This window comes from Helianthus annuus, chromosome 16 (genome assembly GCF_002127325.2).
Source record: "Helianthus annuus cultivar XRQ/B chromosome 16, HanXRQr2.0-SUNRISE, whole genome shotgun sequence".
NCBI classification, from domain to species: domain Eukaryota; kingdom Viridiplantae; phylum Streptophyta; class Magnoliopsida; order Asterales; family Asteraceae; genus Helianthus; species Helianthus annuus.
Genome location: NC_035448.2, coordinates 118,036,819 through 118,108,907, shown reverse-complemented (window position 1 = coordinate 118,108,907; position 72,089 = coordinate 118,036,819). Strand labels below are relative to the sequence as shown.

The window sequence follows — 72,089 nt, the reverse complement described above, 5'->3', positions numbered from 1 at the left end:
TATAATATTTCAAATCTGCAAAGAACTTCCTCTTTTGCTGATATGATAATCCTTTGATAAGGATTCCACATGCGAGGTAGTTTGCAAAGTCTGCGAACCATGGTGACTCGTCATTTATTGGTTCCTCCACTGAATTTTCTGAATTGCCATGCTCAAGTCTCGAGAGATGGTCGGCTGCAACATTCAAAGCTCCCTTTTTGTCTTGGATCTCAATGTCAAATTCTTGTAGTAACAAGATCCATCTGATAATACGCGGTTTTGCGTCTTGTTTGCTAAAAAGGTATTTGATTGCTGCATGATCCATATACACAATTGTTTTGGACAACACAAGGTATGACCTGAATTTGTCAAAAGCATATACTACTGCCAAAAGCTCTTTCTCTGTAGTTGTGTAATTTTCCTGAGCATCGTGTAGAGTTTTACTGGCATAGTAGATAGGATGAAAATGCTTCTCCCTTCGTTGTCCTAAGACTGCTCCTATTGCGTAATCACTTGCATCGCACATTATCTCAAATGGCAACGCCCAGTCGGGTGCAACTAAAATAGGGGCTTCGATAAGCCTTTGTTTAAGCTGCTTGAATGCTTTCATGCATTCGTCGGAGAACACAAATGGAGCATCTTTTTCTAACAAACGGGTCATAGGTCTTGCGATTTTTGAAAAGTCTTTTATGAATAACCTATAGAACCCTGCATGACCCAGGAAACTTCTAATTGCTCTGACCGAGGTAGGGGGAGGAAGTTTAGAAATGATATCCACTTTTGCTGGATCGACTTCCAACCCGGCTTTAGAGATTTTGTGTCCGAGAACTACCCCTTCTTTCACCATGAAGTGGCATTTCTCCCAGTTAAGCACAAGATTAGATTCCTCACATCTCATTGACATTCTTTTCAGATTTCCAAGACACTGATCGAAAGAGCTCCCGAAAACAGAGAAATCATCCATGAATACTTCCATGGAGTCTTCAATCATGTCATGAAAAATGGCTACCATGCAACGCTGAAATATGGCTGGTGCATTACACATCTCAAAAGGCATACGCCGGTAGGCAAATGTGCCGAAAGGACATGTGAAAGTATTCTTTTCCTGGTCTTCAGGAGCGATAGGAATTTGAAAGTATCCAGAGAACCCATCCAGAAAATAGAAAAATGACTTCCCCGACAGACGTTCCAACATCTGGTCGATGAATGGAAGCGGGAAGTGGTCCTTACGGGTGGCATCGTTGAGTTTGCGATAATCGATGCAAACTCGCCATCCGGTGACGGTACGGGTAGGAATAAGTTCATTCCTATCGTTTGGAACTACAGTAATACCACCTTTCTTGGGTACTACTTGCACTGGACTTACCCAAACAGAATCAGATATAGGATAAATCAGCCCTACATCTAACAACTTAATTACTTCTTTCTTCACCACGTCTTGCATATTAGGATTCAAACGCCTTTGATGCTGTGCACTAGGCTTGTAATCATCTTCCATGAGAATTTTATGAGTACAAAAAGAAGGATTAATGCCTTTGATATCCATAATCTTCCACGCCATAGCTTTCTTGTGAAGCGTTAGAACTTCGAGAAGTTGTCTCTTTTCTTCTTTTGCTAGAGATGCTGAAATGATGACTGGCAAGTGACACTCCTCGTCTAGAAATGCATATTCGAGATGCGGTGGGAGTTCTTTTAGCTCCAACGACGGTGGGTCTTCAACCGATGGTTTGGACTTTTCTTCAACTTCACGGTCAATCTCCACAAATTGATCAGGACCTTGAGAACCATCATCATCGATTTGGCAGACTGGCTACTCCTGTGAAATGTCGTCTTGGTTCTCACACAAAAGAGGTGTGTCCATATCAATTTCTTCTATCATGCCTTTCAAATGAGAGTTTACACAAGTATCGACAATGTCGACATAGTAAAGCATGTCATCGTGACTTTGCGGATGTTGCATTGATCTTTTAATATCAAAAGTCACGTGCTCGTCATTTACTCGGAACGTGATTTGGCCAGCTGCCACATCAACAATCGTCCTCGCAGTATTGAGGAACGGGCGTCCAAGTATTAATGGCACTTTTCAGTCTTCGTCCATGTTGAGAATAACAAAATCCACGGGAAAAACAAATTTATCGATTTTAACAAGCATGTTTTCAACGAATCCATGCGGATACTTGATCGAACGATCTGCAAGTCGAATGCTCATTCTAGTGGGTGAAGGTTCACCCAGATCTAATTTAGCAAAGACCTTATAAGGCATAAGGTTTATGTTAGCTCCTAAATCGGCTAATGTGTGACTGACAGACATGCTGCCAATGAGACAGGGAAGAGTAAAACTGCCTGGATCTCCCATCTTTTTAGGTAGACAGTTTTGGAGAAGGGATGAACAGTTTTCATTCATCAACACACAAGACAAGCTTTCGAGCTTCTGCTTGTTTGTGAGGATGTCTTTTAAGAACCTTGCGTATTTAGGCATTTGAGCCAACGCCTCAACAAATGGTATGTTTATGTGTAATTGTTTAAACATTTCTCAAAACTTACCATGTTGTTCATCGTTCTTTTGCTTCTTTAGTCTGCTTGGATATGGGACAGGAGGAATGAAATCTTTAACTGGCTCCTGAAACTGTGCTGTACTTGCTGGGACTCGCCTAGCGTGTACCTCGTCTGAAGCGTCAGTTTGGACCGTATCAGTGATCGGTGGTGAGTCCGATTTGTCAGGTCCCGTGGTCTTACCACTCCTCGTCATTACTGCATTAACGTGCCTCTCGGGTTTGGTTCTGTGTTACCTGGGAGACTACCTTGTTGTCTTTCAAACAACATCTTGGCCAATTGGCCGACTTGATTCTCAAAGGTTTGTATTGAAGCCTTCTGGCTCCGCATTTCCCCTTCTTGTGCCATGAAACGCACCTCATGCTGCTGGTATCGCTTTTCAGATATTTGATTGGCATTGTTGGAGTTGTTTAACAACTGCGCCATCATCTCCTCTAGTTTTGAGTTGGTTTGAGAGGTTTGAGGCTAGGAAGTGCTTCCTGAACCTAAATTATTGTAACGTGTTTGAAAGGTTTGCCCTGATGGCTGAAAAGATTGTCCATGGGGCTGGAAGGATTGCCCCTGAGACTGTTGTGGTGCGGGAGCGCGTTGAGCATATCCGAGTGGGTTTTGGTTATTGGAATTATCTTTCCACCCAAAGTTTGGATGATTCCTCTAACCCGGATTGTACGTGTTGCTATAGGGGTTATTTTGGGGCCTAATTTGATTGCCCAAATAGTCCACCTCTTCGTGGCCTGTAAACATAACACATTGCTCACATGTACCTTGCTCGTGTGACACTCCACACTGCTCACATGATGTTTGTACTTGCGAAACGTTCTGAGCTTGATCAAATCTTGCTGCCAAAGCTCCAATCTGTGCTGCAAGAGCCGTATATGTATCTACTTGATGAACTCCAGGAATGGATAAAGCTTTACTTCGTACTCCACTTTGGGCAAGAACTCGACTTCAAGGTAGCATTCTCTATAATTGCATAGGCTTCATTGGGTGTCTTTGTTCCAAGATCGCCTCCTGCATATACATCTAAACGTTCTTGTGAGTCGTAGTTGAGCCCTTGGTAGAAGTTCAACACAAGTTGTCTTTTGGACAACCCATGATGTGGAACATCGATCAGAAGATCTTTGAACCTCTCCCAAGCTGCATGTAGAGATTCTCCTTTGTCCTGTTTGAATGTCATGATACGATTCTTAAGCTTAGTTGTCTTTTACCGGCGGGAAATATTTTTGCATAAAAAGATTGGCCATCCCGTTCCAGGTCGTGATGGACCCTACTGGAAGTGACAAGAGCCAAGATCGGGCTTTGTCTCGCAAAGAAAATGGAAAGAGTCGCAAAGGAATTGCGTCTTCAGAAACGTTTAAAATTTTGAAAGTCGAGCACACCTCGAGAAATGATGCGATGTGCCGACCTGGATCTTCGTGATCCTTCCCATCAAACTGCACAGAATTTTGCAACATATTAATTATACTAGATTTAATTTCAAAACTCGGTGCTGCTATAGTAGGTCGGGCGATGCTCGGTAGCAAGCCCTCTCCTCCTGGACGACCGGTCTCATTCAAAGGCTGGTCGTCTTCTGCCATAATGCGTCCTGTGTCGTCCTCTGAACTCTCGCTATCAGAAAGAATCACTGGTTCGTCGATTGCGGCCGCAATCCTTTGTGCAACAACAAGTGATCTTTCGCGAAGCCGCCTGCTTCTTCTTAGATTATTTTCTGGTTCGTCGGCTAGCTCAGCGTTAGCGGGTGCAGGGGGCGTGGACATTAGCCTGCACGTAAAAAGGAAGGCATTATACAGAAAAAAGAACATAATAATTAGGAAATAAGTAATAATAACAATACTAATACATAATATACACATATATACGGGCTATTAAACACATGTATTTAATCATTTACTGAATTATTTACTTATTTACATCCGAGAACCTTCTTTATATATATATATATATATATATATATCAGAAAATCTGATATATCTGATAAAAATCTGATGAAAGCTTTCGTTTTATCAGAATTTCTGATAAATCCATTAGAATTACCAGAAAATCTGGTAAATGTATCAGAATTTGTTGTTTTTAGAAGATCTAATGGTTTTATCAGAATCCATCAGAAAATCGGATAAATTCATTGGAATTTATCAGAAAATCTGATGATTTTATCAGAAAGTTATATTTTATTTTTATGAAGTAAATAAATAAACAAATGAGTACAATAATTAAATGAATGAACAGATAATTAAACGGATAGAAATAAATAAATAAATAAATAAATAAAATACTGAACTGAAATAAAAAACGAATGAAGTACAGAAATGAAATTACAGAAATTAAAATACTGAATTAAATGATTGCCAGTAAATGGTTCGATTCCGAACACATAACTGAATTAAAATAAATGAAATAAAAATGTGAGTTGAACAATAAATAAAAGGTTAGTATGTTACTGAGTTAGTAAAGTTAGTTGGTTAGTGGTTAGTTGGTTAGTAAAACAGAAAAGAAAAGTTAGTCAAAAGTTAGTCCTAGTGGGCGTGCCAGGCTAGGTGTTTACAAGTTAGTAAATTAAAGAAAACAGAAGTTAGTTAAACAGTTAAGTAAAAGAAAATAAATAAATACAAAAATTTACAGATATTAACAGTTATTGACAGTTCTACACCGGTAAAATAATGAGTCGGACTGTTCCATTAATTTTGTCGTTTATTCCCCGGCAGCGGCGCCAAAAACTTGACGTGCATGATCGTATACATATTTATTTACAGTATCTTCACATGTAACGAAATGTGTTTTATATTTATAAAAATGGTTTATACCTTAACATTAAAACACATACAACAAAGGACAAGTGTATCCCGTCATATATGCAGTAAAGTATTGGTAAGAGCCAGATATCGATCCATGGAACACGGGCGTTATAATGTACTAAATCTTTGTCATTAGATTACCAGATAAAGGGATAGGTGAATGGTTGTTTAACTAAGTTATCTAAAATTACATCTAAAACATAAATATACTACTATCTTGTTTCACAAACAACCTAAACATGTTATTTATTAGATATGTCACAAAAGCACTTAATCAATTTTCCAATTTCGAAACAGCTAGTTACCGGGTCTGGATTTCTAGCATTATGATTCTTCGGAAAGTTAACGCGATGGTCACACGTTAACCACCTAAAATCATTCATCAGCGAGCTATTGATATTTATTCATGCGAATCTTTAAAGATAGGTTATTTACCGGGTCTGGATTCCTAACCTCACTTATCAAAGAAAGCAATACCGATGGTCACAATACAGCCACGAGGATAAGCAATTATGTAGATCATATAACAAACAATTTTACCTTTACATGTCGTAAATACAAATCTACCATGTCAGCAATTTCAGACCAAAACTACTAAACAAGGATCATAAACCGCATCTAAGAACATGCAATCAACACCATGTAATTCATTAGAACCCTTACGTGCAAGAAAGTATTCCTAATCACAATAAGATATATCTTGTATAAAACCAATACCCTGGTCTGGTTTCATGGTGTAAAAAAGTCTACAAATAAGTGATTAATCAAGAAATAGTTACCATCCCACTAACCACAGATTCATTATCCAAGATAATCAAACATAATCAGGAACTCAACATCAATGAAACATTCATTATATAATCATGAAGATTCAACAAGAAAAAGTACTAAAACTTCATACAAATAAGATTACAATGTAACGATTATTCAAGAAACAAGTTTATAATTACTATTACATAAACTACATTAAACATAAACTAACATCAGCTCATAACTTGCAAAATGATCAGAATACATGTTCAAGAACAAGGAATCGAACCATAAACAAGCAAGGAATTGATGGGTTGGATCGGTTATGCTTCCATTCGATCTTTAAGCCTCAAAAGGGTCTGATCAGGACTGCTTCATAACCCAGAAATCGCCCAAAAACATGGAGAAAAACCCAACATTTGAACCAGTAGCGAATGCTACTATTTATAGGTGATTTCCAGATTGGCACGGCCGTGCGGATTTGGCACGGTCGTGAGGTCAGGTCTTGTGGGGTGACGTCAGTTTCAGTGATCCCGAGTCAGCCAAGTGGACTAGTGGACAAGTTGCCCGAGTCATCAGATCGGCACAGTAGTGCCAATCCTCATAAATGTTGGTCAGAAGGCTTGATTTGGCAATGGCACGGTCATGCTTCGGGTGGCACGGTAGTGCGGCCCGAGAAACAGTCGGCACTCCTGGTTGCACTGGCAGTGCTTCCGAGATCGTAGCAGCGGCACGGTAGTGCCACCGGTGGCACGGTCGTGCCACACCTGGCAGTTCATCAGATTTTTGCCATTTTCATCAAAAATGCATCAGATTTTGTCCGTTTTCATCAGATTTTTCCATTATGCTCTGTTTAAGACCTGAAAATATAAAAGTACCGGATTTGGTACCTAAACGTTGCGTTTTTCGGTCAAAAATTCTTAAAACGGAAGTGTTTTGGGGTATAAAAACATGTATAATTTAACGTATATCAATGGTGGAATGGTGGTTTCAGATCTGAAAAACCCAACAGGTGGTTGAAGGTGGTGGTGGTGGTTTCAGATCTAGTTTCCGGCAAGATGGTGACGATCGTAGATAGTGTTAGAGGTGGTATCACTTTGAAAATAGTGTGCGGAAATAGAGATCAAACTTTCAAGAAACAAAAACTACATAATTTTCAAGTTTATATCACTTTGAAACAAAATGGTTTACAAGGTGATTGTAAGGTTATTAACTAATACAAACGAATACTTGTGAAATTCTGAGGTGAAAGGGCAATGGAGTTTTGTAGTAAGTATTGAATGCTATGCTTAACTCATCGTCCTTTGCTGAAGAGCTTTCTATTTATAGAAAGTCTTGGGCATGAATAAACATTTGTTTATTCATGCACTTGTCCTGCAAAAAGTAGCTTTTTAACATATTCATTGAATCCAATTATGTCAACTTGCTTCGATAGTTGTGGCAGGATAGAACCTGTTCAGACAAGTGGTCTTTCTCATAATTTCTGATAACCACTTCATCAGAGATTTTGATGAACAAATCATTAGAAAATCCGATGATCAGATTTTACCAGAAATTGATGATATTCATCAGAAATATCATCAGATCCTTCAGAATGGCCTTTTCTGATAGCCTTCTCTTGTTCTTGATCAGCTTCTGATTCTTTGAGGAAGATGTATTGTTCTTTTCAAGTGTCCTATCTCGTTTCTTCTTACTGTTTTGATCTTTAGGACATTATCTTCTTCTATAGATCAGGCTGAGTATCTTTTTCTTCAATACTTACATAAAAAGTTTCCTTACAAAAACCAATCCGAAAGTGGGAATGTGGTGTCACACCTATAGCACTATAACATACTATCGTTCGGCTTGGCTAAAGTTAATGAATGTATTTGTTTTTGATAGCTTTCTGTGTTGTTTTTGTCATAGTCAAACAACACAATTTAATGCACAGCGGAAGCAAAAGATAAATACATTACAAACCGAAAGAAGAGTAATATCAAGTATTACAAAAACGATTGTAAAAGATCCACAGGCGGATCAAAATTAAAAGGACACATTGTTCAACAGATTTAAAGGCATCTAAGCTTGCAAAACTCTTTTATTGATGCTAGGAGTGGCCAGCCTATTCCGATTAGTACCTGCACTTAGCCTTTTTGGAAAATACGTTAGTTTACACTTGTAAATACAATAAACTGACTCATTTTGAAAATGTTTAAGAAAATTGATTTGAATGCACCAAGCACAAAATATCTTTTATAACTTGGGATAATTATTTATATATAAACTTGTAAAAGAATTACATGTTCGTTATACGTTCAGTAGCCCGGGTTGAATACCGGGTTAAAGATTAATAGACACACCACATGATATAATCCCACGACGAGTTATTCTCGAACCGGCGGTTATACCTTTATATATATATATATATATATGCACTGGCAGGTGTATGCCTACCCCACGTGCTTAGGTCGTGGCCATTTCAATGAATGATGCCAAGGATATCCGGGACATGGTCATTAACCCCCCAAAGGCTTTAAGCAAACAAAACAGTTTAAACGGGTCATTTCAATAAATTAACCTTCATATGATTAAAAATCCAATGCCCAACCAAGCGGTATTTTATACACCGTACCCCAAGACCGTATAAGTGAAAATAAGTTAAAAGTATTTACCTGAGCAAGTATATATCACAATCAGCGAGTGCAAGTAGCTTTTACTAGTCTCCTAATCTGGATCGAAGGTTTTAATAACCTCTTAGATTCCTAACGGATCTTAATTAAGCCTAAACTTAGACCGGTTAATTTAAAGGAAGATATGTGGTTCAAAACGCACGATTAAGTGAAGACCGGATTAGAATGTGGTTTAGACCCGACAAGTTTGTATACTTGTATAATATGGGTAAACTAAACACATTCTGGATTTTGAGTTAAAAATGATAAGGTTTGACCTGCTTCGGCTAATTTATGCAAACTAGTTACATAAACCGCGCCGAACGCGAAAAATGCGTAACGGGTAACCATAAGAGTCATGAACAGGTTTCCTAAGTAAATATGCCCTAAATATGTTGTGATATTAGTACGATACCTTCCATTATGCCCAAAACGAATTTAAACTCAAATTATGCCCCGTAGGGGTATTTTGGTCATTTTAAAGCTTATAAAAGAGTTTAAATATTAATCTGAGTTTTAGGTCTGATATAATCAGTAAAAATACTTAATTTAATAGGTTATATCAGTAGGGTATTGCATATATGTGAAATTTATTATTTATAACCAAACTATGCACCGAAGGGGCATTTTGGTAATTTCACATAAGCTTTAAAGGTCAAATCTGGAAATCTGAGTTAAAAACTTTTGCTTACTGTTAAAGTATAAAACTTTACTAAAAATATCAGTAGGTATTAAGTCTTATATGTTTAAAATAGCTTTAACTCATACTATGCGTTTAAAACGCGTAAAAAGGCGATTTTAAGCGATTTCCGGGTTTTATAAGAAAAGCTGATATTTTTATCATTCTAGAAGGCTTAAAATATTTTATCTATCATATAAAATCAGTAGCAAAAAGTTTGGTATCAAAATGTTATATAAAACTCATTTTATTCAAGAAAAGGGTATAACCGACAATTACCGAATTAAAGCTAGAACCCTATGTTATGCTCAACTTAAAAATAAATAAAAATCTTCAAAAATCCCAAAATATTATACTATATCAGTGGGTAAAAAGACTGGTGTAAAAATTTGGGTTTAGATAGGGTATATGCTAATAATGCTGTTTAATTAACAAAAAGCTTTTCATTTACGCTATTGAGCATAACTCCTAATCTAGACCTCAAACTGATGCCAAATTTTTAGGGCAAGTTTATAAATCAGTAATAAAGGTTTCTATTCTTTCATATTTTCAAAAATATCATTTTAAGGTCAAAAGGGCATAATGGTCAACATTTAGGCATATAACGGAAACATGCAAATGAATTGGATAACTAAGGAACCAAGTTGTATAACCTCAGAGGGTTACACTAACCTATAACCTGGTCCTAACAAAGCTCTAAGGCAATATGCTACATTGGGTCAGAACTGAAAGTCAAAGCAAAAGTCTACTTTTGCGACTTTCGGCTCCGAACCAAGCTTAAACTGAAAATTGTCGGGTTGAACATGCTTAGACATGTTCTTACATTAATTACCAAGTTATATGAGTGATAAAACAGGTTTCATGGCTTCTACATTGTTAATTATGTGTTTATTTGAAAATTAGCTTTTTGTTGACTTTTTATAATTAAGTTTGACCCGACAATTGACCTCCTTTTAAGGGTTTAATACCCACATAATTACCAACTCATAGCTACTTTCAATTCGAGAATTTACTGGACCATTAGTGATTAATCACTAGTCAAACCTTAATTACGACGGGTTTGACATTAGGCCATTAAACTAATAAAACTTGATTAAGAGAGGTTAAGGAAGCTTACTGAAGTACTAAGCATGACTAATGATCCTTAGGGAATTGTCTTGAGCTCTAGGAGACTCCAGAAAATGAGTTAGAATGAATTTCCAAGTGTATGCAAAATGTTGAAAACAAGAACTCATTATATAGTGAATTAGATTGAATGGGATCATTCCAACTAAGTCTACAGATGTTCCCTGATCATTTACAAGTGTCCCTATGCATGAAAAACCACTGGTGCAGCCCCTGAATTCGAATACAAGGCTTCTAAGGCGGTGGAACTGGCTATACTCGCAGGTGTGCAGAGATTCTGCCCAGGTCAGGCCATCGCGTCATGCGACGGCAGAAGACTTCGGTGGTGGCACAGCGCCACCATCCCAGTTACCAGCCAAACAAGTTTTAAAACGTGGCAGATTTGACCCCTGGACCTTTAAAACCTCAAATCTTTCATTTTAAGCACAATTAACTCATGAAATTTATATTTTTGTGATCCATGATGTATAACCAAACATCGTTAGGTCCGGTTTCGTTAAACGATAACCGAAAACATAAGTTTTGCCTCGTTGACGCTTTTAACCCCTTAATTACGAATGTTCGCGTATCTTTCTCATACAATATCGAAACCTTGTGAAATTTTTATCACTTATTCTAGTGAACATAATTAATCGTTACAAGGCTCCGGGTTCACTAAAAGGTCACTCAGAGGTATAACTTAAACATGTTGACACATTTAACCTTCGCGTCTTGTAAACTTTCACTTTCTTCCACAAATGGCTTCATACGTTTCATGATTCATTCGTTTAAGGGTATAAACATCGTGTAGGGTTGTTGAAAGGTATAATTATCCAATGTTGACACTTTGAATCCTTTTACACACATACTTTCTTGTTTGTCAACTTTAGTCCCTCATATTTAATCCATTACATGTTTAAAGCTCATGACACGTGTCGATACTATATTGGACATGATTTTACGAGGTGTTACATCCTCACCCCCTTAAAAGAAATCTCGACCTCGAGATTTACTGAAATAAATGAGGGTACTTCTCTTTCATTGTGGACTCTACCTCCCACGTGTAATCGGGACCTCTACGGGCATCCCATATAACTTTTACAATTGGCACGTGCTTCCTTCGAAGCTTCTTAACCTGTCGATCCTCGTCGACAAAGGTTTTTCTACAAACTTTAAGCTCTCATCAATATGCACATCTTTATGTGGCATGACTAGTGAATCATCAGCTAGACATTTCTTCAGATTGCAAATGTGGAACACATTATGAATTCCACTGAGCTCTTTAGGTAGGTTAACTTGTAAGCCACTGTTCCGACACATTCGATGATCTCGATTGGTCCTATGTATCTTGGGCTTAACTTGCCTTTCTTACCAAATCGCATTATTCCCTTCCAGGGAGATACCTTAAGCAGAACCTTGTCACCTACCTCGAACTTTAGAGGTTTACGCCTTTTATCTGCGTAGCTTTTCTGCCTATCTCTGGCAGCTTTGAGACGATCTCTTATCTGTACAATCTTGTCTGTCGTCTCCAGGACTATATCAGGTCCTGTTAGTTGGATATCTCCAACTTCTGCCCAATAAACGGGCGTCCTGCACTTCCTTCCATATAATGCTTCAAAAGGTGCAACTTGTATACTAGAATGATAGCTATTATTGTATGAAAATTCTATCAATGGAAGATGATCATCCCAACTTCCTCCTAAGTCAATAACACAAGCTCGTAGCATATCTTCGAGTGTTTGAATAGTTCACTCACTTTGACCATCCGTCTGAGGATGATATGCTGTGCTGAAGTTCAATCGAGTGCCTAGGGATTGCTGAAAACTTTTCTAGAAGTGCGATGTATACCTTGTATCCCTATCAGAAATGATAGACACTGGCACTCCATGGAGAGATACAATCTCGTCCACGTACAGCTGAGCTAATTTATCTGAGCTGTGTGTTTCCTTAATCGGTAGGAAGTGGGCTGACTTAGTTAGTCTATCCACTATTACCCAAATAGTATCATTTCCTCGCTTTGTTTTGGGTAACTTGGTGATAAAATCCATAGTCACCATTTCCCATTTCCAGGTGGGAAGTTCAGGCTGTTGTAGCAAACCTGACGGCTTCTGGTGTTCTGCTTTAACTTGAGCACACGGCAGACATTTGGCCACATAAGTGGCTATAGACTTCTTCAAGCCTATCCACCAATAATTTGCCTTCAAATCCTGGTACATCTTGTCACTTCCAGGATGAACAGAATACTTGGAACTATGGGCTTCCTAAAGGATCACTTCCCTAAGTCCTCCATAGATTGGAACCCATATTCGTCCATTCAGTCTTAGGATTCCATCCTTGCCACAGGATAACTGTTCTGCAGTGACTCCCAGTTTTTCATTTGGATAGTTAGCTTCTAATACAGCTTCCTTTTGCGCGGCTAACAATCTTTCATTCATATTGTTCTTTAATTCAATGCTCTTGGCATTGATTCTTATGGGCTTAACCCTTTCCTTTCTACTTAAGGCATCGGCGACCACATTCGCCTTGCCTAGATGGTACCGTATTTCACAATCATAATCATTTAAAGTCTCCATCCATCGTCGCTGCCTCATGTTTAAGTCCTTCTAATTAAACAGATGTTGAAGGCTCTTGTGATCCGAATAGATCACACACTTGGTACCATACAAATAATGCCTCCAAAGTTTTAGTGCAAATACAACGGCACCCAACTCCAAGTCGTGGGTGGTGTAATTCTTTTCGTGCACCTTTAACTGTCGAGAAGCATAGGCAATTGTAACACCTCGAAATTTTGCGTCCTATAATGTATTGACACATGTCATAAGTTTACACGTGGTAGTAGATACTAAATAAGGACTAAAGTTGACAAACATAGAAAGTATGTGAATCCGAGGGTTCAAAGTGTCAACGAGGGATAAATATACTGTACAGTAACCCTACATGATGCTCGTACCTTCAAACGAATAAATCATGGATCGTACGGAACGAAATGCTGAAGAAAGTGAGAGATTACAAACTACAGGGGTTAAATGTGTCGACATGTTTAAGTTATACCTCTGAGTGACCCTTTAACGAACCCGAGACTTTGTAACAGTAAATTTCGCCCACTAAAATGTACGATATAGAATTCGCGAAGTTTCGTTTTAAAACGAGAAAGTTATGATCGAATTCGTATGCGAGGGGTTAAAAGCGTCAACTTTGAAAGTTAGGACTTTTCGGGTAATAATAAATTAACCGAGGATTTAACGGCGAGGGCAAAAGTCACGAGGCCCTTATACGTAAATAAAAGAGGCCCAAAGTGCAAAGTTACCCCTTCGAAACGCCAAAGGCCAACAGTAATAATTGAAAAATCTTATTAACAGGTCTCAGGCGGGCCGCGTAAAGGTTACAAAGGACCTTACGCGGGCCGCATTGACAGTAGAAGATATGGGCTTGTCAGAAGGATTCTGGCGGGTCGCGTAAAGGTTGAGTGATCCTTTACGCGGGCCGCGTCAGCCTCCTAGATGCAGAAAAGTCGGACAGAAGCACTGTTTGGTGTTTTAACCGACTTAGGAGCAATTATGAGCAGCATGGGCGCCCCCTAAACGACCCCTAGCACTCAGGGACACATGTTGATGATCTAAGAACACTTGTAGCACTTGTTGTCAAAGATCTAAGGGCTAATAACACTATAAAAGGCCACTTTGTAACAACAAGTTCTTCACACCTTCAAACAACACTTCTGATCATTTCTAGAGCTCAAGTGCCTTCAATACTCATCCCTGGTCGTGCATAGGACTCTTGTAAGTGTGCTCCACCCTTTCTTGGTTAAGTTTTGCTTAGATATAGCTTAAAAGTCAATCCGTCGTAATTAACGATTGACTTAACGATAAATCACAAATGGTCCAGTGATTTGTCAAATCAAAGGTAGTTACATGTTGGTAATTATGTGGGCATTAAACCCCTAAAAGGGCACCCTCTGATTCCCACTCTAACTAGTCCAAATGTCGGGTCAAAGTTGCTTAGAAAAAGTCAACATAATGCTAACTTTCGATTTTATGAATAATCAGTAATGTAGATGGCGTGTAACCTGTTTTGACACTCATATAACATGATAATAAGTATTATAACTAGTCTAAGTTTGTTTGATCCGACCATTTACTGTTTTGACCCAGTTCAGAACCGAAAGTCGCAAAACTTTGACTTTTGCTTTGACTTCAGTTCTGACCCGTTATGGTATGTTTAGATATGCCTTAGGACCCTCTTAGGACCAGGTTACATGATGGTATACCCCTCTGTGATCGGTTCATTGTTTGTCCGAGTCTTTTGCACATTTCCGTTAAATGCTTAAAAGTTGACCATAACGCCCTTTTTACTTTAAAACGAGAACTTTGGACATGTGAAAGGACAATAACCTTAGTTACTGATTTCTAAGCATGTCCCTAAAATTTCATGTCAATACGAGGTCTAGAATAGGAGTTATGCTAAATAGCGCAATTACGAAAACTTTAGTAATTAAACGGCGCAATTAGCATGAAGCCTATCTAAACCCAAATTTCGACACCAAACCTTTTACACACTGATGTAAAATAATATTTTGGGATTTTTAAAGATTCTTAATTATTTTTAACCTGCTCGTAACCTGCGGTTATGGCATTGATTCGGTAAATACCAAATATACCCTTTTCGGACGTAAAATGAGTTCTACATGGTATTTTGACCCGAATCCAGTTGCTACTGACTTTAAATAATAAATAGAGTATTTTGGACTTTATAAACTGTTCGGAAAACTCAGATTTCCTGTAGAACTCGGAAATCTCTTTTATAATCTTTAAAATGACCAAAATACCCCTACGGGGCGTATATTGGATTTAAACTCGTTATGGGCATAATGGAAGGTATCCTACTGATACCACAACCTTTTTAGGGCATATTAACTTAGGAAACTTGTGTAAGACTCTTACGGTTACCCGTTACGCCTTTTACGCGTACGGTTCGGTTTATGTAACTAGTTTACATAAACTAGCCGAAACTGGTCAAACCTTATCGTTTTTACTTCAAAATCCAGAGTGTGGTTATATTACCCATATAAAACAAGTCTTCAAACTTGTTGGGTCCAAACCACATTCCATTCCCGGTTTTCGCCTTTCACGCGATTAAACTGTAATTATCCTTTGAAACTGACCGGTCTAAGCTAAGGCTAAATTAAAGACCCGTTAGGATTCTTATAGGTTGTTATAAACCTTCGTTCCAGAATAGGAGACCAGTAAAAGATACTTGCATTTGTTTATTGAGGTTATTACTTGCTCAGGTAAATACTTTTAACTTATTTTCCGTTATACGGGCTTGGGTTACGGTATATAAAATACCGCTTGGTCGGGCAATTGACCCTAACTCATTAGTAGTTGGGTACTATCAATGTGACCCGTTTAATAATTGGTTTTGTTGGCTTTACGCCTTTGGGAGCTTAATGACCATGTCCCGGATATCCCTGGCATCATTTTACGAAATGGCCACGACCTTGACACGCGGGTGTAGGCGTAAACCCAACAATGTGTCTATATTTATAAAGGTATAACCGTTGGTTTTCCCGCCACGGCTTTATGCTATGTGGCGTGTCTATTAACCTTAAACCCGGCACGACTCGGGCGACTGAACGCATAGTGAACGTGTAATTCTTTTACAAGATTTAATTGATAAATTATCCCAAGTTATAAAGAGTTTGTGCCTTGTGCATTCAAATCAATTTTAATAAACCTTTTACAAAAGTGTCGGTTGAATGTATTTACCAGTGTAAACTGACATATTTTCCCCAAAAAGATTAAATGCAGGTTCTACACGAAATAGGCTGGCCACTCCTTAGCATCGTTAGAGTCTCGCAAGCTTGGGATGCCATTATCTGTTGAACATTATTCCTATTTTATTTTGATCCCCTGTGGATTATATTCGACTATTTGTGATACTTGGATATTACATTTAATGGTTGGAATATATATATCTTTATGCTTCCGCTGTGCATTTAAATATTGTGTGGTTTGACTATATTGTTTCCAACTACGTCACGGTAATCCCCCACCGGGCCACCGGTGAAACGTGTGGAAATCGGGGTTTGACAGGTTGGTATCAGAGTCAACGTTGAGTGAATTAAATACTATCCTTATGTGTTTAGTCTCAATGACACAATTGCACATACTCGAGTCTAGACAAGAACATAGGACAAATTCGAATTGTCATTCAAGTTTGTCTCTTATTGTTTATTGTGATTTAAAAATTTGTTAAGCAGGAAATATGCCACCAGCAATTAGAAGAGGAGGAAGAGGCAAAGGGCCGATCACTACTCACAATGATCACGAGGCCGGACCTTCACATATGCGAGCTCCGTCCAGCACAAGGAGTGAAGAACCTCAGAGGCGTAGAAGAAACCTCTTTGAGCCCGCAAGACGATCTACCTCACACAGTTCGACACCTTCATACTGTCACTCTTTTGGACTGAATTCGGAGAACGAGCCCAGTAACCCTCAACCTTCTTTCATACCTCTCCAGCGTTCTGTTTCGCACCGTTCCTATGACGACCCTACTCCTTTCTTTCAAGGCCAGTTCAACCCGGCAGACTATGTTCGGGAACCAGTAGGTTTTAACCCTTTAGGACCTGAAGACCATTTCTCCGAGGATAATGCGATGGATATGGACGAGGACACAGATCCCGTCGAGCCTGCACGAGGTACTCCCAATCATCCTATCGAGATCTCCGACGGGTCATCCTTTCATGGAACACCCTATCAAGGTCCCGACAGTTACCAGGCGAGGTTTAACCAGTGCGAGTGTAACTTTACACCCTCTCACCATTCATCACCTCACCACCAGCAGCAGCTGCAGGATCCTTCCGAGGATTCGCGTTTTCGTGGCAGTTACGCCACCGCCTCCACCGCCACCAGTTCATCAAGCACCTCCAGATCCGCCAAGGCGTAGGAGATCAGGCGCGCGGATGTCCACACGAGGAGGGGAATTTCACTTTAGCACCCCTCGCCACTCGAGTGCAAGTCATTTTCCGCCACTGCCTGAAGACCTGAAAATGGGTGAACCTTTGAGCCACCCAGCAGAGGTGAATTCTGCACCAGTTGCACCACCTCTGCCACCATTCGGCTATGATAACCCGATACCAGCATAGGCCGGATCCACAACATATAACCCTTTTGAGTTGTCGATTCACACTCACTATAATTATGCTGACGCCGACCCATACTTGGTAGCGGCCAATTACAACGCCCTCCATCCCGAAGGACCTTATGGAAACCCTTGGGGATTAGGATACGCAACTCATGGGTATCCAGCACCTACTAGACCTCCGGTTCAACAACCGTCGCAACAGCCACGTTTTTCCCCATCGGAGCAGGAAGAAATCCTTCACCGTTTAAATAGGGTAGAACGAGACTTTGAGCAAGAACGTAAGAACAATCGTGGATTCCTTAAAGGCCTAGCAAACCTGCTAAAGGGGAAGAAGAAGCGAGATCATTAGTCTTTATATGTTCTATTGTACTTCCTATTTCGATCAAGTCCCTGTGTGGACATCTAATTGTAGTCCCTGCGTGGACATTTATTATGTTTAGTCCCTGCGTGGACAATTGCCTTTCAGTCCCTGCGTGGACTTATCTTTTTGTCCCTGTGCGGACATCTATCCTAGTATTTGGTCCCTGCGTGGACTTGTTTTCTATAAACCTCTGCGTAGGTATTTGTCTATTGAAAGTCCCGTTTAGGGCAGTGTGTAATCATTATCATGATTAATGGAATGTTAAGTTATGAATTTCATACATTATTATATGAAATAAATTAAAAATCATTCCTTTTAATTAAGTCTGCCTAAATAAAGAATCTTAATGGTGAGACCTAGACTGGTGTCATTATAAGACCCGACCAAGATGATGAGACCTGAGTAAAAGGTTCAGATTCCTGTTAACCTCTGTAAACATGTTAACATTCTTGGCAGATGTGATTCGTTAAAATCACACGCGTCATTCTTATATAAGAATCCTTCAAAGGATTCCAAGACCTAAGTTAATGATTTATAAATCATGGGTTAAATCATCCATTAGTGATGTAGTGCCTACGGGCCATACTTATTGTCATATAAGACAGAAGACAGTTGTAGTCTATGACTCCCTGTCAGAAAAGGTAAAAGAACTATGGTTCAAACCATCATGCCTTGATTCTCTGAAATCCTGGCTGATAATATATAAAACGTCCATGTGACTAGGCTTTTGTGCCACTAACAATATTGTTTGTAATTAGGATAGGTTATGTTCAAATCCTAAATAGAAGTGAGTAACAAATTAACCAAATATGGTCTATGTTTACCATGGTTAATGAATTGCCATAAAAGACAATTCCATAATAAACTCCTAAATAAAATTCTGTCATATTCCTTGTAGCAGATCAAGATCTTGATGGCTGACCCAAATGGAGTTAATAGTCAATCAAAGGAGGATGAAAATGATAACGCCCAAATTAATATAACGGGCACTGAATTGAAAGCTTTAGTAGACGACGCTGTCAAGGCGGCCTTAGATCGGCAATATGAGGAGTATAGCGAGTCTCGAAGCAGGACCCGATCTGCACCACACTCTAAACCAAAAACCCATTCTGAACATCACAGCAAACCACCCTCGACCCAGTCTAAGCCTAAGAAGGACGACGATCGGCACTCATCGAACGAGAATAGTGCCCGTCCTAAGAATAAAGTGTTCGATAATGCACCTCGCGCCAAGGGTTGCACATATAAGTATTTCGTTTCTTGCAAGCCCCGAGATTTTACTGGGGAAAGGGCGCTGTGGATTGCATGACCTGGCTGGACGAAATGGACACCGTGATGGACATTAGTGGTTGTGCTGAGAGGGATGTGGTGAAGTTTGTATCCCAGTCATTTAAGGGTAAAGCCCTAGCGTGGTGGAGATCATTGGTTCAAGCCTCAGGGAAGGTTGTTTTGCATAGCATGTCATGGGAGGAATTTATTGCTCTCATTAAGGAAAACTACTGCCCTCAGCACGAGGTTGAGAAGATAGAGTCTGATTTCCTATCACTGGTCATGAAGAACCTGGACTGCCAGGCTTATCTCACAAGTTTCAACACCCTGTCCAGATTGGTTCCATACCTTGTGACCCCAGAACCTAAGCGGATCGCGCGTTTCATTAGGGGTTTGGCCCCAGAGATAAAAGCTAGCGTAAAGGCTTCTAGGCCTGCTACATTTAGATCCATGGCAGATATATCTCTGTCTCTCACACTGGATGCAGTGAGATAGAGATCTCTGAGAAATGCTGATACTGAAAAGAGGAAACGTGAAGATGATGATTCACGTAGGTCAAGCAAGAAGCACCGGGGAATCGTGACCGCAAGAAGGGGTCAGAGAACAAGAAGAATGACCAACAGTCGGGCGATAAGCCCAAATGCAAGGTTTGTCAGAAGCACCGTTTCGAAAGGTGCAGGTTTGAACAGAAATCCCAGCCGAAGGCATGTGGGATATGCAAGTCCTCTGAGCATAGGACACTTGAGTGCAAGAAACTCAAAGATGCAACTTGTTATAGTTGCAACGAAAAAGGGCACATCAAGACTAACTGCCCGAAGATAGTGAAGAAGGCTGAAGAAGGGAAAAAGACCAATGCCAGGGTCTTTCAGATGAATGTTCAAGAGGCTATCCAGAACGACAACGTCATAACCGGTACGTTTCTTATCAATGATGTATTCGCAAGAGTATTATTTGATTCTAGAGCAGATAAATCCTTTGTGGATGATAAGTTTTGTGAGTTATTAAAATTGCCTGTTAAAACCTTGAATGTGAAATATGAAGTAGAACTAGCTGATGGGACTATGGGAACAGTCTCAGCTGTTTTAGATGGATGTGTTATATCCATTAGGAATCACTCATTTCCTTTATCCCTGTTACCCTTTAAACTAGCTGGTTTCGACGTAGTATTGGGTATGGATTGGTTATCGCATAACCAAGCCGAAATTGTGTGCAACAAGAAGCAAGTGGTAATCAAGACTTCGTCTGGAGAACCACTTACCATTCAGGGAGATACTCGGCATGGATTGCCTGTGCAAGTGTCTATGCTAAAGGCATCCAGATGTTTGAAGAAGGGATGTGTCATTTATATGGCACAGGTGACTATTGGTGAGGAGAAACCCAAGATTGAAGACATTCCAGTCATCTCTGACTATCCTGAAGTTTTCCCAGAAGAACTGCCTGGTTTGCCACCGGATAGACAAGTGGAATTCAGTATCGACATCATTCCAGGAGCAGCGCTTATTGCAAGAGCACCTTATAGATTGGCACCCACGAAAATGAAAGAATTGAGGACGCAGCTAGATGATCTGCTAGCTAAAGGTTTTGTTAGACCAAGTTCATCTCCTTGGGGAGCACCAATCCTGTTCGTCAAGAAGAAAGATGGTTTGATGCATCTATGCATCGATTACCGTGAGCTGAATAAAGTTACAATCAAGAATAGGTATCCTTTGCCCAGGATCGACGATCTGTTCGATCAGTTGCAAGGAGCGAGCTACTTTTCCAAGATTGACCTAAGGTCAGGGTACCATCAATTGAAGGTCAAGGACACAGATGTGCACAAGACTGCATTCAGGACTCGTTATGGTCATTTCGAGTTCCTAGTGATGCCTTTTGGGCTCACTAATGCACCTGCCGCATTCATGGATCTCATGAATCGCGTCTGCAAGCCGTATTTGGATAAATTTGTCATTGTCTTCATCGATGACATCCTCATCTACTCAAAAGGTCAAGCTGACCACGAGAAACATCTTCGATGTATCCTTAAACTGCTTCATCAAGAAAAGCTTTATGCCAAGTTCTCTAAATGTGAATTTTGGCTACGAGAAGTTCAATTCCTTGGACATGTAGTCAGTGAGCGTGGTATCCAGGTGGATCCCACCAAGGTTGAAGCCGTCATGAATTGGCAAGAGCCGAAGACGCCTACGGAGATTCGCAGTTTCCTAGGTCTAGCAGGATACTACAGACGCTTCATCGAAAACTTTTCAAGAATTGTTGCACCCCTAACTTCTTTAACTAGAAAGAATATAAAGTTTAATTGGGGCCCTAAGCATCAATAAGCTTTTGATATCCTCAAACAGAAGCTAAGCAATGCCCCTGTGTTGACATTGCCGGAAGGAATGGAAGAATTTGTAGTGTATTGTGACGCATCGCAGACCGTGATAGGTTGTGTGCTTATGCAGAGGGGCAAGGTGATTGCCTATGCTTCACGACAATTAAAGGTGCATGAAAAGAATTATACCACCCATGACTTAGAGTTGGGTGCCGTTGTATTTGCACTAAAGCTTTGGAGGCATTACTTATATAGCATTAAATTTGTGATCTATTCTGATCACAAAAGCCTTCAGCATCTGTTCAATCAGAAAGATTTGAATATGGGGCAGCAACGTTGGATGGAAACTCTGAACGATTATGACTGTGAAATAAGATACCATCCAGGCAAGGCCAACGTAGTCGCAGATGCCTTGAGCAGAAAAGAAAGAGTGAAACCAATAAGGATCAGTGCCAAGAGCATTGAAATCAAGAACAGCCTGAATGAGAGATTGTTAGCTGCACAGAAAGAAGCTGTGTCAGAAGCTAACCATCCTAACGAAAAGCTAGGAGTAACTAAAGAGCAGTTATCCTATTGCAAAGATGGAATTCTGAGATTAAATGGAAGGATATAGGTTCCTGTTTATGGAGGTCTTCGAGACGTTATCCTTCAGGAGGCCCACAGTTCACGATATTCCGTTCATCCTGGAGCTGATAAAATGTACCAGGACTTGAAGGAAAACTTTTGGTGGATAGGCTTGAAGAAGTCTATAGCCACCTACGTAGCAAAGTGTTTGACTTGTGCGCAAGTAAAAGCTAAACATCAAAAGCCGTCAGGCTTGCTACAACAGCCTGAACTTCCCGAGTGGAAATGGGAAATGGTGATGATGGATTTCATCACCAAGTTGCCAAAGACAAAGAAGGGAAACGATACGATATGGGTAATAGTTGATAGACTGACTAAATCAGCACATTTCCTACCCATAAAGGAGACTCATAGCTCCGATATATTAGCCCAGTTGTTTGTAGATAAGATTGTATCCCTTCATGGCGTGCATGTGTCTATCATCTCTGATAGAGATACCAGGTACACGTCACACTTTTGGAAAAGTTTCCAACAATCGTTGGGCACACGTTTGAACTTCAGTACGGCTTACCACCCTCAGAAAGATGGACAGAGTGAGCGTACAATCCAAACATTAGAAGACATGCTTCGTGCATGTGCGATCGACTTAGGTGGTAGCTGGGATAACCACCTACCATTAGTCGAGTTCTCCTATAACAACAACTACCATACGAGCATTAAGGCTGCACCTTTTGAAGCCCTATATGGTAGAAAGTGTAGAACACCCGTTTGTTGGGCAGAAGTTGGAGATGTCCAGATGACAGGACCTGATATAATATTTGAAACAACGGACAAGATTGTCCAAATTCACGATCGATTGAAAGTTGCCCGAGATAGGCAGAAAAGCTACGCAGATTTGAAGCGTAAACCTTTCAATTTCGAAGTAGGCGACAAGGTATTGCTTAAGGTATCACCCTGGAAGGGGGGTCATGCGATTCGGTAAGAAAGGCAAGTTAAGCCCGAGATATATTGGACCTTTCGAGGTAATCGAACGTGTCGGATCAGTTGCCTACAAATTAAACTTACCGGAAGAGCTCAGTGGTATCCGCAATGTGTTCCACATCTGTAACCAGAAGAAGTGTTTCACTGACGAATCACTGGTTATACCGCATACAGATGTACACATCGATGAGAGCTTAAAGTTCGTTGAAAAACCTGTGTCGATCGAGGATCGACAGGTTAAGAAGCTTCGCAGGAAGTATATACCGATTGTGAAGGTAAAATGGGATGCCGTAGAGGTCCCGAGTACACGTGGGAGGTAGAGTCCACGATGAAAGAAAAGTACCCTCATTTATTTCAATAAATCTCGAGGTCGAGATTTATTTTAAGGGGGTGAGGATGTAACACCTCGAAATTTTGCGTCCTATAATGTATTGACACGTGCCATAAGTTTACACGTGGTAGTAGATACTAAATAAGGACTAAAGTTGACAAACATAGAAAGTATGTGAATCCGAGGGTTCAAAGTGTCAACGAGGGATAAATATACTGTACAGTAACCCTAAATGATGCTCGTACCTTCAAACGAATAAATCATGGATCGTACGGAACGAAATGCTGAAGAAAGTGAGAGATTACAAACTACAGGGGTTAAATGTGTCGACATGTTTAAGTTATACCTCTAAGTGACCCTTTAACGAACCCGAGACTTTGTAACAGTAAATTTCGCCCACTAGAATGTACGATATAGAATTCGCGAAGTTCCGTTTTAAAACGAGAAAGTTATGATCGAATTCGTATGCGAGGGGTTAAAAGCGTCAACTTTGAAAGTTAGGACTTTTCGGGTAGTAATAAATTAACCGAGGATTTAACGGCGAGGGTAAAAGTCACGAGGCCCTTATACGTAAATAAAAGAGGCCCAAAGTGCAAAGTTACCCCTTCGAAACGCCAAAGGCCAACAGTAATAATTGAAAAATCTTATTAACAGGTCTCAGGCGGGCCGCGTAAAGGTTACAAAGGACCTTACGCGGGCCGCATTGACAGTAGAAGATATGGGCTTGTCAGAAGGATTCTGGCGGGCCGCGTAAAGGTTGAGTGATCCTTTACGCGGGCCGCGTCAGCCTCCCAGATGCAGAAAAGTCGGACAGAAGCACTGTTTGGTGTTTTAACCGACTTAGGAGCAATTATGAGCAGCATGGGCGCCCCCTAAACGACCCCTAGCACTCAGGGACACATGTTGATGATCTAAGAACACTTGTAGCACTTGTTGTCAAAGATCTAAGGGCTAATGAACACTATAAAAGGCCACTTTGTAACAACAAGTTCTTCACACCTACAAACAACACATCTGATCATTTCTAGAGCTCAAGTGCCTTCAATACTCATCCCTGGTCGTGCATAGGACTCTTGTAAGTGTGCTCCACCCTTTCTTGGTTAAGTTTTGCTTAGATATAGCTTAAAAGTCAATCCGTCGTAATTAATGATTTGACTTAACGATAAATCACAAATGGTCCAGTGATTTGTCGAATCAAAGGTAGTTACATGTTGGTAATTATGTGGGCATTAAACCCCTAAAAGGGCACCCTCTGATTCCCACTCTATCTAGTCCAAATGTCGGGTCAAAGTTGCTTAGAAAAAGTCAACATAATGCTAACTTTCGATTTTATGAATAATCAGTAATGTAGATGGCGTGTAACCTATTTTGACACTTATATAACATGATAATAAGTATTATAACTGGTCTAAGTTTGTTTGATCCGACCATTTACTGTTTTGACCCGGTTCGGAACCGAAAGTCGCAAAACTTTGACTTTTGCTTTGACTTCAGTTCTGACCCATTATGGTATGGTTTAGATATGCCTTAGGACTCTCTTAGGACCAGGTTAGATGATGGTATACCCCTCTGTGATCGGTTCATTGTTTGTCCGAGTCTTTTGCACATTTCCGTTAAATGCTTAAAAGTTGACCATAACGCCCTTTTTACTTTAAAACGAGAATTTTGGACATGTGAAAGGACAATAACCTTAGTTACTGATTTCTAAGCATGTCCCTAAAATTTCATGTCAATACGAGGTCTAGAATAGGAGTTATGCTAAATAGCGCAATTACGGAAACTTTAGTAATTAAACGGCGCAATTAGCATGAAGCCTATCTAAACCCAAATTTCGACACCAAACCTTTTACACACTGATGTAAAATAATATTTTGGGATTTTTAAAGATTTTTAATTATTTTTAACCTGCTCGTAACCTGCGGTTATGGCATTGATTCGGTAAATACCAAATATACCCTTTTCGGACGTAAAATGAGTTCTACATGGTATTTTGACCCGAATCCAGTTGCTACTGACTTTAAATAATAAATAGAGTATTTTGGACTTTATAAACTGTTCGGAAAACTCAGATTTCCTGTAGAACTCGGAAATCTCTTTTATAATCTTTAAAATGACCAAAATACCCCTACGGGGCGTATATTGGATTTAAACTCGTTATGGGCATAATGGAAGGTATCCTACTGATACCACAACCTCTTTAGGGCATATTAACTTAGGAAACTTGTGTAAGACTCTTACGGTTACCCGTTACGCCTTTTACGCGTACGGTTCGGTTTATGTAACTAGTTTACATAAACTAGCCGAAACTGGTCAAACCTTATCGTTTTTACTTCAAAATCCAGAGTGTGGTTATATTACCCATATAAAACAAGTCTTCAAACTTGTTGGGTCCAAACCACATTCCATTCCCGGTTTTCGCCTTTCACGCGATTAAACCGTAATTATCCTTTGAAACTGACCGGTCTAAGCTAAGGCTAAATTAAAGACCCGTTAGGATTCTAATAGGTTGTTATAAACCTTTGTTCCAGAATAGGAGACCAGTAAAAGATACTTGCATTTGTTTATTGAGGTTATTACTTGCTCAGGTAAATACTTTTAACTTATTTTCCGTTATACGGGCTTGGGTTACGGTATATAAAATACCGCTTGGTCGGGCAATTGACCCTAACTCATTAGTAGTTGGGTAATATCAATGTGACCCGTTTAAAAATTGGTTTTGTTGGCTTTACGCCTTTGGGAGCTTAATGACCATGTCCCGGATATCCCTGGCATCATTTTACGAAATGGCCACGACCTTGACACGCGGGTGTAGGCGTACACCCGACAATGTGTCTATATTTATAAAGGTATAACCATTGGTTTTCCCGCCATGGCTTTATGCTATGTGGCGTGTCTATTAACCTTAAACCCGGCACGACCCGGGCGACTGAACGCATAGTGAACATGTAATTCTTTTACAATATTTAATTGATAAATTATCCCAAGTTATAAAGAGTTTGTGCCTTGTGCATTCAAATCAATTTTAATAAACCTTTTACAAAAGTGTCGGTTGAATGTATTTACCAGTGTAAACTGACGTATTTTCCCCAAAAAAGATTAAATGCAGGTTCTACACGAAATAGGCTGGCCACTCCTTAGCATCGTTAGAGTCTCGCAAGCTTGGGATGCCATTATCTGTTGAACATTATTCCTATTTTATTTTGATCCCCTGTGGATTATATTCGACTATTTGTGATACTTGGATATTACATTTAATGGTTGGAATATATCTATCTTTATGCTTCCGCTGTGCATTTAAATATTGTGTGGTTTGACTATATTGTTGCCAACTACGTCACGGTAATCCCCCACCGGGCCCACCGGTGAAACGTGTGGAAATCGGGGTGTGACAGCAATAACCTTTCCTTTCCGCATGAACACACATCCCATACCAGTGTGTGATGCGTCGCAGTATACTACAAATTCTTCTATTCCATCAGGCAATGTCAACGCAGGTGCATTGCTTAGTTTTAGCTTAAGAATGTCAAAGGATTCTTGCTGCTTAGGACCCCAGTCAAACTTGCTATTCTTACGGGTTAGTAAAGTTAGGGGTGCTGCAATTCTTGAGAAGTTTTCAATAAAACGCCTATAGTATCCTGCCAGACCTAGAAAGCTGCGAATCTCAGTGGGCGTCTTTGGCTCTTTACATTTCATGATAACTTCAATCTTAGCGGGATCCACCTGGATACCATGCTCACTAACAACATGTCCAAGGAATTGGACTTCATGAAGCCAAAATTCACACTTTGAAAACTTGGCATAGAGCTTCTCCTGCTGAAGTAGTTCTAGAATACATCGAAGATGCTTCTCATGGTCGGCTTGGTTCTTTGAATAAATAAGAATGTCATCAATGAAGACGATGACAAACTTGTCCAAGCAGGGCTTGCATACGCGGTTCATGAGATCCATGAACGCTGCTGGTGCATTAGTGAGCCCGAAAGGCATCACCAAGAACACGTAGTGACCATAACGAGTCCTAAATGCAGTCTTATGCACATCTTCATCTCTAACCTTCAGCTGGTGGTAACCTGACCTTAAGTCGATCTTGGAAAAGTAGCTTGCCCCTTGCAGTTGATTGAACAGATCGTCGATCCTGGGTAATGGATATCTATTCTTGATTGTGACCTTGTTAAGCTCGCGATAATTGATGCATAGACGCATCGATCCATCCTTCTTTTTCACAACCAGTATTGGTGCTCCCCAAGGGGATGAACTAGGACGTATGAAACCTTTTGCCAACAAATCATCTAGTTGAGTCCTTAACTCTTTCATCTCTGTCGGTGCTAACCTGTAAGGTGCTCTTGCAACAGGTGCTGCTCCAGGAATAACGTCAATTCTGAACTCCACTTGTCTATCTGGTGGCAAACCAGGTAGTTCTTCAGGGAATACTTCTGGATATTCGGAAATGACGGGGATGTCTTCAATCTTGGGCTTCGGCTCATCAATAGTCACTTGTGCCATGTAAATGACACAACCCTTCTTCATACACCTAGACACCTTAAGCATAGACACTTGCTTAGGCAACCCATACTGAGTATCTCCTTGTATGGTAAGTGGCTCACCATACGGAGTCTTGATCACTACTTGCTTCTTGTCACAAACAATTTGGGCTTGGTTATGAGATAACCAATCCATGCCTATTACTATGTCGAAACTAGATAGCTTCAAAGGAAGCAAGGACAATGGAAAAGAGTGGTTCCTAATGGATATGAAACATCCATCTAATACGGTTGAAGCGGTTTCTATGGTACCGTCGGCTAATTCTACTTCATATTTTATGCTTAGGGTTCTAACAGGCAGATTTAACAACTTACAAAACTTATCATCAACAAATGACTTATCTGCACCCGAATCAAATAATACCCTTGCATAAACATCATTTATAAAGAAGGTACCTATTATCACATTGTCATTCTGGATTGCTTCCTGAGCATTCATCTGAAAGACCCTAGCATTGGTCTTTTTCCCATCTTCAGCCTTCTTCGCATACTTTGGGCAATTGGACTTGATGTGTCCCTTTTCGTTGCAGTTGTAGCACGTCGCGTCCTTTATCTTCTTGCAGTCTAGCGTCTTGTGCTTAGAAGACTTACAAATCCCACAAGCTCTTGGCTGTGATTGGGATTTCGATTCATACCTGCATTTACCCAGAGACGTTTCTTGCAAACTTTACACTTGGGCTTTTCGCCCGACTGCTGATCATCCTTTTTAAACCCGGAACTCTTCTTGTGATTAGAGTTCCCCTTGTGTTTCTTGTCTGAATAATGTGAGTTATCATCCTCACGCTTCCTCTTCTCAGCATCAGAGTTTCTAAGCGATCTCTGTCTGACCGCGTCCAGAGTAAGGGATAATGATATATCAGCTGCTGACCTAAAAGTAGTCGGTCGAGAGGCTTTCACACTGGCCTTGATTTCCGGGGCTAAACCCCCAATGAAACGGGCTATTCGCTTTGGTTCTGGCGTCACCAGGTAAGGAACCAATCGAGACATAGTGTTGAAGCTTGTAAGGTATGCTTGACAATCCAGGTTCTTCATAACCAATGACAAGAAATCAGCCTCGATCTTTTCAACCTCATGTTGAGGGCAGTAATTCTCCTTAATGAGAGCAACAAACTGATCCCACGTCAGATTGTACAATGGGATCTTTCCAGTAGCTTGGATTAGGGACCTCCACCAAGCAAGTGCCTCTCCCTTAAATGACTGAGATACATATTTCACCACATCCCTATCAGCGCAACCACTGATGTCAACCACGGTATCCATCTCGTCTAACCATGTCATGCAGTCAATAGCTCCTTTTTCCTCAGTGAAATCCCTGGGTTTGTAGGAAACGAAATACTTATAGGTGCAACCCTTAACACGTGGTTCTTGATTTAGCACAACTTTCCTAGATGGAACACTCCTCTGATTTGATGAGTGATGAGAATCACTCTTGTGAATGGTATAAGTTCTTGAGGGTGGTTTTGAGTGTGGTGCAGACTGAGTCCTGACATGGGTACCACTAGATTCATTGAACTGTCTGTCCAGAGCTCGTGTAACAGCATTATCTATTAATGCCTGTAATTCCGCTCCCGCTACATTAACTCTGGAAGTATCATGATTCTCCCTTGGGTGACTGTTGACTTCGTCTGACCCAGCCATGTAGCTTGATTGCTACATAAGGTAAATGATAATGATTTATTCAGAAGTCTATACCAGTATTATCATTATTGATGATTTATTAATCGTGGTATTAATAAACCATATTGGTTAATTTGATAAATATATTTATTCAGGATTTTTCATTATAATAATCCTTAGTCATAATTAAGATATAATAATAGCACAAAAGGCCAAGTCACAGTGACAAATTTAAATTATAAGCCAAGATTTTATAGAATCGGGGCATTAAGGCTTGAATCAAAGTTCATTACCTTTTCCTAACAGGGAGTCGTAGACCAAAACTGTCTTTAGCCTCAAAGGACATTAATTATGGCCCGTAGGCACTTCATCACTAATGGATGATTAAATTACTAGTAAAGAATTGGAAGAATCCAATTTAAGGGTGACTTATGCGATTTATCGAATCACATTTTTGTCAAGAGTGTTAACATGTTTTCAGATGTTAACAAGGATCTAAATCTAATTAAGGAACTACCATCATGGCCTTGTCTTAAATGACATGTGGGCTAGGTCTTGCCCCCTTTTTAGATTTTATTAAATAATGGTAGATCTTATAAATGGAATTATATTTTCATTTATTTCATATATTATATTCATGCATAAAATGACAAAATGAAATTTTAAATAGAAACATTCCATTACTAAATTAAAGAGTACATGATTGCCCTAAACAGGACTTTTAACAAAATAACTTACCCATGCAGGGGCTAAACGGAAATGGCATGCCCACGTAGGGGCTAAACTAGAAAAACAAGTCCTCGCAGGGACTGAATACAGAAATAGATGTCCACGCAAGGACTTGATTTAAAACAAGGAAATTACAATACAAATAAATAAATAAGGAATCTTCAAAAATCCTTTTTCTTGCTCTTCCCCTTGATTAAACTTGCTAAACCCTTGAGAAAACCTCGGTTTGTCCTACGCTCTTCTTGGACCTCCCGCTCTACCTGGCTCAACCTTTGGAGAATCTCCTGTTGTTGCTCTTGAGGTATCAATTGCGACTGCGGCGGCTGTTGGTGTGGAGGTTTAGGAGGTGGCGGGTGTTGGTACCCATAAGCTGGGTATCCAGTCGTCCAAGGACCTCCATAGGGCCCTTCGGGATGAAGAGCATTGTAGTTTGACGCCACAAGGTAAGGGTCCACTTCGGCGTAGTTGTAGTGAGTATGGGTCGATTGCTCAAATGGGTTATACGCTGCTGAGTCGGCGTATGCAGGAATCGGGTTATCATAACCCATCGGTGGCGGCGCGATAGGCGCAGAGTCCACCTCAGAGATGGGGTTTGAAGGCCCACCCATCTGCGGGTCTTCATAAAGTGGCGGGTAGTGACTGCCACTCGAAGGTTGAGGGGTGCTGATACGGACTCCCCCTTGCACGAACATCCGTGCGTTTGATCTTCTCCACCTCGGTGGCTCCGGAGGCGGCTGCTGAACTGGTGGTGGTGGCGGGGGAGTGACCGCTACGAAACGTGAATCCTCGGAAGGATCCTACTGCTGCTGCTGATGCGGAGATGAGTGGTAAGAAGGAGTAAACACCCAATCATATTGGGCACATCTCGCCTCATAGCTGTCTGGACCACGATAAGGTGATCCATGAAAGGATGACCCATCCGAAATCTCGATGGGGTGAGTAGGTGTTCCGGACGGAGGTTCAGCGGGATCGGTGTCTTCATCCATGTACATAGCATGGTCACCGGAGAAGTGGTCTTCCGGTCCCAATGGGTTAAAACCCAATGGTTCTTCAATTAGGTTTGCTGGGTTGAACCGGCTCTGGAAAAAGGGTGTTGGGTCATTGAATAAGTGGTGTGAGTTTGAGCGTTGGAGAGGGATGAAGGAAGGTTGTGAGTTGTGGGGCTCGTTTTCTAACCGTGGTCCAAACGAGTGTTGATACGAAGGTGATGAACTTAGCGAGACAGATCGCCTCGCAGACTCCAGATAGGTCCTCCAATCCTCTTGAGGACTGGTGCTCATGCTAGCGGATAGGGTTCGCCGGTGAGAAGGTCCGGCTTCATGGTCGTGACCAGTAACTGGCGCCTTTCCTCTTCCTCTCCTGAATCTTGGTGGCATATTTGTTGACCTGTCAAACAAACAAAATAAACACAAGGAACAATAAAGGATAAAATAAAACGAATTAGGATTAGTCCTAAGTTCTTTGTCTAGACTCGAAAATCGAGGAATGTGCAAACTGTGTCATTGAGATTAAACACAAAAGGCTAGTGTTTAATTCACTCAATGTTGGCTCTAATACCAACCTGTCACACCCCGATATTCCACGTATTACCAGTGGGCCCGGTGGGGAGTATCGTGACGTAGTTGATATCGTCATAGTCAAACAACACAATTTAATGCACAACGGAAGCAAAAGATAAATACATTACAAACCGAAAGAAGAGTAATATCAAGTATTACAAAAACGGTTGTAAAAGATCCACAGGCGGATCAAAATTAAAAGGAAACATTGTTCAATAGATTTAAAGGCATCTAAGCTTGCAAGACTCTTTTATTGATGCTAGGAGTGGCCAGCCTATTCCGATTAGTACCTGCACTTAGCCTTTTTGGAAAATACGTTAGTTTACACTGGTAAATACAATTAACTGACTCATTTCGAAAATGTTTAAGAAAATTGATTTGAATGCACAAGGCACAAAATATCTTTTATAACTTGGGATAATTATTTATATATAAACTTGTAAAAGAATTACATGTTCATTATACGTTCAGTAGCCCGGGTTGAATACCGGGTTAAAGATTAATAGACACACCACATGATATAATCCCGCGGCGAGTTATTCTCGAACCGGCGGTTATACCTTTTTATATATATGCACTGGCAGGTGTATGCCTACACCCCGTGCTTAGGCCGTGGCCATTTCAATGAATGATGCCAAGGATATCCGGGACATGGTCATTAACCCCCCAAAGGCTTTAAGCAAACAAAACAGTTTAAACGGGTCATTTCAATAAATTAACCTTCATATGATTAAAAATTCAATGCCCGACCAAGCGGTGTTTTATACACCGACCCCAAGCCCGTATAAGGGAAAATAAGTTAAAAATATTTACCTGAGCAAGTATATATCACAATCAGCGAGTACAAGTAGCTTTTACTAGTCTCCTAATCTGGAACGAAGGTTTTAATAACCTCTTAGATTCCTAATGGGTCTTAATTAAGCCTAAACTTAGACCGATTAATTTTAAAGGAAGATATATGGTTCAAAATGCACGATTAAGCGAAGACCGGATTAGAATGTGGTTTAGACTCGACAAGTTTGTATACTTGTATAATATGGGTAAACTAAACACATTCTGGATTTTGAGTTAAAAATGATAAGGTTTGACCTGTTTCGGCTAATTTATGCAAACTAGTTACATAAACCACGCCGAACGCGAAAAATGCGTAACGGGTAACCAAAAGAGTCATGAACAGGTTTCCTAAGTAAATATGCCCTAAATATGTTGTGATATTAGTAGGATACCTTCCATTATGCCCAAAACGAATTTAAACACAAATTATGCCCCGTAGGGGTATTTTGGTTATTTTAAAGCTTATAAAAGAGTTTAAATATTAATCTGAGTTTCAGGTCTGATATAATCAGTAAAAATACTTAATTTAATAGGTTATATCAGTAGGGTATTACATATATGTGAAATTTATTATTTATAACCAAACTATGCACCGAAGGGGCATTTTAGTAATTTCACATAAGCTTTAAAGGTCAAATCTAGAAATCTGAGTTAAAAACTTTTGCTTACTGTTAAAGTATAAATAGTTTTAACTCATTCTATGCGTTTAAAACACGTAAAAAGGCGGTTTTAAGCGATTTCCGGGTTTTATAAGAAAAGCTGATATTTTTATCATTCTAGAAGGCTTAAAATATTTTATCTATCATATAAAATCAGTAGCAAAAAGTTTGGTATCAAAATGTTATATAAAACTCATTTTATTCAAGAAAAGGGTATAACCGACAATTACCGAATTAAAGCTAGAACCCTATGTTATGCTCAACTAAAAAATAAATAAAAATCTTCAAAAATCCCAAAATATTATACTATATCAGTGGGTAAAAATATTGGTGTAAAAATTTGGGTTTAGATAGGCTATATGCTAATAATGTCGTTTAATTAACAAAAAGCTTTCCATTTACGCTATTGAGCATAACTCATAATCTCAAACTGATGTCAAATTTTTAGGGAAAGTTTATAAATCAGTAATAAAAGTTTCTATTCTTTCATATTTTCAAAAATATCACTTTAAGGTCAAAAGGGCATAATGGTCAACATTTAGGCATATAATGGAAACATGCAAATGAATTGGATAACTAAGGAACCAAGTTGTATAACCTCAGAGGGTTACACTAACCTATAACCTAGTCCTAACAAAGCTCTAAGGCATTTCTAAAATATGCTACATTGGGTCAGAACTGAAAGTCAATGCAAAAGTCTACTTTTGCGACTTTCGGCTCCGAACCGAGCTTAAACTGAAAATTGTCGGGTTGAACATGCTTAGACATGTTCTTACATTAATTACCAAGTTATATGAGTGATAAAATAGGTTTCATGGCTTCTATATTGTTAATTATGTGTTTATTTGAAAATTAGCTTTCTGTTGACTTTTTATAATTAAGTTTGACTCGACAATTGACCTAGTTAGAATGGCAATCAGAGGGTGACCTTTTTAGGGTTTAATACCCACATAATTACCAACTCATAGCTACTTTCAATTCAATAATTGATTGGACCATTAGTGATTAATCACTAAGTCAAACCTTAATTACGACGGGTTTGACTTTAGGCCATTAAACTAATAAAACATGATTAAGAGAGGTTAAGGAAGCTTACTGAAGTACTAAGCACGACTAATGATCCTTAGGGAATGGTCTTGAGCTCCAGGAGACTCCAGAAAATGAGTTAGAATGAATTTCCAAGTGTATGAAAAATGTTGCAACCAAGAACTCATTATATAGTGAATTAAATTGCATGGGATCATTCCAACTAAGTCTACAGATGTTCCCTGATCATTTACAAGTGTCCCTATGCATGAAAAACTACTGGTGCAGCCCCTGAATTCGAATACAAGGCTTCTAAGGCGGTGGAACTGGCTGTACTCGTAGGTGTGCAGAGATTCTGCCCAGGTCAGGCCGTCGCGTCGCGCGACCGCAGAAGACTTCGGTGGTGGCGCATCGCCACCATCCCAGTTACCAACCAAACAAGTTTTAAAACCTGGCAGATTTGACCCCTGGACTTTTAAAACCTCAAATCTTTCATTTTAAGCACAATTAACTCATGAAATTTATATTTATGTGATCCATGATGTATAACCAAACATCGTTAGGTCCGGTTTCGTTAAACGATAACCGAAAACATAAGTTTTGCCTCGTTGACGCTTTTAACCCCTTAATTACGAATGTTCGCGTATCTTTCTCATACGATATCGAAACCTTGTGAAATTTTTATCCCTTATTCTAGTGAACATAATTAATCGTTACAAGGCTCCGGGTTCGCTAAAAGGTCACTCAGAGGTATAACTTAAACATGTTGACACATTTAACCCTCGCGTCTTGTAAACTTTCACTTTCTTCCACAAATGGCTTCATACGTTTCATGATTCATTCGTTTAAGGGTATAAACATCGTGTAGGTTGTTGAAAGGTATAATATCCAATGTTGACACTTTGAATCCTTTTACACACATACTTTCTTTGTTTGTCAACTTTAGTCCCTCATAATTAATCCATTACACGTTTAAAGCTCATGACACGTGTCGATACTATACTGGACATGATTTTACGAGGTGTTACATACGGGTTCTGACGGAAATAATTTTGTAAAACCTATTTAAAAAGTAGCTAGTAAACAAGCAAAAAATAATGAAATCGAAAACCCAAAAATAAATTGAAAAAGGCCCAGTTTTTTGTTTTGCTTTGCGTCTGTAAAATGGTTGAGCCAACCCTGGTAATAACAACTATACAACATACTATGTATCCACATACTTCACATGCTAGAGCATTCTCATCGCTTCCACCAAATCTACCCTATAATTCAACTAAAAATAAATATATTTCTCTTCTTTCAATTAAATAATATTTTAAAACTTTTATCATTACCTTTTCTCTTTCCTTCACTCACAACCACTTTCAAAATACATTAAAAAATTATAAAGAGTGAACAGTATCCCCTTAAATATAGGGATTAACAGTATAAAAATGTCCCTAACAAAATTTGGTATACAGTTTGTGTGAATGCTCAACTGTAGTTGTACCCCCAAAAATATAGTTAAAATAACACTTTTAAAATATATTAATATATTATAAAGAGTAAACAATATCCACTTAAATATACATATTAACAGCATAAAAATTATCCCTAACAAAATTTGGTATACCGTTTGTGTGAATGCTCAACTGTAGTTGTACCCCCAAAAATATAGTTAAAATCACACTTTTAAAATATATCAAAAATATTATAAAGAGTAAACAGTATCCCCTTAAATATACAGATTAACAGTATAAAAATTGTCCCTAACAAAATTTGGTATACAGTTTGTGTGAATGCTCAACTGTAGTTGTACCCCAAAAAATATAGTTAAAATCACACTTTTAAAATATATTAAAAAAATTATAAAGAGTAAACAGGATCCACTTAAATATACATATTAAGAGTATAAAAATTGTCCATAACAAAATTTGGTATACACTTTGTGTGAATGCCCAACTGTAGTTGTACCCCAAAAAATATAGTTAAAATCACATTTTTAAAATACATCAAAAAATTATAAAGAGTAAACAATACCCTTTAAATATACAGATTAACAGTATAAAAATTGTCCCTAACAAAATTTGGTATACAGTTTGTGTGAATGCTCAACTGTAGTTGTACCCCAAAAATATAGTTAAAATCACACTTTTAAAATATATTAAAAAATTATAAAAAGTAAGCTGTATCCCGTTAAATATATATATTAACAGTATAAAAATTGTCCCTAACAAAATTGACGAATTGGAAATAAATAATCACACCTAACTCAATTTGGCCGATAATAATATCAAGTCAGTTATTGGCCGATAATAATCCGAACTGGTCAAAATTTTTGTAAAATAGTCCGCCGTTAAAATAGCTTGACGGAGTTAAGTTTTTTTACGAATTACAAACCGATGTTTTAGGGCTTTTGATTAGAACGAGGATACGAGTCGATTGTGGCATGCATTGTACATAGCTCACCAAATAATAAGTTAGCTGTCACATACTTGGAACCCGAAATTTTTTTAGTCACATTAGAAAATATTCTCAAAAACTCCATAAATAACCTATCAAGAAAAAAAAAACATATCATTATTGAACGCAACATAGAAGTAAAATAATCACTATAATACCTTGCTTTCTCCCAATCCGATGTATTGGGTGCCCCTATAACTTTTTCACTCTTCTTTCTCTTTCTCGTACTTCCCTCGTCATCTTCATCTTCTGAGCGGAAGTAGGATCTATAACTGAAATCAACATCTTGAAGTCTATGAAAAAATAAACATATTAGACTATTGTAATAGATGGAAAAAATAAAAATAAAATACAAAATTATTAAAAAAATATAATACCTATCAAACGCTTTTTCATAAATAAGTGCCGTCTCCAACATTAAGAATGTTGAATTCCACCTCGTTTCAACATCTAAACATGGTTTCCTCTTGCATTTGATATTTTCTTTCTCCACACTATCTTGGAAATTTAGAAATCGTTGAGAAGAAGATCTCAAAAACCTTACAGCTTTACGAATCCTATTTATGGAATCAATTTGTTCTTCTAGACCATCCTTGACGACAAGATTAATTATATGGGCATTACATCTCAAATGCAAATATTTGCAATCTAAAATAGCATGGGGCCCCTTAAGCATTTTTTTCAGATATCTAATTGCTCCATCATTTGATGAAGCATTATCAACAGTGATCGTAAGAATTCTATCAATACCCCATTCTTGTAAACATTTATAAACAAACTTTCCAATGGTCTCACCCTTGTGATTTGGAACTTGGCAAAAGTTTATAATTTTCTTCCTTAGAACCCAATCATCATCAACCCAATGTGCAGTAAGGCACATATAATTAAAGTTTTGAACAGATGTCCATGTATCTGTAGTGAGTGATACAGTTTGATCCTTTAAAGTACCCTTAAGCTTTTTCTTCTCATCTCTAAATACTGACCAACAGTCTCTAGCCACTGTCCATCTAGATGGAAACTTAAACATCGGGTTTAATCCCCATGAATATTCCCTAAATCCCTCATCGTCTACGATACTAAAGGGCTGGTTATCTTTGATGCACATTCGAGCAAGTAGAATTCTACACTCTTCTTGGCTAAATTTATAAGAAGCCAAGCTACTACTACTTTCATCAGAATTTTTAGTCTTAAAACTCAAGATTGATTGTTTCTTATCTACTCTCTTGTAAAGCGGAGACTTTTTGCAAGAAAACTTTAAATGATGACCTAATGAACTCGTGCCATTCTTTTTAGAACCGGATGCTAGTAAGGAGTTACAATAAGGACATTTGGCTTTACCTGAATCCTTATCTTCAACAAAATGGTCCCATACCCAAGATTTTTTACCTCTACCATTTTTCTTTTGATCTACGGTTTCTTGACTTTCTTCAACATTAACAACCGGTGGCTCGTTTGGGGATTCTTCATCAAGAGTAACAACCGGTGTTTCGTTACCAGGTGTTTCCATCTACATTTGACAAAAACGTTTAGTAATGAATGAAGTGTTAACTGTTAACGGAAACAAAAACGGAAATAAATATTACAGCAGAATCAGAATGTAAAAGAAATATAAAACAAATATAAAACAATCAGTCGATCATCGAAATCAGAACTAAATAAACAAATGTAACAGACTTCAGTCGATCAACATTTAAAACAAACTTCAGAAAAGTCGTTAAAACAAACTTCAGAAAGTATACTTCAGTTCAGTCGTTAACAGGCATATTACAGCAGAATCTGAATGTAAAAAAATTAACAAATATATACTTCATTCGATCAAATATCAATCAGTCAATATGCCGCTGAATAATAATACGCTCAATCAGTCAATATGCCGCTCAATCAGTTCAGTCGTTAACAGACATATTACAGCAGAATCAATATGCCGTCGAGCAGATATCAATATAAAAGAACTGAATAAAAAAGAACAAATATATGGAATCTGAACTGAATAAGAAAGAACTCACTTGAATAGTAATACGCTGAAGTTCAGCGGCTGAACTGACTAGATTCTGAACTGGATGGAGAGTCTGGAGAGTGGAGAGTGACGATGGAGAACTAGAAACTAGAAAGGATGATTAGGTAACCCTAACCCTAATATGAATGAAATTATGAATACGTATAAGACTAATAGTAACCAGCACCGCCCAAACATTGGAATTTGGAATTAGATTTTATTATATTAGGTTTAATATTTCAAAATAATCCTTTGGTATTCCTGTAATCATATGGGTCGGTTATGTATATGGGTCGGTTAAACGGGTCGGTTATGCATGACTTATTAAGTAGTGGTTCGGTTCGGTTATAGCGGTTATTGAAACTTACAAAACCATAACCGACCCATGATTGTCGGTTATCAAAAAATTAAAAACCGACCCATCGGTTTTCTATTCGGTTCGGTTTTTTTGGTTCGGTTTTTTCGGTTATTTTGGTTATGGGTCGGTTAAGTCGGTTTTTTGCACACCCCTACCTCGAAGTTGTGTTCGAAATGGCTTGATTTTTGTTAATTGGAAGTTTAAACACCCGAATTGAAGCACCGTTTTCGTGGGTTGGGGCAGTATTTCGAGGTAAGTTTTACATCAATCAACTCATATCCTCGTTCTGATAAAAAAACTCTAAAACATCGGTTTGTAATTCGGAAAAAAACTTAACTCCGTTAAGCTATTTTAACGGCGGACTATTTTACAAAAAAAAATTGACCAGTTCGGATTATTATCGAGCAATAACTAACTTAAAATTATTATCGAACAAATTGAGTTAGATGGATTTATTTATTTCCGATTTACCAACAAAATTTGGTATACAGTTTGTGTGAATGCTCAACTGCAGTTGTACCCCAAAAATATAGTTAAAAAAGGAGAAGTATTTGGTGGCCAGGATTTTATATTATCATCCTCCATCTTCACGCAAATTGGCCTCCATTTCTGCCAGTTGAGCTACAGCCTCCATTCCATTCCTTTCTCACACAAATTTCATCCACACAATCAACACCACCATTTGCAATAATAATAATAATATCCTTCTTCTCTACTCTAGCATTCCCAATTCCCCCAATTTCTTCAACTATGCACACTTTCTCTCTCTAGGGTTTTTGCCGATCAACACAGGTAACTTTACTCTGCTTATTCATACTTTGATACAGATGATTAGTTAGGGTTTATAACTGCTTTTTTAGTTTTCAATTTTGTCGAATTTTTGTTTGATACGTGTAGTTAGTATTTGAAGTTTGATGCAGGAGTAGTGGCACTGGTTTTGCGGCAATTGAAGCGAGTACGTTGGGATTGATCGGTTTATCGAAAAGGTACTACTTGTTGTTGTGTTGTAGGTTTATGTTGTTTGAAAAATATAGGTGTTTTAGGTTTTTGATTAGGTAGATTGATTGATTGATTTATGATAATTGTTATGGTTTTTGACTTGATAGTTGCTAGAGCTAAGCAAACATAAGGATTACCGTTATTTAGGGCTAGTTTTGTTGATTATAATCCGAGGTAAGGTTTAGTGAGATCAAGTATATGTGTTCTGATTGATGACCAAAGATAAATGAAACATCCGCATGCAATATGCGAAACGGAAATCTTTATTGACCGGTGACATGGTAACTAATGTGTATGTGTTAGCTGGTATCAGCCATGATATGTTGAGATTGACATGCGTGTATGATCTTTTGTAGCTTCAGCTGATTGCTGAAGTGCTGAACCACATTTCAAGATTCACATACGATGTTTTGTAAATTTCATGTTCGTAGGTAATCATAAACTTAAAAAGTGAATGCTTGGTTCGTTGTAAAATAGTGCTCGCTGTTTATCGCTATTCACTATGTAGCATATAGGTACCTTATCGCTCTTTGTCGCTGTTCGCCATTAACAACTATGCTCGGAGCGTCTCGTGCTTTTTTAAACCAACAGGCTTAAGCAGCCTCGTGATTAGAAGCTTTTGGCCTAGTATTATCTTGAGGTTTTTCTTTAGTTACTTTTTTTACTCCTTTCAGTTTGTTCTTTTTTTCTTTTTTTTTTTTTTTTGTGTAGACAAGTCTTGTGCTATTTAGTTGTGGATTTTATGTTGCTGATCAGACGAGTATTTGTCCATTTACACGTGCTAATTGACATCTGTGATCAATGTTAAATAACATCCTGTGTTTATTATGATGTTTTAATCCGAGTTTTTAACAGTTTATAATCATTTTACATTTCTCATAGGCATGAGGCGGTCTAGGCACAACAATGCATTACAAGTACAAGATGACTGGCCTATCAAAAAGGTCCTCACACTTTCTGACGTTGACATAACTCACCCCTTTCTCACTCTACCCCGCCAGCCAGTTGAGACTTACATCCTTGTGCATCTGACACAGCTTGAACGCGATCATTTACTAAACAGAGAGCAAGTAGCCATCAACGCGCAGGATGATGATACCGGTGACGTTTATATAATGAAGTTAAAATGGCGCGGGAGTTATTACAATCTTATTGGCAAATGGGGTAGAATCGTTCGTAGCAAAGGACTCGATGTTGGGAAAGAGATTAAAATCCGTTGGTTTAATGGATGCTTACACTTTTCGGTCCCGCAACAAGTTCTTTCTGTACCACCGTTACAGATTATTCCTGCAGCCGTGGTGCAACATGACCAATGGCCTATTAGGAAGGTGTTGACACTATCTGACGTCGACACTAATCACCCTTTCCTACCATTGGCACGAAGATCGGTTGAAGATCATATTCTCGTTCATTGGACCCCGCAACAACGAGAGTTGCTGCGAAGTGAAGAACAAGTGAATTTGAATGCACGCGATGTTGATACAGGGGAAATATATGTGATGAAACTGCGGTGGCGTGGTAATTATTATAATTTAATAGGAAAATGGGGAAAGATTATCCGGAGTAAAGGATTAGGTGTCGGGAAAGAGATCAAAATCCGATGGGCTAATGGTTGTCTACACTTTTCTGTCCCCTATGAGCAGCAAACGGCTATACCTGCAACAATCCCTGTGATACAACAGCAGCAACGACAAGAACAACAACACGATGAATGGCCGATTAAAAAGGTTTTAACGTTGTCTGATGTGGATACAAATCACCCTTTTCTTACTTTACCGGGAAAATCAATTGAAGATCATATTCTTTTGTATTGGGCGTTACAGGCACGAGAGCAATTACGAAACGAGCTCCAGATTAACGTTAATGCCCGAGATTATGACACGGGTGATTCGTTTTTGATGAAGTTGAAGTGCCGGGGAAGTTACTATAGTTTAATTGGAAAATGGGGACAAATCATTAGGGGGAAGGGACTTCAAGTTGGACAAGAGATTCGGGTTCGTTGGGATAACGGGTATTTGGTGTTTTCGGTTCCTCAATGATAGGAATAACGGGTATTTGGGTATTTGTTTTGTAAATTTTGAAATCTGTCTTTACCATTTTACATGATTGTTTATTTTGGTAGTGATTCTAGGTTTATATATTCATTTTACCTGGGAATTCTGATATAAAGCATATTCTTACATGATTGTTGACACAGGACGGCTGGTTTGAGATTTAAACAGTTCGGTTTTCATAGTTAAAGGGTTTGGTCCAGCATGAAGCTTCGTACCAGCTTTCTAGACCGAACCAACCCAATCGTTTGACCTTTTCTTATTTATATATTTCATTTCATATTTAGAAATGGACCTCACCTATAATTAAGAAGAAAGTCGTCTAACCACCGTACACATTATTGGCCCTAAACAACAATAAAGATTCTGGAGTATTATCCACATCATAGAGAAAGTGTACACCTGGTCTGTGTAAACGGGTCTATCCTGACTCAGGAATGCAGGACCCGACTATTTAGATTAGTATGGTAATTAATGGATCAGGCAACATAATAATACCTTTCCCAAGTTGTGCTTTTCAGTCTTTGAGAGCTCAAAGAGATCTTCTATATTTACTTGCTCTACTTTGGAATGCCATATAGGCATAGTAAATGAATGCATAAAAACATAGTAGAATATGACGACGAGGCCCACTCGGTATAATGTTGCCTCGTCTTGGGCTCCCTTTTTATCTGGGCTTCTTAACAGGCCCAAAGATAGCTTTTGTCTCTGCCAAAAGAAAACTACAGAAAAGGCGGGAAAGGAGGATGCCTTGTCCCTGGCAGGTAAAATTAGTTACCCACATACAAGAAGAAGTTATCGCCGGAAAGGTACGATGAAGCAGCTGGTTTCATTTAATGATCAAAGCATCAAACCGATGGGGATCAGACACGTGTCTGAGTCTCCCAAGGATCCAACAAAACCGTTAGATGGCATTGAAGCTTTCACCAGAGAGATAAGCCATCTCCATTATATAAGAGAGGTCCAATGTCGTTTAAGGTAAGCATTCAATTCCGATTTCATTGATTATACTCTCACTACACATTTACTACAAACATTCTTTGGATCACATTTAAGGCTCTACGCCTAGGGTTCACATCAACAAGGATATTCCAGCGACTACATACTCGTTGGAATAAGCTCCTTCGGCAAGTTTTCTTATTCTCACGCCGGAGCTTGGTCATGGATCCCCCTGGGGCCCTCCGTGGCGAGGCTAACGGTGTTCTTTTTTGTAGGAAGACAAGACCGATCCATTACGACGTAGACGAGCCTCGTTGACTTCACACCGGAATTCAGGGACTCGACAGAATAGAAAATTAAAAAGACTAATATACCCTTGATGGACTAATGAAACTAGTTTTCTTTTAACAGTGACCTTAAGTTTATTATTGTTTAGGAATTAGGATACATTTACTTCAGTTGATGTATTTTTGTTGAACATTGCCACAAACTTCCTTGTTTGTGCAGACTGTAAACTTGCAAGAAAATATGTATATGTGTATATATATATATATATATATATATATATAGAATAAGTATAATGTACAAAAGGCCTTATCCTACATTATCGTACGCGACAAAGGATATAACGTGCGTAATTACATTTTTGAGCAAAATAACGTGCGTTATTTTTGGTTCCATGCGTGATTTTCCCAAAAAAACTAACCCCCATGCGTGATTACATGTCCAAAGCGTGATTATTCCCCTGATCGGACGGTTGGAAACGTACCGTACGTGAAGTATGATAAGCCCTTTTGTATGTTAACCTACCCCTATATATATATTAGAGAAACATAATGCAAATAAATAATAATAATTAACATTTCTTTATTAACAAATTACTACCATAAAATAAGTTACAAAAGTTCTTCATTAACATGACATAAAGGCTACGAAATGATAGTTGGCGTTTGGTCAAGAAATCCTTTTGACCTACAAGTTCAAAAAACAATTATGGTTAAAATTTAAATAGGTAAAACTGCATAACCTAGGAATAAGACAAACTTTTTTTAACTATAATATACCTTCCCCTTTTGAAGATAAAGTTAACATAGATATGACTGAAGGAGGTAAATAACTATGTGATCCAAAAGGAGTATTTAGCAATAAAACTCCAAAACATTCAAAAGTGGAACACTTGAAAGGAGGTAATTTGAATGTGTCATCCAAAAAAGGACTATCTTGTGACTTGAGAAGTCATAATCAAACTATTTCCTAGCACGGTCAATTTGACTCCAGAAAAGAAAGAAAAAACAACAAAATCATAATTTGTCTCCAACACATGTTCTCAAGTCCGGTTATTTTTAATACCTAAATGGTCAAACGCGTAAAATAAAAATATTAACTACAAAGAAAGCGGGTCAAACAGGTCGAAAGTCACACAAAGTGTATTTCTAGTGTAAAACCTATCGAAATATATATCGTATTGGAAACACTAAAAAAAAGGTGTTCAGCCACCCACAAAACGACTCTGCTGGGGATCGAACCCAGAATCTCTGGTTTCGTAGACCAGCGCCTTATCCATTGGGCCACAGAGTCATTTGCTGATACGTCTATCCAAAATATACATTTATTTAATTTGTAAGAAAAATCACAAGTGCGCACGTTATAAAGAGTTCACATCGCATATTCGCATCCCAGCGCAAATTAGGGTTCATCCTCATCTTCCCAGATTAATCGCCTGTAAAGTGACACACACACACACATTCGATCAGTCACCGAACAATTGTCATTTTGATGCACTGTTAGTAACCCTAAAACCCCAATATTCTTTTATTATAATGTCTTGTTACAAGTATACATTGCTATAACGAAAAAATGCTTCGATAATAACAATGTTACGGGAATTTGATGCTGTTAAAAATTATTAGAGATTGGGGAAAAAAAAGAGTTAACTGTAATTTTCGTGTCCCTATGGTTTGATGGAAAATGTCACTTCAGTCTAAAAAATAATTTGCGTCATTTCCATCCCCAACATTTTTGAAACATGTCACTTCAGTCCAAAAAGATAACGCCTCGCACCAGTTCCGTCCTCAACGTTTTTAGCGGCGCGTATACTTTTGGACTGAAATGACATGTTTAAAAAATGTTGAGGACGGAACTGACGCAATTTATTTTTTTGGACCGAAATGTGCCATTTTCCACCAAAACTCAGGAACGAAAATAGCAGTTAACTAAAAAAACTGTGAAAGTAGTAAGGGTTTTTTTTTTTTTTTTGGAAATTAATGGCAGTTATTATTTGAACAAGCATTTTTTTAGTAATTAATCTATCTAAAAACAATCTGGTTGAAACTTTAAAGTTATGTTATGTGTGTAAACGAGTATGTGGCATATGGCTTTTTGACTAATTTGTTTGGGTTGCATTTAACAGAAAATTAATTTTGTTAATTGGAATGTTACTAGATGGTGATCATGTTCTTAGATGGAAAAATATGAAGTTGAAAGAAGATTTATGATCCGCTTAATGTTTGTTAGTAATTGGATTAGATTATTTATTATTATGGCTAGTTAGAAGAGCAGTATTTATTGAAATCTTATAGATTTGGTTTTAGAAAGCGTGAGGCGCAGTAAAGTGTTGTAGAACTTGTACTATATGTTTCATTGGTTTCTATCATCATGTGGCGAAAATTTAGATATAAATAATCTCTATATAGGATTTAATAGAAATCTTTATGTGAAACATAAAAAGCTATATTTGCCCTTCATCTCATGTTTGAAGTGATCTTCTTCCCATGTGAGTGCTTAACTTGGACATGCTAAAACTTTTAGATTTGCTGATTTGATACTAAATACGTTATAAATTGCAAACCATATAGACCATCCGTGAAAGGTGTTCCTTGGGTTTATGAATGAGAAGGTTCCATAGAATATTAACTGACCAAACATTATGTGTGAGTGAAAATGCCCTCCGCTAAACATGCTTATTGCATCTGGCTGATAGTTGCAAAATTCCCATCTTGCTTCAATGCGGTTTTGGGAGAACGATATAACGAGTGGAAAAGTAAATTTATCGGCTTTATAATAAGGAGCTAGTTGAAGATTTCAAAATTGGGTGGAGAGATATGGTTGGTTCTTGTCAATTAGCTAGTGGTGGAGTGGTAAGGGAGAGATCTGGTGTTTCAAGTGACCCAGGTTCAATTCCTGCCCTCAGCACTTAGTTTCTGCGGCACCTGGTGATGATGGGAGACTAGACGGGTAGGCGACGATCGCTAGTTTGATCCTTGAACTGAGCGGGTTTTACCTCACCGCAGTGTCATGCCTTCGGGCGAATGTTCACGGGCTTCGGCCCTAGGTGGGGGTTTTCTTCTGTTCGGAAGGCGAGTGTATCCCGATGTGGTGAATTTTTCCAGTAGTCCATTTGAAGGATTCGTTGGCCATTCAAAAAAAATGGTTGGTTCTTTTGGGCTCCACACTAACCGCCACATAAACACATTGTTTGCCTCGAGGCTCGAGGAATCTCTGGGCTTTGCCGTATCTGAGAAACCATTTTTTGCTGGAATGATTCAACTCGCACACTTTGTTGAACAAGTGTGTTATCTTTTCTTGTCAGCTTGCTTTACTTATCTATCTCTTCGAGACAACAATGTAATAACAATTCAATTTTAAGACACTTGCAAACAATTTTATTGCGTTTGGTACAAGTCTTGATTCATAAACAACTTGCCATTTACAATTTTGTCTTGCTGGTTTACATTGATTTGCATTTAAGAAAGCATTAATACTTTAATATTTATTAATGCGTATTTTATGACATAAACTTTATTTTCTATTTATTAATCCGTATTTAAGGACATAAATTTTATTTATTTTTTTTATTTACAACATAATTTTAAATTTTGTTTATTTATTTTCTTAACCTACGTTTTTACAGTGATGTAGCTTTAAGTGCTTTCTGAATATATTGTTATTAAGTGTCTTTTCACTACGTTTAGATTTTCAAAGACAACCGGCTACAACCTAAAAAAGTCGTTATCCCGACGTGTGGCGCGGGTATACCTGCTAGTTTTGTACAACTCATTAAAGGTGGGAAAATGGGTGGGTTAGATAGTAGTTCAAAAATGGTATTTTCTATCTGGTGTTGACCCGGAATAATTAATAGTTTCAATCTGTTTTATAAATAAGCAGTGTGTCAAACATGATTTACTAAAGTTATAATATTCTTGTAGTAGTATAACTTTTTGAATAAAATAATTTAGTAACATAAATGTCTGCATTATTTAGTAACATCAATTATATTTCTGTAAATATATTTTTAATAAAATATCATGAGGGTGTAATCAGGTGTATGCCCCTGCGTTGGCGTCGCATCAACACATCAGCAAAGCTCCTTCAGAACGGTTTGAGTGATCATACAGAAAGAGTTATATTATTGCAAGGTATGGCGTTTGACAGAATCAGCCAAGTCAAAAGATCGGCTAGATATTGCTGTGGAACATGTTTCTGTTTTTTTTTTTATCAAAGATTAGTTAGAGACCACCCGGTTCCATCCTCACGGTATGCAAGAAACGATTGTTTTACATAGGAATTCGCAGTCATAATTTATACTCATGTCGAAACAGTAAAAAGAAGCAGTCGGAGGTTTATGTGCGAAAGTTCTTGCTTTGTTGGGTCTTGACACATATGCTAGATGAGATGCTCTAATGGAACTGCTTTTGTGTAAACTTCACCACTGAAGGTTCGAACTTCAAATCTAGTTTCCACTGGTTTTCTGTCTTGACACCTCAAAGGCCGTATGTCCAGCAGAAACTGCACTTTATTGGTTAGCAGGGCATTGATGGAGCCGTTTGAGTGTTACTTGTCGGGTGGGTTCTTACGATTACCCCCAAAGAAAATGTATTGCATCTGAAGCCTGGGACAAAAAACAATCTTTGAATTTCTTGGTAGATTCTCGTACAACATGCAAAAGTTAGCCTTCTCTTTTGAATCATACACATCACCCAAAACTTCAATATCATCTCATTTTTCTTTTCAAGAGTCTTGAACAGGCACTATATCATCAATGGAGGTAGATGCAAGGCAGATCGACAACGCTGATTTGGAGTTTTTGGAAGTTGTATAAACTATCACTTCCTGTGTCAAGGCGAGGCTAACACCGGTTTGTTTTACGGATTAAATCAAGTCAAATCGTTCATTGGTGCTAGGAAAAGTAACCCGTGGAAGTCAACATCTCAGATCAACTGGTTTTGGGTCTTGCTTCGTCAATAACAATATTTGACATCACTAAAATAATATATGACGACGGGTCTAGTTGGTAGCCCAACACAACCCGTCTTGGGCTTCTGTCGCCTGGGCCCAACTAGTAAGCCCACTGCTTATGTCTCCTCTTAAAAAGGGCCTCACATACGTAAAACGAGCGGGAAAAAGAGAAAGGATCCGAGGAAGACACAGAGCATTAAATGCCTGACTGATGGAGAAGAAGGATCTCACCGTTGGGGCTCAGACACGTTTCTGAGTCCCCCGAAGACGACAGAATGCCGTTAGATGATCCGGCATCGGTTTCCAAGAGAGATAAGTGGTCTCCTTTATATAAGGAAGGTAAGAATAACTCAAGGGACACATAAGAAAACCCTCACTAAATGCTTAGCAGTTTCATTTATTCCGTCCACCTCGTATTAGCATTTACTCCGATATAATTACTCACACACAAGAATCCACACCAAGAAGAATATTCCGGCGATAATACCCGTCGGAATAGGCTTCTCATTATTTCCGGCAAGTTTACTTACTCTCACGCCGGAGCTTGGTCACGGACCCCCCCCCCCCCGGGGTCCCTCGTGACGAGGCTAAAGGTTTTTTTTTTCTTGTAGGAAACAGAAGCGGGGATATTACAACGTCAACGAGACTCTTTGACCGTCATCAGTGACTCGAGGGCTCGACAATATACACACTTTATATCTACTAGAAACTTGTTGGATTATTGCTTTTTTAATATATAATTAGCTATATTACTCAGCAAATATATTGAAGTAAAACAAACACCAAATCAGCTAATATCATTGTTTTTAAAGATTTTAAACTTAATTAACCCTCAAAACCCTAAATGTTTCGGTATAATCACCTTCAAGACCTAAGATATTGTTTAGTATAATCACCTTCAAGACCTAAGATATTGTTTACCCGACTCACCCGGGAAAACATCGATGACCCAACCTGGTAAAAACACTTATTATAGACATACGAATTATGTCCCCTATGGAAAAAATCTTGGCACCACCGCACATCTTGAGGACCACTGTGTCTTCGCTGACAACCCCTTCCACGCTCACTAAATGACACCCCATGAACCGTTTTCAATTCAAACAACCCGAAAACAGATGCACACAATGGATTGGCGGTGAAAACATCATCGTAAACAATAACCCAAAAACTGGTTCGGATCTCAGCCACGTTAAAAACAGGCAACTGACGTTACAGATTAACAAACATCATCACACGCATTAACAGGATTGTACATGTTAAAAAACCAAAGGCGGGTGGTGGCGACATTGCAGATACATAACCGAAAAATAGAAATTCTTATTAAATCTAAGACCTTTACAAACTGCTGTCCACCACAAAAATGAGTTGGCATATGTTGATTCACCATCATGTTCATGAGGCTGGCCTCAAAGACCAACTATGAAGCTGCGTTGACCCTATCGGGTTTGACTGTTGGCTCGTGATATAATCATCAGGCGGGCCATAGTTAGCGATTAGGGACAGAGTGTCGTTATGTTCCCCGATTCTCCTTTGTGTAGCCTCTATATCTTGCACATTGTTTAATGCTAAAGAGTCTGCAATTGGAAAGTAAACAAGTATGCAAATCCCGACCCCCGCACAACATAAAAGGGAAAGAAAAGCCAAGAATGCGACGACTTCAAACCCCGCATCTCCCGGCTTGAATTTAACAGATACCCCGAGTAGCAAAACCCGTAACGGAAAAAAACTAGAAACACAAAATATCAATGCGTACACGCGTTTTCTCAAACCCTTATTGATGACCTGAATTAGTATCCGCCTCCCAAGCCAGAACAAATAAAGCGTTAGCATGGTGGCAAAAAGACCGAGAAATATGGTACTTAATAAAGGGTAAAAACAGCGAGCAACGTCATTCGGGTACTCGGTTATGATTTTGAAAAGGTAGCCGTTTTTGTTCAAGTGAAGATCCGTCTCGTATGTTGGTCCAACTAGAATAACCGTCATTTGAAGGGCGAAGAGCGGTAAAATAGACAGAAGAATGTAACCCACTGTTCTGAAGTTCCATTTCTGGCTTAACGGGCCCGAGTCGGTGTTCTGTAATGAGGCACGAAGAAGGAACACGAGAGTGACAAATAGGCACGGTTCTGAAAATCCTAGGTTTGATACTATGTAGCATTTGCATACGGTTTCCTGCCATTTTGAATCAAGGGTATGCAATACGCGACCGTCACGCCTCAAGAATTCTAGACGTAGAATCTCCCCAAAACCCCACCAGATTGCGAAAAAGATGAAGATTATTCTAACAACTGACGGGCCACCAAAGTATCTGAGTTGGGTTTGACTTTGACTACGAATGCGGTCTCGGAGATAGAAGGAGTACGCTATGCAGAGTAAACCAACAAGACCTAAAACAGCAACACAAGAAATTGTAACCACACCGAGTGCATCAGCACCTACGCTCGTCAGGGGCATTACCCAAAAAATAGGTTCCACGCATGCTATCCGACAGCATGGATGATACAAAAAAGCCCCCCCGTAACTTCAATTTTCGGTTACAAAAGAGACGTCTTTCCGAACAACAAAGAACTAGCAATTGTTGAAACTACAATGGCCCGTAATCAAGAACTCTGTATGATAACTTGTCGTGCAAGAAAACCACATTTCAGTGTAAGTGACTATTATTACGTCTCCAAGTAGCTAGCCAACTAAACTGCCTACATTAGGAAACAAATAAACGTGTTAAACAATCACAATAACATATAAGACATGCCAAAAAGAACGCTAAAAGACAACAGGATTTCAAATGCCCGGGGGTGACAATTAATCATCTTACTTCCTCTATATTACGTTTTAGTTATAAAATTTGCAGCAGATTTGGGATGTTCCTACTATTAACTTTTATGCTAATACACTTTCCATCCGTACATCAAAAATAATGTGGAATGGTTTTGAGGAAAAAGGTATAGGATATGAAGACCTCTCGGGTCTCACACTCTATGCAGCCACAGAGAACTGCCTTGAACATTACTATCTAGGAACAATTTCGATATATGAGTAATCATGATCGATGTAATGGATATTTAACTCATTTGTCTGAAAAAGAAGTTTCCAGGTGGTAATGCGAGCTGGCTTTATAAGGAGTAGACCATACATTTGGCCTTTCAATTACCATTACATTACATAGTTAAATACTCAATCAACTCATCGCAAGTTTAAACGGTCCCGGTACACACTGCACAAAGCGTGAGCTTTATATACTCGTCAACAAAATGAGCTTTATATAAGGCTTGAGACTCGTGATAAAGGTCGTTTAAGCTCGGCTCATTTCTAGCTTTTACCAATTCAATCCTAAGTAGGTCACAAGCAACCTGTTCACACCTCTAATTCTAATCACATGTGATATGTCTGAATTGCAAATTTTAACTGTAGGTATAAAAGTTGCATTCTAGCCCTAATATTTTCGATTATTCCAAATAATCCATCCTGTTTGAAGCAAAATGTAACTTGAGATTCTAACCAAACTCTGACTACAAGAAGAAAAATATAAGTTAGTTTCAACAAACAGCAAGTATTGACTGTAAATCTAACTTGTATACCCTAGATCCATCTAATAACTTCAACTCCATAATTACACATAACTTTTAATGCATGTCAAATTAAGCAACTAATACAATGCTTTCACTCAGTATAACCATAAGTTAAAGTCAAAATCGATCAGATATAAGATTAATTGAAACTGGAGGAGATGATGCAGAGAAACAGGTAATTTACACTACGAAGATGAAACAACGAAGGAAGGTTTGTAAAAATGGTGAAATTGAAAAGAAAATGAGATGAATGATGAAATAACTTACCAGGAGAAGTGAGATTCTGGATCTCTGAAGCTGAAACCTAGAGAGAGAGAGAGAGAGAGAGAGAGAGAGGAGAGAGGGTAGAGAGAGTGTGGAACTTTGTTGCTGACAGGCTGTCTCCAGCATCATATCAGGCCAACCAACCAAAATCAAATATTTATAATTTTTATTTGAGTAAACTATGTTTTTGACCCATGTATTATATCATTTTTACAATATTAGCCTAAAATAAGAACTGTTACCCTATGGTCTCTATAACTAATTATTTTGGCCCCTAAGTCTAACCATTTTAGCCCCTATGGTCTCTATAACTAACCATTTTGGCCCTCATGAGGCCATGATATCTAGACTTAGGGGCCAAAATGGTTAGTTATAAAGACCATGGGGGCAGATATGTTAAAAAATTTTATTTTGAACTAATATAGTAAAAGTGATATAACTACAGGGGCCAAAAACGTAACTTACTCTTTTTATTTCTTTAATTTCTTTCCTTTTTTGTTAAATGATGGTTAGTAGTATATGTTTTTGAACAACAAAAATAAAAAATAGAGTAAAGCGTAAATTGTCATTTTAGTATCAAGGTTTGGCTCAAAATATTACTTTAGTCTAAATAGTTTTTTTTTCTCCTCTAGGTTCTTGACCTTTTTTTTGTCATTTTAGTCCATCCATCTAACTCAATTAAAAAATCACAGTTAACTTAGGGGCTGTTTTGTCGCTTTACATATTTATTCAGTTTTTCTATATATATAACCATTTAAATAAAAGATAAAAAAAACCCTTATTAAGAAAAGCAAAATATTAATATTAGGGTAAATTACATTTTTGGTCCTTTATATTTGTAGAGGGTTGCAATGAATAATCTTTAACTTCAATAATTACAGTCATAATCTTTTATTTGGAAAAAGCATTATACCTTTCGTCCTTTAGCACTAACCAAGTTAAAATTTTCAGTTATGTCTGTCCACTTAAGGGTATTATGGTCATTTCATGTTTTAATTTAAAATGTTCATTAATAGATAAACACAATCTTCCCTAATTCCCCAACCCTAACCCTATAATCTTCTCCTCTTCAAACCATCACCACTTGAAACCACTATAATGTTCCCATCACCAATCTACCCTTTCTCTCAACAACCACCGCACATGAACCCACTCACCACCACTATCAGATCCAAACTAGAAACCATCACCCTTTTTTCTCCCAACCACCACCACCTACCACTACCTCTACCACCATCATTTACCACTACCCTTAAAATTAAAATACCAAACTTGTATTAGCCAGACAATTCAAAATCTCATTTGTTTATCTTTCAGGCAACGAAACAACTTTAACCTTAAAATTACAGCCGCTCCCATTGTCGATTTCTCTAATTAAACCACAAGTCCACAAATACAACTCGAAAATTCATGGGAAATGGAAATAGAGCAAATAAATACAAATCTGAACATCCACAAAATCTGGTTGGACGACTTCTAAATACACTTTGGCATTCAACCATGAAATAACAACGCATTCAACCAGAAAAACAAACAAAATCATTAAGGCATTTCATCAAACACTTGGCATACATAGTGTAAAACCATCTGTCAACAATCAACGCGAAATAGAGCACATGAGTTGAGGTAAAATTAACATGTTGAAGAACACCAAGTCGAGAAGCGGTCACATAAGAAAGCTTTAGGTCAAAATTAACCTACTTGTGAAGCTGCAATAGAAAATAACACAATCGAATACCTTTACACACACAATGAAATAGATAAACAAACTGTGACAACCCTCACCAAACTAGGTATCCGTACAAATTAATTAATATTTAATTGATGCTTAATTACTGTGCTTGCTTACAGTTGTGAATAAACTGCTACATGATTTCTGATATATACATAACCATGCATCATACTTTATTAACTGTCACTCCATTATTTACAAACAGACAAACTTGATGCACAAAAGCACAGTAGCACAATGAACGGATAACCCAGTAAACGCGCTGACATAGCCAGCACCAGGTAGACACTGCCTCTAAGGCCAGTATGAGCTGGGAATAGTTTACTACACCTGTAGAGAGTGTAGGGAAGTGAGGATTGTAGAACTGCGTCACTAGGTATAAGTTATAGTGACCGGATGTGCCAAAAATATGATCTAAACACAAAATTCTGCACTTTAATAAAAAAATTCAGCATTTAAGCTAACTAGTAAAGTGCAAAAACATGGGAAAATAATACTAGACACTTTCCAAAGTGTCGGGAATTCTTTGTGTCACTAAAAATAATAATAAAGACACTTTAAAGCTTTGTTTGACACTTTAACGGATCAGTATCCAACCGAACAACCGGACTTTACCCAGAACATAAAAATATTTTCAGTGACACTGTTCTTTTTCTGAGCCAGTTAGGGTCCCCGAATACCCTAACACCCGTTATAAATTACTACACACATAATACACTAAATAAACCTCCTAACTAAACTTAACTAGTAACTAACTAGCTAGTTAGAACCAAACCATGACCCCCCATTACAACCGATCGGTTTTCCCCATGTGGGACAAACCCTTACACTTTGAATATTTTATTCATGCTTGTCTAAAATCTTGGCTACATGTTGTATAAGGGTTAATAGATATGAATGGTTTATAAAAGGAACCATAGGATCACCTCACTTCTCATAAACCACACAACAAAAATTGCTCATCTCTCTCCCTCTCTTGATACTCTCGGCCGAGAGCCAACCCACACCCATCATCACCTTTCGATTTTGATCTTGTTCAACCACACACAATCCAAGGAGCTAGAGTTCATACAAGGAAGCCCGGTGCTTACGGAATCACAAGGACCTCTTTACGACGCTATTATCCACCTATTTTTCGCCTAGATTCTTCCCTAGCCTTGAGCTAGTTGTAAGTGATTCTAATCACCCTCTTGTTCATATTTGAAGTGGTTAATAAGGAGTTTATCGGATAAAAATCATGAACATGCGAAAACAAAGTTTAAAGTCTTGTAAGAATGACAAACAAAGTGGATAAAGAGAATCTAGTGGTGTAAAACCTATGAAACTTGTTTTGTTATGATTATTTTATGTTGTTTGAAGCTAGTAGTAGTTCGGATCGTCATCTAACCGGGCTAGGTCATGTTCATGAAACATGAACTAGTGTTATGTTAAAGTGTGAAAATGATTAGATGATGAACTCTACTACTTATGAACATGAACTTGTGTGAAAATAGTTTTTCTTGTAAAATGGAGTTCTAAACTAGTAGATCCAAGGATCTACAAGTGGTATTTTCGAAGAACCAAGCGTAAAATGAAACCATGCTTAAAAGTTGGATCTTTCTTGCAAGAAAGACATTTTTATGAACAAACAAGTGTGTAGACACTTGTGTGACAAAAGTTTTAACAAAGAAATATTTTCGTAATCTTTGGACTAAAAGTTGTAAACTTGCATTTTCTTTAAAAATAAAGCTTCCAAGGAACCGATTTCATTTTTAAAGGTAAAAAGATCTACTAAAAATATTGAAAGGTTACTACATACTTTTACATAACCTACAAGTTCATGTCGTTGCGATTTACGTATATTTTTGACTACTTTAATGTTTGAATATTGTTTGTTGATGTTGGGAAAATTGTTGATTGAATTTTGAAAAGAAAATGATACGCTAGAAAGCGTGGCCACCTCCAGTTACAGAGGAAACTCTGGCGAAATTTTTCCAGAAATATAACACTTGGAAATATTTTTACAACAAGTGTTATGAACATATTTTTAACTTGCTTTCCAAATAAAATTTCGCCATGATTTTTATTACAAATTAACCAAGTGTCGGAGGTGGGATTTTCATAAATAAGACTTGTTAAATATATATCTAGTATATATTTTTCATAGTAACACTTGTGTGAATTTCATGATTATTTTGTGAACTACGTAAATATTATTTTTAGAGTAAAAATAATATTACTGGAATATACTGAATAATAACGACTCCAAAATAATACTAACACCCTCACAATAAAAATTTAAGTTACACCGGTATCATTATTACCATCCGAACTTTAAATGTAACTTACGTATTTTCAGAAAATACTTTTGATGCGTATTTTGATAAAAGTATTATTTTGGGAAAAATTATATGGAATAAAATATAATATTTTTGGGAAAAATATCTATATTTTGTAGATAGAATGTTTTGGACGAATGAATTAAAGCATATTTTATTAAGTGTGACTTAATAATGAAGTCTTGACATTATATAAACACACATGTATTAAAGCCCCCATCCTTGGGAAGGAATATAATTAATACATAATTACTAAGTGTAAAACACGAAATAGTTGTCTAACTATTTCCCAAAAAAACTTAAACCTTAAGCTAAGGCACGGTCGTCCGTCTAATAGAAGTTAGTACGTGTAGGTCGTCGCACAGCAGGTTGACTGGGAGATTACTAGTTAGAGCGCACTACGGTGAGTTCATGTCCCCCTTTTCTCTTAACTGTTTTCAGTTTTAAACTGCGGGGGTGAAATACATGTTACTATGATTATGAGTACTTTTACACATGGTATGGTTAGCGTAAGGAGGGTTACTACTTAGATCATGTGAGTGGGTAGGCGGGAACTGGAGGCCATTAATCCTCATTGTAGGACCGAGGGACAATAGCGGTAGATCTATCTGGGTGTAGCGAGCCCAGCCCCAGGCCCAACAGTACGGACCTCGGGGTGACTTGGTGCCCGACGCAAAAATCTGCTAGGTTTGAGTCTTCCTACTGCACTTCACACATATCAATGGCCTTGCAAACCATTGGTGATCTCTTTATTTCGTTATTTGCTACATACCAGGGATTTTTATACTTACAAAGGTTTTACATACTCACTACACATGAACTCGCTCAACATTTTTGTTGATTTTTCCAACTTACATGTATTTCAGGGAACTAAGGATCTGGCACGGTATGCTATGTTTTCACGTTGCGTTAGAGTTATGGGATCATCCAAGTTTAGGGGTTGTGGCTTTTACATGGACGAGTCACAGTTCTTAAATTGCGTCTGTTTTATGTTTGTGGTTATGTCATCTGAACAATGTTTTTATTATTAGGTTGTAATTTCCGTTGCATGTGTCAACGCTCTAAGACAATATTGTGGTACTTTTATTCTAAAACTTAAATCAATGGATGATCTGCATGGTTTTACTTTCATATAGCTTGTTGTGATTAAGCTATGGTATTAAGAAGTCACACCAAATAAACCCACGCTTCCGCAAAGCCAGGGTGTGACACAAACACGTTTACAATTTATACCTGGAATGAAAGAACGAACCTTCAATTTAACATCCAGCGTCATCTTCCTTCTAATTGATATCTTCGATTCACCCACCCCACTCGTGAATGAAAGAACAATGATGAGAGAAGAAGCTGAGAGAAAGAAGGGTTTGAATTTTGAAATTAGAGGTTGAAGCTAGGGATGACAAAAATACCCGAGCCCGACGGGTATACCCAAAACCCGACACAAATGGGACGGCTAAACCCGATACCCGACGGGTAATGGGTCGGGTATGGGATTAGTTTTAAAAATTTTCACGGGTATGGGTCGGGTATGGGATTAGGTGATACCAGACTCGTTTATCCGAAACCACATACCCGTTTACCGTAACTACATACCCGATCATATACCTGGATTTTTTAATTTATATTTTTATTTTCCATTAACCCTTGTCTATTACTGATTTATTTTAGTATGTTCATAATGTGAAAAAATAAATTTTCTTTTAGTATATGTATTTGATAATAGTATTTATATTTTGTATGTTGTGAAGTATATACATATAAGTGTATTAAGTCATATAAGTATTATAAAGTTATTATAAATTTATGATAAAACTTATATTATGTAATGTACGTTTTTAATTTATAATAGTTGTTGTATAAATTAAATAAATAATAATTATAATTGTAAAAAAATGTATTTGGAAACCCCAACGTAAATATTTTAACAAATTAATGGGTATACCCGATACCCGACAGTTAATTACCCGACAAATACCCGACGGGTATTGGGTCGGGTATGGGACACGATTTTATAAGCGGGTATGTGTATGAGATTACCAATGCCCGACCCGAACCCGACCCATTGCCATCCCTAGTTGAAGCGGTGTTTTAGGGTTTTTAAGTGTTTAAATGATCTATCCAAATGTTCATTTCAAATTTAAAAAGTAGAAAAACATGGAGCCAAAATGATTAGAAACACGTTTTAAAAGATTTAGCTTAAATTTGTTAAATGAAATTATAAAAAGAAAATTATTTAATAAAATGAAGTTATGTAAAAATGACATAAGAAATACATAAAGATGAAGTGATGTAAAAATAACATAAGAAATGCATTGTTGTTGGCGTGTTTGAAGGATCGAGACGTAAGCACTTCATCTATCAGCGAATACTCTCCTTTATAGAAAGAGGAGATAATCATAGAAATGATATTTTTATGATTTCCCACCTATATAAATATAAAAACTCTTAAAAATTAGTAGTGTTGAAGTCGTGGGTGAGCATGCTCTCACATTTGCTTTGAATTGCTGCTATTGGAGTATTTGTAGACACAGAAAACCAGAAACCAACCAACCTCACTCAATCCAATCATTAAACGGCATGACCAACGAATAGTGAGTTTATCTTTCTCCCTCCGATGACTCCCCATTTTTCAATCTCTGTTTAATATCCTTTTTCCGTTTTGTTGCAGCGATTATCTCTTTAAACTCCTCCTTATCGGAGACTCTTCCGTCGGAAAATCATGCCTTCTTCTCCGATTTTCTGTACGTATTTCAATCCATTTCTCATCTATCATCAACCAACTTCCACTTAACAAAGTTGGTACTGGTATCCGTATTATTGGAACAAGTACCGGCATCCATTTTTATGGTTTTCGATCAATGTAAAACAACGTGTCGTACGTCGATATCCCTTTAGGCCTATCACGACTTCATTTTTTGGGTTTTTTTCGGTTGCTATAACGAGTGCCGATACAGTAATGAACTGAACCGGATACCGAACGAAACCTCGCCGCATCTTGGCAAGTATCCCACTACTTGATAGTTGAAATTTGTATAAAACAAAAGGTCTTAAGTTTTAAAGAGACAAGGGCATACCGGTGAGCTAGCGAGTCAATCGTTTTATAAATCTAAACTAATTCTAAAGTCTCTTTACATGCAACATATATTTAAAAAAAAAATGTAGTCCCTCGTGAACATGGGCAGTGGCGAAGATTCAGATTTCTAAGCAGGGGTCGAAAACGTATATACCTAAAAAATTATAAAACCAGGGGATCGAAAACGTATATACCTAAAAAATTCTATACAAAAACTACATACCGAACACTACTGAACGAAAAAGTTCGGGGGGTCGGGCGCAGTCGCCTACTGACCCCTTGACCCGGTCCGGCCCAGATCATCATCATCATCATCATTTCCTCATCCACAATCCAATATCTTTTACTTTCAGGATGATTCTTATGTGGATAGTTACATAAGCACCATAGGAGTTGATTTTGTGAGTCTTCTTTTTCTCTGCATATGGTTTATGTTTAGCGTTTCCGAACGTGCTAATACTTTTTTTTTTATGTTTTAGAAAATTAGAACAGCGGAGCAGGATGGGAAGACGATGAAGCTGCAGATTGTGAGTGCAGATAACAGATGCTAGGATTTAATTTATCACTGCTGTATTGATTCTAAATGGTTTGTGTTTGATTGAATTCGCTTTGGCAATTTGATGTTGTTGCAGTGGGATACTGCTGGCCAGGAGCGGTTTCGTACGATAACCAGCAGTTACTACAGAGGAGCACATGGAATAATTGTAAGACCTTTTTTTTTTAATTTGAGGTGTTTTTCAATCGGTTTTGGGTGATCATGTCTATGGAACAATGATAGTGAGAGAGAGGGACGGTAATATGGTTACAGATTGTGTATGATGTCACTGAGATGGAGAGCTTTAACAACGTGAAGCAATGGCTGAGTGAAATCGATAGGTACGCAAATGAATCGGTCTGCAAGCTTCTTGTGGGAAACAAATGTGATCTAGTTGAGAACAAGGTCGTCGACACACAAACAGCTAAGGTATACTGTATACTACATCTATATCGACTCCCATACTTATAGCGAAAGTTACCATTTATATTTACCTGCAGGAATTTGCAGATGAGCTCGGGATCCCTTTCCTTGAGACCAGCGCAAAAGACTCTGTAAATGTGGAACAAGCTTTCTTGACGATGGCTGCTGCGATCAAGAAAAAGTAAGACGGTCAAAATTTGAGGTCGGTTACTTGTTTTACTAATAGTTATTTTGATTTTTGGAATTTACAGAATGGGTCACCAGCCAATGAGCGACAAGAAGTCAGGACGCACAGTGCAAATCAAAGGGCAACCAATTGAGCAAAAGAGCAATTGTTGTGGTTAATAGTTAATACCCGTCTTGTGTTTGCATTTAATTTTAAACAAGCTAGTGATCTCAGTCATTATACATTCGGTGTTATCTTTCTTACATTGTTCCCCTTTATGGATTTCTACAAAATACAGTAAAAAGAAATATTCATCATTGCCTTTCTTTAGAATGCATGTCGATATTCATTATTGATCATTTAGATGATAAAAATGTTGAAACGAGTTGTGAATACATCCCTATACCTGATAAAATCATCAACAGATGTGAAGGCAGCAAATGTCTTACAGCTCGATAATGATGAGACCATCAACAGCGGTCTTACTGAGAAGATAACAGACCTCCTAGAGCCTGATGCATTGCTTGCTTTGATAACACACACCCCTCCTAATTGATAGTTATTGTACGTTATGAACATCATATTGTTATAGATATGGCAACTTTGACCCACGGGTCAATTTTATTGATAACGAGTCAGTCATATTGTTTAGCTAAGCTATAAAGAAATATGTTAAATTGGTCAAAAGTCACCTAAAGTGTATTAAAAAGGTTAACAAGTCTTAAATCTGTATTATAGCTCAATCCACTTTGGTAGAGAGATATTCTACTGGCTTAAACTAAGTATCAACCCCACGCTCGACCATAAGAAAGATGTGAACATTGAGGTTGATGAATTCGGAAGAGTACGATATTATTGATGTGAGACACCTCGTGCAGGACTTGAATCTTTATGTTTATATGGATGAAAAGTAAATTACTAAGCCGTTGTTTATATGTTCTTTATGTTTACACTTGTTTTGTTTGCTAGCTAAAAAATTAACATTTTTTTATGTTTGTTTGCTAACTTTTTGATCATTTTACAGGCAGCAACTTTTTCTCTTACTTTCCAAGACTATCTGCTGCTACAGGAGACGAACGAACAGTCCTAACGTGAATACGCGGTATGTTACTACTAGATTATTTTCATACAATCTGATACCGTATGGCTTATTTTACCCAACTCAATAGCATAACATGAACTGGATTGTTAAGTAAACATAAATTTTAACATATATGTTATACCAAAATTTAAAATATCTTAATAAAAACAGGCTGCATTTAAAGTTGAATACTGCAAACATAAATTAGAGTAAATTGCTAAAATCGCCCCTGAGGTTTCGTCATATTTGTCTATTTCATCAAAAAACGATTTTTTTTTTTTTTTTTTTGTCATTTTCATCTAGTATGAACCGAGCTTGCAATCTAATGGCCAGAAATTACGAGAGATGCTAGATAGAACTGAGATAACGATTCGACTAAATTCTTTTTTACTTTTCATTCAATTCAAAGATGCTTAAATACAAGATGCAACCTGCTTTTAAAGTTGTGGAAAGTCCAACTGTGGAAAATGACAACCATGATAATGAAAAAGATGATGTGACGCTTAGGCTTCTTAGAAACAACACCCACCACCCTGAGTCTGTAAGCTTGTCACATGACATCAATACACACCAGACATTTTAACAACTAAAATAGCAATAATCAAAAATAGATTTTGTTTACTTGATGAAAGTATTACTCGTAAAGAACCAAAACCGCATAAGTTATAGTACGTTGAACAACATCACAAAACAGCGTTCTAAAACACACCACATTTGAAAAAAAAAAAACCCAACAAAATTACTTGAAGCACTTGGCATCCAAAAGGGCTTCACCCTCAAAAGGCTCTGCATCCTCGATCATCTGATTCACGCGTTCTTTCTGTGCCTCGTCTGAAAGGTCAACCTTGGTCCACTCATAGAGCTCCATGTCGTAGCACTCGTCCATTACAAACTTGGGGATCTCTTGTCCACGGAACAACCACAAACCCTTCACCTTGAATGGTGGCTCGTTTCCAATGATCAACATCTTTCCAAATGCGTATTTGCGTGCAAGATCCATACGCTGCAAGAATCCACCAACCTTGTTCATGGTAACAAACGAGACAGTGTTCTCGTCGTTGTATTTGTAGGTGCAAAACCAAAGAGAGTAGCCCTCGGTGTCAAACATGTCCCAAAAACCTGCGAAAATACATCAGCAAAAACTTGATTAAAACAGACATAATAATATTCTATTCCACAAATAGCATGATTAATATTCTATATTTCTGACGAGAAAGGGAGTTAAAAAACTATATAACCATATAAGTAAAATACACGGATAGTCCCTGTGGTTAACTTAAATTTTTGATTTGGTCCCTAGCTTTTTCAGAAGTACATGGATGGTCCCTGTAGTTTACACTCTGTAACGCCTTTAGTATCCAGCTAAAAAACTTAAAAGGTTTTAGCAGGTCCAAGTTAGGTACCAAATGCGTTACAAAGTGCAAACCATAAGGACCATTCATGTACTTTTTTCGCAAAAGTTGGGGCTAAATGCGTTACAAAGTGTAAGACCATCCGTGTACTTTTGTAAAACTAGGGACCAAACCCAAAACTTAAGTTAACCACAGAGACCATCCGTGTACTTTAACCATAATCTAGAACGTAAAAGGTCAAATGTGGGAACACTGTGCATGTTTTCGCACAAAAACACTTTCATCTTTTTTTCAACTTTTTACAAAGAAACATCATATCAAAAAGTCAGATGTGGTAAATATATTTAGAAGACTTCATTTGTTAAGCAAAAAGCAAAAAATGTGAGTTTTAGATTCAAATATAATATAATATATACACAAAAAAACAGAAGAAAATACCTTTGATTGCAACTTCACGGAAGTTTGTCTTGGTGTTAGAATAGAGCCTCTTCCAGTCATCCAAAACCATCTTACTAGGAGGTAGCAGATCAAGAGGGTTCTTCGGCTTAGGCTTCGGTGCCTCTTCCTCCTCTGCAGCTGCAGGCTTAGGGGCTTCTTCTTTGGGTTTAGGGGCTTCTTTTTTAGGCTCAGCTTTTGGTTTAGCCTCGGGTTTCTTTGCTGAAGGTAGCGGAATGGTGGCTTCTGTCTGCTTCACTTCACCGATTATCTTGCTAAACTTGGGTTGATTAACCATGGTCCAGAAATACCTCTCAACGTGAGGATACGCAGATGTAACGCTCTTTGGCATCAAGAGTTTGAAACCCAGTAACAAGTTGCATGTCATGATGATGTCAGCCAACGTCACGGAATCACCGACCAGAAAAGTGTGTGTGGCAAGATATGTGTTGAGAGATTCAAGGGCTCTCTTCACAGCAGAAATACATTTCTCCTCGTACTACAAAACAACCACAATATTATCAGAATGAAAATAATAATAATAGAAAAATAAGTATATACACACACATATATAAGCAATATATGAACCCGACAGAGTAAAAGTATAACTAACAGGTTTGATGTAGTTGGCATATCCCAATCTTGGAATAAACCAGCCTCTGATATTTTCATCAAGCTCTAATGCAGAGAAATCAATCCACTGCTCAATTTGGCCCTGTATTAAGGAAATATATAAGCTTCATTTATAAGTAAAAAGATTCTTTTTATCACAGAAAGCTTACATATTCTATCTGCGAAGAACCAAAGAGAGAACTTCCATGTGCAACTGCAACAGTTAAAATGATAAGATAAACACCACCGCACAAAATAAAATAAAGAATTAAACGAATAAATAAAAATAATCAGTTTGTTCCTCACCGTAGCGAGCAATTGCATTGCTTTCAAACACAGGCCCATTGGGAGTCTCGAGAACAGGAACCTGCGTCAGTGAAAATCAAATAATGTAAGCTTTTAATTAAAAAAAAATTGCATTTTTGATTAAAAAAAAGTTTGAATCAAATCAAACCAAAAACACTACCTTTCCAATAGGGTTCATCTTAAGAAACTCAGGAGTCTTGTTTGACACACCCATCTCAAAATTTTCAGCTACTTTAATTTCAACACCAACATATTCTGCAGCAATTAGAGCCTTGTAGATGTTCTTGTTTTGCTTGGGAGAATACAAGATCTGCAACCAAGCGACACAAACAAACACGTATCTTCAGCTTTTAAACTCAAATGTCAAAAATATCTTATACAAAAAGATTATAGAAGTACAAGCAACACTAGCATATATATTTAAAAATCCTAATTCAGTTTAAATTCAATATACAAATCCATCATAACTCGAATGTTGTTACATGAGCATCAAAAACTACACTAAACAGGTCAAAAGCAAGCCAAACGCATACAATAAAGCTCCAATGTAAATCTCCACAAATTAATACAGTCTTGGTACTAAAAAGCGAGAAGCACAAAAAGGCAACAAGGTCTAAAACCGAGGCGCGAATCACCAAACGCAAGAGCGCACCACTTTTTGTACCCAAGACGCAAATAATTATATAACTTTTATTTATTTCCTACAGGTTTCTCGCATCATTTACCCAATATTTAGAAACAAGTAAACTTTAGGGTCATTTTGCCAATAAACCATGCCTCGTGTGGGCTTTTTGAAGAAAAAATGCATCTAATGCTTCAAAAGGCGCAGGATTTTGAGCCTTGGTGCGCCTAAAGAGAGCTTTTTTAAACCAAATATACAGTAGAATAACAGATCAAAACCCTAATTCAGTATAAATTTCACACAAACTTAAATGTTGTTACATGGGCATCAAAATTTATACTAAGCAAGTCAAAATCTGGTTAAAACATAAATATTAAAGCTCCAATGTAAATCTCCACAAAACAATGCAACAAAAAAAAACACATCAAAACCCTAATTCAGTTAAAATTCAACAGACAAACTCAAATATTGTTACATGAGCATCAAAAACTACACTAAACAAGTCTAAAGCTGGTCAAACACATAAAATAAAGCTCCAATTTAATCTCCACAAATCAACACAGTAAAAAGCACATCAAAACCCTAAATCAGTCTCATTTCAAGAAACAAATCCACCACAAACTCAAACATTATTATATAAACATCAAAACTGAAACAGAACACAACAAAATCTTCACAAATCAACAGTTCAATATAACACAATAACACATCAAACCCCAAAATCAACATAAAAATAAAAAACATAATCGGAAAACGAAGAACTAACCAGCGCCATTGCTTCAGAAACAAACGATCGCCTTTTGATATCGATCTAGAGTGACAAAAGAACTGAAATCAGTGTCTGAAAGTAGGAAAACAGAGCATATATGATGAATAATATTCGAACAGAGAGGCAGATAGATAGATATAGATACCTGTTTGTTTATACGAAGGTTTACTCCAATAAATCTAGGGTTTTGAGAGAGTGGGTTTTATAAAGGAGAAAAGGATCTGTTTCTGGTTATAAACTGAAGGTGTCATCGATGATAACGAAATAAGGCCCGGCCCATTATATGATCTTAGGCCCAATATTATTGTCTGTGATTTTCGTTATTAATGGACCAATAATAATAATAATAATAATCTAATTTAAAGCCTATGGCCGATCTCATAAATAAGCCTAAACCGGTACGGGTGTTAATGAGCCTACTTGAATTGACTAGTACAATTATCTAAACTAGTGGATGACGAGGGGTGTAAAACGAGACGGAGCAGCTAGAGAGCTACTCGGGTTTGGATCGGTAAAAAGTTCGAACGAGCCCAAGCTCGAGCTTGGGTGAGTTGAGCTCTAGCCAAGCTTTGGCTCATTAAGCTATCGAAGTGAACTCAAGCCGAGCTTTTAGCTTGTTTAAAATTGTTCTTAAATTACCTCGAACCGAACTCAAGCTCTTGGGTTTTGCTTCCGAGTCGAACTTGATCACAAAATGGTAGGCTCGAATCGAATCGAGCCGCACTTAAGCCTAGTCAGGCTCGGCTTGACTCATTTACACCCCTAATTGCAATGGAAGTGAACTCGATATCATAGTATACATAAACTAAATAAAATATAGTTGTAAATGTCCAGCACGTGTTCAGTTTGTTAACTTGTTATATAATTTTTGTTAGATAAAACCATTTTAAAATTTAAGTTCAAATAAAGTATAAAATAGGAAAGAAAAGGAGGTGACATCTTTTGTAACTTAAAATTAAAAAATATATATCAACGTTTAGACTATTGAAAATTAAATGTATAACTTGACATACGACTATACGAGTAAACTATTTGGGTGTTTTATATGACCATTAAGAAATTAAGGGGTCTTATTAACAGAGCTAAATACTTGGTAGGTCCATATGGTTTATAATTTTTATAAGAATTAAATGTCATTTTAGTTTGTTTGGTTTGGATCATTTTGCCAGTTTAATTCAAAAGTTTTATTTTTCGTCTATGAGTCCAAAAAGGTTTCACCGTTGCCATTTTAGTCCACTGGGTTAACTTCGTCCATTTTTTCTGTTAACGAAAAGGGTAATTCAGTCATTTTATATCTAATTTCGTTAACTAGAAGGGCAATTCGGCCATACAAAATGACCGAATTGCCCTTCTCATTAACAGAAAAAATGGATAAAGTTAACCCAGTGGACTAAAATGACAACGCTGAAACCTTTTTGCATCCACAAACGAAAAATGAAACATTTGAACTAAATTGACAAAATGACCTAAACTACATAGTCTAAAATACCATTTAACTCTTTTAGTTAGTAGTTCAATAATTACATAACGTATCCCAAGATTACAATTTTTAGGTGATCTTTATCACATGTTAGATTTAAGTATATGTAAAATATCTATTTTATTCCTATGGCTATAGATTAGAAAAAACTAAAAAGAAAAATATAATTACCTACCCACCCTTTATTATCCTCATCAAACACACCTCCAAACTAACCACTAACCATAACCTTACATGAAGCACTTGAGCTTTTTGCCCAGTTTAATATATTTATTCATCTCAAAGTTAAATGTCGTTTATTTTTTTATTAATTTTTTTTTTCCAAAAGCATCCTAGATGTGCTCATCTCAGATTACTTGGAGTAAAATAAATAAGAAATCGGTGATTCTTCTATGTTCTTTGCAAATGGAATTCAACAACAATTCATCAAATTAATTAAAGTCAATCGAAATTCATCGTTTTATCTATATCTATTTTAAGTCGGCGATTTAGATCTTTTTTTTTAATCATAATCCAGTTTTGTAGTGTTCTTAAAATCTGTTAACAAAAATCAAAGATGACTCTCCGTGCCTAGTGATCGGAATGTCACACCTCCGACACACAACAGAATAGGTGATCGGGGCATGATCCGATTGTTTATAGCTTGTGACAAAGTATTAAAAGTTGTATATTAATGATTAAATTGACAATGTCATAAATACAAACAATAAATGAAATACAACATAAATCCGGTTATTTCTCTAAGACAACATCCCTAAGTGTCGACATCCAATCTTCGAACATGTTAACATGTATAGTATGGAGAAATGATTTTTGGGTCAACGTAATTTTTGTGAGCAAATCAAAAAGGTTTTTAATGAAAAATGGTTTTTGTTTATTTATTTTGAAATGAGTAATTAATAACATGCAACTCAAACGGTAATTAAAAGAACAAATGCACACAACACGTAACCAAATGAAAAACACACACAGCCAACTAAATATGTAAACTGCTGTAAATGTACTAAACAATGAATATGGGACTCAAGCCCACAAGGAGCGAATTTAAACGTGGTGGCATTACTAGACTACAACCCATGGTCGTGGGGAATCTAGTCAGTTGATGGTAGCGATCCATCTGAAATCTGAATTACACACATGAACTTGCATACAAATGAACTTGCACACACTGAACTTGAATACAATGAACTTGCACAAATACCAAACATAACATCACATAATTACCCCTTAAACATTGCATGTATTTGAATAATGAATTTGAAATGTTAACTATGCACATGGTACACCCCAAAATGGTTAATGATAAAAAGGGGAATTTGGATAGATTTACTCACGATTTGCGTCCTTGCGATTGAAATAAGCGCACTAATGAAAAGAGGGAAACTTCAAACAATAAGAATTATCCTAAAACAATCAAACACGAAGCATTAAAAATATATGCCAAAACACAACTAATCTGTAATCTATATCTATAACACCTTATTAAGAGAACTGAGATTTCTACCCTTTTCGTAATTTTGCGATATGTACAAATCTTGAAGCACCATGTACAAATGAAGCAAGCCATTTTAGAGGGGGGAAACTTGGACATTGTCCAAAGTTTTAAGACACTTTGAGGGCAATTTAGACATTTGATCCTTGGAATCCATGCCCACTTATGTCTTCCATTAATTGAATTAAATTAAGGAATTAAATAAAAGTTTTAAGAATGACACTAATTATCTTCATAAATTAATTATAAGGAACTCTTAAGTTCTTGTAAATAATGCATTGAATTGAATTTACTAACTGATTAAACTAAATGAATTAATTGATTAAATTAAAGGTTAGACATGCAACCTTTGGGATTTTCATGATTTAATAGTTTGACTATAATATCTATACTATATTATAATACATTTCACTGTGCCATATGCTGGACCAGCTTCAAATGTACGGATGGAACGGGCATCTTGAGATTGCTTTAAAGATGGTGGTGCACTGGCTGAAGTATTGTCATTTGTCTGCTTATTAACATGATTGAGATCGCTATAAAGATGTTGGACCTAAATTTGTTTCTTATGAGTTCTTATTGCTACTTCATGTTAAATAAAAAAACAATCAAACAAATTAAATTGAATTGTAAAACCTTAAATGATTAGGAATTATTTCTCCATCGGCCACTTCTTCTCTTTGAAGTCCGTGATTTATGTTGGAAACCCATGACAATCTAGAGTTAATAATTAATTGTCATTGTTAAATGCTAATTATCTGCCATCGATATCGGGTCATCCAATCATTTTCAGAGACACAAACTCTATACTCCGTTTTGCTCTCTATCCTAATTCGTTTCGTCTACGGTTCTCTGGCGGCAAACCGTAGCGGCCCGTTTGATAACAACTATTCACTTCCGATGTGTAATAGTTGTCAAAGCAATTGGTTTTAAATATAAGTTATGTGAAATTCGCCACGCAGTGTGCGCCAAAATAGATTAAGGACCCGCGGCACCGCGCGGGCATACCCAATTTATACATTAATTATTTGAACTTATTTATCTGCGTGGTACGTCCTACAAAAATATGTAAACCTAAGTCTCGTATTTATGAGATCAGTTCATTTCAATTATTAAATCTAAAAGTTTCTTCCTTAAATGTTTCCCGGTGACCAACACTCCGAGTCTAAACATTTATTTAAATAAATTAACAAAAATACAACAAGTATTTGGGTTACAAAAGTTATATAAAAATGCATATATATATATATATATATGTTTAATAAATAAAATTAAGACTTGATTATTTATATAACAAAACCTTAAGAGATGTTAAAATGTAAATAAAAGAATTATATGAAAATTTTATATAACAACCCTTGAAAAGGCCCCATAACAATTCATAATTGAGATCCCGAACACGCATGACGAAAACCAACACGAAAAACAAGAAAACCCAGTTTTAGGTCTCGTCGCCCTACGCGACGGCATTGGTAGAAGTTGGTCGCGTGACACGGCGCCTCTTTTTTTCGACAAAAGACACGTGCTGCCATGTGGCAAGCCTACGTGGTGACTCATGCCACCTAAGCTATAAATTTCAGCTAGATCACCTCATAGCGCGATGCGACGGTGATAGGGGAAACTGGTCGCGCGACGCGACGAGATCAAATTTCAGCTATAAATTGGACGAGAACTAAACTTTACAATTTACTCGTTTCTTTTCTTTCTCTCTCGAAGTACTGTCATAATACCCAATACCCCTGAAACTCTCAAAACTCTGCTCCGTAGACTGCGTGCTAACCAGGATAACAGGATAACTGGTACGATACCATGTCCGATTGATCCAAAACCAAATCAACGGATGTCAAAGTGCTGCCTGAATAAGGCTATACTTTTTAACTACGTTGAGGATTTGATCTCGTGATTATCGTTAAGGTTGAATTGGGTTAATACACTAATACCTGTTGCATTGTGTGTTTAATTAGGAACCCCGGACTTAGACCAGGGGGCGTTTACTAAAAACCTTAAATTTGCAATGTGAGTCATTCTCTTTTACTTAAATGATTTTCAAAACCTAAATGTTTTCCAATTTGTATTTACAGTGATTAAGTTTTTATATTCTTAAATTACTGCTGCTATGTGGGGTTTTTTATACACTACCTGATAAGCTTTGCTATTGGACAATTGGGGGCCAATAGTGATATGATCATAGTCACAGGAACTGCCACCGAGTGACAAATACTGATTTAAGTAATTGAAAGATATAAACAAATGAAAAAACCCTTAATACAGTAATTATAACAATGTGTCTTTTTATACAAGTTGCATGAACTCACCAGTATTTTTCGCTCATCAAATGTTTTTAAAACGCGTTTCAGGTGATTTACTGTGAAGAGAAGTAAAAGTGCTATGAGGCACTTCAAGCTTAAATAAGTGGCTATATAATCTGAATAAAACGTGTTTTGTAATCAAGGGTTTACCCCTGTGAAAATCCTTTATGTAAATATGGGTTTCATCCCACAATTTATGAAATGAAAACCACGGTGTTTTCAAAACTCTGATATTTTTCCTGACACCCGATCCTGATGAAAATTCCGCTGCGAAAATTTTAATAAACACCGGTACCACTTGTATCTGCTCACGGCTCCCACCCAGGGTGGGGTCGGGGGTTGTGACAGGAGGTGGTATCAGAGCTACTGGTTTAAGCTAATTAAGTATTGTGAAAATACTTAAAATTAGTAGTCAGGAAATAAAAAAATAACTTCGGTGATCATTGTGATACTAACCAAATATTATATATAAACGATTTTCAGAGTTTGTTTTTTTATTATTTTTGGTTAACATTATGAGCGACATGGAGTTGTCTGAAGCTTTACAAAATATATTTGTTAACAATTCAGATATGGATACTACAAGATCAAGTCGGTACACAAACCGGTTATGAAGCAGACAAAGATGAACCTATGATATTCCAAGCTCAACCATTAGAAAAAAGCACCCTCCTAAAAAGAGGAGATTGGATTGGAAGGTAAAAAGGAAGAAGAAGAAACCAAGAGAACAAAAACAACACCAACTGGAGAACCAATTGGAAAACCAACTGAAGGCGAAAGCTCAAACCCAGCACCCATGCCACTGTCATGGGAAGAATTAGACCAACGTTTGGCCAATTGTGAAATATTCAGGCCAATAACCGGTGAAACACCGCCACCACCCGCAACCCTGCCTCGAATCATATTGTACCCACACCCACCCGCCGGAACCTGCAAGACAACGAGAGAGAGAGAGAGAGAGAGAGAAACCCGAGAGAGGTGTGACAGAGAGGAGAGAAATCGGGGAAGAAGGGGACGCAGCGGCAGCGGCGCTGCCATCTGTAGCGGCGACGGTGCCTCGGTGGTGTATGGACAACAGGTAAAGGTCATCTTCATCTCGTTTTCTTC

General features: G+C 37.8%; 4 protein-coding genes and 2 non-coding genes across 11 annotated transcripts; 3 read left to right on the top strand and 3 right to left on the bottom strand.

Moving 5' to 3' along the window:
* The first annotated feature begins 3,620 nt into the window (after nt 1–3,620).
* On the top strand, nt 3,621–3,727 carry LOC118488567. Its single transcript, XR_004885111.1, has one exon. It is a non-coding gene; the product is annotated as a small nucleolar RNA R71 (small nucleolar RNA).
* A 36,038-nt stretch (nt 3,728–39,765) lies between these two features.
* On the top strand, nt 39,766–42,415 carry LOC110915527. Of its 5 annotated transcripts, XM_022160247.2 has the most exons (4): nt 39,766–40,012; nt 40,141–40,206; nt 41,102–41,946; nt 42,043–42,415. In XM_022160247.2, the coding sequence occupies exons 3-4, from the start codon at nt 41,104–41,106 to the stop codon at nt 42,256–42,258; spliced, it is 1,059 nt and encodes a 352-aa protein (XP_022015939.1). In that variant the 5' UTR covers nt 39,766–40,012; nt 40,141–40,206; nt 41,102–41,103; the 3' UTR covers nt 42,259–42,415. The 5 variants fall into 5 exon arrangements, with proteins under 5 accessions (XP_022015939.1, XP_022015932.1, XP_022015934.1 ...); XM_022160240.2 differs by having other exon boundaries at nt 39,768–40,012; nt 41,102–42,415; XM_022160242.2 differs by having other exon boundaries at nt 39,768–40,012; nt 40,131–40,206; nt 41,102–42,415.
* A 2,299-nt stretch (nt 42,416–44,714) lies between these two features.
* On the bottom strand, nt 44,715–44,787 carry TRNAR-ACG. The gene has a single exon. It is a non-coding gene; the product is annotated as a tRNA-Arg (tRNA).
* Nucleotides 44,788–49,576: 4,789 nt separating this feature from the next.
* LOC110915030 lies at nt 49,577–52,405 on the bottom strand. The gene is made up of 2 exons (XM_022159653.1): nt 52,281–52,405; nt 49,577–51,140 (listed from the first exon to the last, which is right to left on the bottom strand). Exon 2 carries the CDS (start codon nt 50,896–50,898, stop codon nt 49,840–49,842), a length of 1,059 nt encoding a protein of 352 aa, XP_022015345.1. The 5' UTR covers nt 50,899–51,140; nt 52,281–52,405; the 3' UTR covers nt 49,577–49,839.
* Nucleotides 52,406–58,767: 6,362 nt separating this feature from the next.
* Nucleotides 58,768–60,841, top strand: LOC110915828 (ras-related protein RABD1). Its single transcript, XM_022160574.2, has 8 exons — nt 58,768–58,918; nt 58,996–59,068; nt 59,754–59,801; nt 59,880–59,927; nt 60,033–60,104; nt 60,209–60,364; nt 60,436–60,539; nt 60,610–60,841. Exons 1-8 carry the CDS (start codon nt 58,905–58,907, stop codon nt 60,701–60,703), a joined length of 609 nt encoding a protein of 202 aa, XP_022016266.1. The 5' UTR covers nt 58,768–58,904; the 3' UTR covers nt 60,704–60,841.
* Nucleotides 60,842–62,197: 1,356 nt separating this feature from the next.
* On the bottom strand, nt 62,198–65,940 carry LOC110916994 (elongation factor 1-gamma). Of its 2 annotated transcripts, none has more exons than XM_022161624.2 (8): nt 65,847–65,940; nt 65,699–65,743; nt 64,471–64,620; nt 64,311–64,371; nt 64,175–64,218; nt 64,006–64,107; nt 63,396–63,891; nt 62,198–62,724 (listed from the first exon to the last, which is right to left on the bottom strand). In XM_022161624.2, exons 2-8 carry the CDS (start codon nt 65,705–65,707, stop codon nt 62,345–62,347), a joined length of 1,242 nt encoding a protein of 413 aa, XP_022017316.1. In that variant the 5' UTR covers nt 65,708–65,743; nt 65,847–65,940; the 3' UTR covers nt 62,198–62,344. The 2 variants fall into 2 exon arrangements, with proteins under 2 accessions (XP_022017316.1, XP_035841101.1); XM_035985208.1 differs by having other exon boundaries at nt 65,699–65,773; nt 65,847–65,871.
* Between the last annotated feature and the right edge of the window lie 6,149 nt (nt 65,941–72,089).

Excerpts from the sequence above, each read along its gene's own strand:
- LOC110915527 (XM_022160240.2), top strand. The coding sequence starts at position 41,104 with ATGAGGCGGTCTAGGCACAACAATGCATTACAAGTACAAGATGACTGG.
- LOC110915030 (XM_022159653.1), bottom strand. The coding sequence starts at position 50,898 with ATGCCCCTGACGAGCGTAGGTGCTGATGCACTCGGTGTGGTTACAATT.
- LOC110915828 (XM_022160574.2), top strand. Across the intron at positions 59,069-59,753 it reads GCCTTCTTCTCCGATTTTCT|GATGATTCTTATGTGGATAG; the intron begins GTACGTATTTCA and ends TTTTACTTTCAG. Across the intron at positions 60,365-60,435 it reads TCGACACACAAACAGCTAAG|GAATTTGCAGATGAGCTCGG; the intron begins GTATACTGTATA and ends ATTTACCTGCAG.
- LOC110916994 (XM_022161624.2), bottom strand. Across the intron at positions 64,372-64,470 it reads AGATGAACCCTATTGGAAAG|GTTCCTGTTCTCGAGACTCC; the intron begins GTAGTGTTTTTG and ends TCACTGACGCAG. Across the intron at positions 62,725-63,395 it reads CCGTGAAGTTGCAATCAAAG|GTTTTTGGGACATGTTTGAC; the intron begins GTATTTTCTTCT and ends GTATTTTCGCAG.